The 72,089-nt window shown below is 43.4% G+C and overlaps 1 protein-coding gene across 1 annotated transcript; it reads right to left on the reverse strand.

Moving 5' to 3' along the window:
- Positions 1 to 17,678: 17,678 nt before the first annotated feature.
- Positions 17,679 to 50,696, reverse strand: TRIB2 (tribbles pseudokinase 2). The gene is given in 4 exon segments (XM_038746265.1): positions 17,679 to 20,167; positions 44,607 to 44,899; positions 49,647 to 49,898; positions 49,900 to 50,696. Coding segments are annotated over 4 exon segments (1,032 nt in total). The 5' UTR covers positions 49,918 to 50,696; the 3' UTR covers positions 17,679 to 19,698.
- Positions 50,697 to 72,089: the final 21,393 nt, after the last annotated feature.

Raw genomic sequence — 72,089 nt, forward strand, 5'->3', positions numbered from 1 at the left:
TTCTAGCTCACATATTTGCCCTCTCTGTTTCTCATGCTTCCACTTCGTACAGTGCTCCGCACACAGTAAGCACTCAATAAATAGGATTGAATGAATGAATGAATGGTAAAATGGGAATTTCTGTCCTCTGCCTTTCTGTATCTCACATAATTGATGTGAAAGTACCTTGGAAACACAAAACGTTCTCAGGAAATATAAGGCTTTATTAAACATTTCCTTTATTGGCAAAGGTAATAAATGTCCAGCTTTATAATGCTACTTAATTGCAACCCAATTTATAAGACTTGTCCTGAAGGTAGAGTATGACTATACACCTCACAGATAATAATACTAGTAATAATAATGACAGTACTTGTTAAGCACTTACTATGTGCCAAGCAATATTCTAAGTAGATACCAGTTAATTAGGTTGGACACAATCCCTGTCCCACGTGGGGCTCATGTCTAAGCATGAGTAGGATTGAATTCTCATTTTACAGATGAAGTAACTGAGGCACAGAAAAGTTAAGTGATTTGCCCAAGGTCACACAGCAGATATGTGGCAGAGTTGAGATTAGAACTCCCCTCCCCACCCCCTTTTAGACTGTGAACCCACTGTTGGGTAGGGACTGTCTCCATATGTTGCCAATTTGTACTTCCCAAGCGCTTAGTACAGTGCTCTGCACATAGTAAGCGCTCAATAAATATGATTGATGATGATGATTAGAACCCAGGTCCCACTGACCCAGGTCCATGCTCTTTCCACAAGGCCTCCCTACTTCTCTGCTCCTACAGACGAGGCTATAAAATGGAAATAGGGATGAAATCAGGCTTGGGGTGCATGAGAAGTTGCTCTTAAGAGAACCCTTGACTTTGAAGAGGTCCCCCACATGTCTTCCTTTTCATTCAATTCATTCAATCATATTTATTGAGCGCTTACTGTGTGCAGAGCACTGTACTAAGCACTCGGGAAGTACAAGTTGGCAACATACAGAGACGGTCCCTACCCAACAAGAGGAAAGCTTGTCCAATCTCCGTGGGCATTTGCACTGTCAGCGAATCAATCAATCAATTGTATTTATTGAGCGCTTACTGTGTGCAGAGCACTGTACTAAGCTCTTGGGAAGCACAAGTTGGCAACATATAGAGACAGTCCCTACCCAACAGTGGGCTCACAGTCTAGAAGGGGGAGACAGACAACAAAACCAAACATATTAACAAAATAAAATAAATAGAATAGATATGTACAAGTAAAATCAATAGAGTAATAAATCCGTCCAAACATATATCCATATATCCAGGTGCTGTGGGGAAGGGAAGGAGGTAAGACGGGGGGGATGGAGAGGGAGAGGACGGAGGGGGCTCAGTCTGGGAATCAATCAATCAATCAATCGTATTTACTGAGCACTTACTGTGTGCAGAGCACTGCACTAAGCGCTTGGGAAGCACAAGTTGGCAACATCTAAAGATAGTCCCTACCCAACAGCGGGCTCATAGTCTAGAAGGGGGAGACAGACAACAAAACCAAACATATTAACAAAATAAAATAAATATAATAGATCTGTACAAGTAAAATCAATAGAGTAATAAATCCGTCCAAACATATATCCATATATCCAGGTGCTGTGGGGAAGGGAAGGAGGTAAGGCGGGGGGGACGGAGGTGGGGGAGGAAGGAGGGGGTTCAGTCTGGGAATCAGCGAATGTGTGTAGGGGGACAGGGCTCTGCTCCTTCACTTGATTGAAAGGTAAGAAAGTTTCTGTTCTGGCAGCCCAGGCTATTTCTGGCTACACTCTTTGCTCTGGTGTTTGAAACAAGGTAGACCGTGGTAAAATGAGGATTCAACATCAACCCAAATTAGTCTTCATAAATCATAATGTATCCTGAATATTTTATTTGTGTCTTCGAACTTGAAAAAGTCTGACTAATGTTACTTTGACCTGCTCATAACATTTATTATTCAATTGTATTTATTTAACACTTACTGCGTACAGTCCACTGTAGTAAGCGTATGGGAGAGTAGAATATAACAGAGTTGGTAGACAGGTTTTCTGCCCTCAAGGAACATACTGGGTGCTAACGTATGCACTAGATTATGTTGCCAACTTGTACTTCCCAAGCGCTTAGTACAGTGCTCTGCATACAGTAAGCGCTCAATAAATATGATTGATAGATTGTAAGCTCGTTGAGGACAAGTTCATGTCTGTTGTACTCTCCCAAGTGCTTAGTACAGTCCTTTGCACACAGGATGTACTCAATAAGTACTATTGATTGGGTAATTTTAAGCGCTGGAGTGGATGCAATTTTATTTGGTGGGGCACTGTTCCTGAACCACAGAGGTATCCCTTAGCTACTCCAGTGCTCTTTTCATAAATTCCTGTCTTGGTGATCTGTTCCTCTAAAAACGTAACAACTTTGCAAATCAATTAGTATGTAAGCAGTAACACATGACACAGTGGGTGGGTATACTAGCTCAACTCACTCCATATGGCTTTGCTGTAAGGCACAAGGCCAAAGTGCTAAGTGCCTTTAATTACCAGAGTTGTGTAAATGGCACTTTTTGAAGAGTGGGATTGTTTTTATTCAATGTTTGGTTCAATTTTTGCAACAATTGGCCCTCTTATCAATGATCAGATTCTTTTCCCATAATGAGAATTAGGCTCCAAGACACTGAAGCAGCACACTAAACCCAATTTAAGAGTTCAGCTGAACAGAGTCCGTGACTATTTTTAAGCAATTTGAAATATGTAGTATTCGGATTTTACGGTGATTATGGGGATACATTTTGAGAAGCAGCCTGGCCTGGTGGAAAGAGCACATTCCTGGGAGTCAAAAGGACATAGGTTCTTTCAGTCATTCATTCAGTTGTATTTACTGAGTACTTTCTGTGTGCAGAGCACTGTACTAAGCACTTGGGAAAGTATAATACAACGATAAACAGTGACATTCCCTCTCCACAGTGAACTCACAGTCTAGAGTGGGGAAGACAGACATCAAAACAAATAAGTAAAATTACAGATATGTACAGAAGTGCTTTGGGCCTGGGAGCAGAGAAGAGCAAAGAGATAAATAAAATTACAGATATGTTCATAAGTGCTTAGGGGCTGGGAGGGGGTAAGAACAAGGAGCAAATCAGGGCAACACAGAACTGAGTGGGAGATAAGGAAAAGTGGGGCTTAGTCTGAGAAGGTCTTTTGGAGGAAATGTGCCTCCAAAAGGCTTTGAAGCAGGAGAGAGTGGTTGTTTGTAGGATCAGAGAATAATAATAATAATGATAATAATAGCATTTATTAAGCACTTTCCAGGCCCGAGGCAGGATGTGAGCTAGGGGTCCATGGTGAGACAGGCAAGATTCACTCATTCGTTCATTCATTCATTCAATCAACCATATTTATTGAGTGCTTACTCTGTGCAGAGCACTGTACTAAGTGCTTGGGAAGTACAAGTTGGCAACATACAGAGACGGTCCCTACCCAACAACAGGCTTTGGAGGGAGCATTCCAGGCCAGGGGAAGGATGCAAGATCAAGGCATAGTGAGAAGGTTAGTAGTAGAGGAGAAAAGTGTTTGGGCTGAGTTATAGAAGGAGAGAGGTGAGGGCAAGGTGATGGAGTGCTTTCAAGCCAATGGAGAAGAGTTTTTGTTTGATATAGAGGTTGATGGGCAGCCACTAGAACCACTGGCTTCTAACCCCAACTATACTTTCTCTGTTATATGACCTTGGGCAAATCACTTAACTTCTCTGTGTCTTATTTACCTTATCTGTAAAATGGGAAATAAGACTTTGAGCCCCATTTGATTATCTGTGTCCAACCAGATGTTTATATCTACCCCTAAGTTCAGTGCCTAACACACAATAAGCACTAAACAAATACCATGAGAAAAGTAATGGAAAACTTGAAATATGGAGAGTGTCCTTGGGTGCAGTGTAAGAAGGAAATTCCGACGGTCAAATCCTGGTCAAAATCAATCAGTTAAGGAATGCATTTATTGAGCACTCTGTGTGCAGAACCCTGTACTATGCACTTGGGAGAGTGCAATGCAGTAGAGTTGGTAGACGCGACTATAACCTGCCTGCTGCTTACAGAAGTTATGATGATGACAATTCTACATTAAGTATATGGATTGCCAAGTTCAAGTCAGCAGCGTGGCTCAGTGGGAAAGAGTGGCTTTTGAGTCAGAGGTCATGGGTTCAAATCCCGGCTCCACCAAGTGTCAGCTGTGTGACTTTGGGCAAGTCACTTAACTTCTCTGTGCCTCAGTTCCCTCATCTATAAAATGGGGATGAAGACTGTGAGCCCCCCGTGGGACAACCTGATCACTTTGTAACCTCCCCAGCGCTTAGAACAGTGCTTTGCACATAGTAAGCGCTTAATAAATGCCATTAAAAAAAAAGTCACTCACCCTCTTGGCTACAGGAGCAGTGAGATAGGTGGTCTCGAACACAGCAAGATAACAGTGTCCTAGGGAAAGTACTTTGCTATTGCTTTCACAAGACGTCTGTAAACTCTGCAAGTAAGCACAGTGCTGGGATGAGAAGGAATGAAAACCCAAATTGTGAGCCCACAATTCTTCTGAAAAGTGATGCTGCCATCTGAAATCAATGTATCACTCAAAATCTCATTTTTTCCATCTACAAAATGGGGATAATATAAGCCTTTCCCTACTTTATTATTATTATCATTATGGTATTTGTTAGGTGCTTACTATGTGTCAAGCACTGTTTTAAGCCCTGGGGTAGATACAAGGTAATCAGGTTGTCCCACGTGGGGCTCACAGGCCTAATCCCCATTTTACAGATGAGGTAACTGAAGTCCAGAGATGTGAAGTGACTTGCCCAAGGTCACACAGCAGACAAACGGTGGAACCTAATTAGAACTCACATTCTCTAATTCCCAAGTCCATGCTCTTGCCACTAGGCCATGCTGCTTCTCTGCTTCAAAGGGATGATGCAAGGTTACATGAAAGAATTACTTTGTGCTGTGTAAAAATCAAAACACTTTTTGGTATGAGGCCTTTCCTGCTTATGTCCTTTTATCCTCAGCTCCCTCTCCCTTCTGTGACTTGTATGCACTTGGATCTGTGACCTTTGGGCATCTGATATTTGCCTCACCCTCAGCCCCACAGCACTTATGTACATAGTGATAAATTATTTTTGGACTAAACTCATTGTGGGCCGGGAATGTGTCTACCAACTCTATTACTGTACTCTTCCAAGTGCTTAGTACAGTGCAATGTACACAGTAAACACTCCATAAATTCAATTAATGATGATAATAATAATAATAATGATGGCATTTGTTAAGTGTTGACTATGTGTGAAGCACTGTTCTAAGCACTGGAGGGTATATAAAGTGATCAGGTTGTCCCACGTGGGGGTCACAGTCTTAATCCCCATTTTACAGATGAGGGAACTGAGACACAGAGAAGTGAAATGAGTTGCCCAAAGTCCCACAGCTAAGTGGCAGAGCCGGAATTAGAACCCATGACCTCTGACTCCCAAGCCTATGCTCTTTCCACTGAGCCACGCTGCTTCTTGATGATGATAGAAAGTGTTTAACAGAGTTAAAACAAACGTTTACAAGCAATGTTTTTGCTTGAATTTGCAAGCCTTTTTTGTTTTGCTTGCTTGAAGATGATGATGATGATAACGGTGGCTCTTGTTAAGTGCTTACTATGTGCCAGGCACTGTATTAAACACTGAGGTGGGTACAAACAAATCGAGTTGGACACAGTCCCTGTCCCATGTGGTGCTCACACTCAACCCCCGTTATACAGGTGAGGTAACTGAGGCCCAGAGAAGTGAAGTGACTCTCCCAAGATCACACAACAGACAAGTGGCAGAGCTGGGATTAGAACCTATGACCTTCCAACCTTATTAATTTGTATCTATCCCAGAGTTTAGAACAGTGCTTGCACATAGTAAATGCTTAACTAGTACCATTATTACCAAGATACATTCTCCCATTCCCCATCATCAGTTTACCCATGTTTCTGAGCCTGGCATCCATGCAGAGAGAAGATTGGCAGGTTTATTGGGAACCCTGATAATTTCCACCAGTGTTGCTTAACAGGCTGCTCAAACTCTGGACCTTCTGAAGCATAAATAATGGAAGTATAAATAACGGGTTAAGATCTGGCTACCATCAAGTTCAAAGCTCATTCCATAAGAGCTAGTATATCCTGAATTGCATTAGGGTTGTTTGTTTCAGGATGCCAAAATCTTTGTTCGCTCAGCAACAAGCATACTTAAATGTTTAATATAATATACTGCAAATGAGCCATCTTTATTCAACAGGCACATTTTCATGTAATTAGGGATAGTGAAAGAATCAGCCTGCACATGGCTCAGAATTAGGTCAAACTGTTTATACCAAAATATGAAGTAAGCCTGTGAAAGGCCAGACTGACTCCAAAATTCTGACCAGGAAGTCCCAACGTGAGTGTGGTGAGAGGAGAATGAAAGCAATTTGAGGAATCAATCAACCAATAGCATTCATACAGCATTTATTCTATACAGAACACCCCAATACACTGCTCTACCTACTTCTTCCTTCAACTGGCATCACAATCTCCAAGGCCACCCATTAGACTGTGAGCCCACTGTTGCGTAGGGAGTGTCTCTATATGTTGTCAACTTGTACTTCCCAAGCGCTTAGTACAGTGCTCTGCACACAGTAAGCACTCAATAAATGTGATTGATTGATTGATTGATTGATGACCTCCTTCTTGTCAAATCTAATGGGTCATACTCTATCCTAATTCTCCCCTATCATTCATTCAATGGCACTTACTGAACACTTATACTGGGCAGCACACTGTACTAAGTGCTTGAGAGAATACAATACAGGATTGTACAATAGAGGAACCGACAGGATTTGGTGACAGATTGAATATGTGGGTTGAATGACAGACAGGAGTCAAGGATAATGCCAAGATTATGGGCTTGTGAGACAGGAAGGACGGTGGGACAATCTACAGTGATAAAGTCAGGGGGAGGACAGGGTTTGGGAGGGAAGATCAGGACCTTTGTTTTGGACATGGTAAGTTTGAGGTGATGGGAGGACATTCAAGTAGAGACGTCTTGAAGGCAGGAGAAGATGCGAGACTGGAGAGAGGGAGAAAAATTGCGGCTGGAGATGTCTATTTGGGGTATCATCTGTATAGAGGTGGTAGTTGAAGCCATGGGAGTGAATGAGTTCTCCAAGGCAGTGGGTTTCGATAGAGAATAGACGGGGACCCAGAATTGAATCTTGAGGGACCCCCACAGTTTAGGGGTGAGAGGCAGAGTAGGAGCCTGCAAGGGAGACTGAGAATGAATGGTCAGAGAGAGATGGGAAGAGTCATGAGAGAATAGAATCAATAAAGCCAAGGTTGGATAATGTTTCCGGGAGAAGTATGTGGTCCACAGTGCTGAAGGCAGCTAGGAGTTTGAAGAGGATTAGGGAGGAGTAGCGGTCATTGGATTTGGCAAGAAGGAGATCACTGGTGACCTTTGAGAAAGGGCAGTTTCTATGGAGTGAAGGGAACCAAAGCCAGATTGGAGGGAGCCAAGAGGAGAAGACGTGGGTGTAGACAGCTCTCTCAAGGATTTTGGAGAGGAACGGTAGGAGAGGAGCAGTGTGGCTTAGTGGATAGAGTCAGAAGGACTTAGGTTCTAATCCCAGCTCTGCCACGTATCTGCTGTGTAACCTGAGGCACGTCACTTCATTTCTCTGTACCTCAGTTGCCTGAGCTATAAAATGGGGATAAGAGTATGAGCCCTATGTGAGACAGGGACTGTGTTCGACCTAACTTGTGTACGTACACAAGTGTTAAGAACCTTACTTGGCACAAAGTAAGCACTTAAATACCATAGTTATTATTTTATTAAGGGGTAAGCAGTGCATTTTTATAAGCCATGCTGGTTTACTCAAAAGGGTGGCTTGGATGTGAGCTTTGCATGCACAACAAAGAGGGAGGGGCTTTGGGCATGTTGAAGCCTTGTGAAGTATCTTCCTGACCAAGTTCATTGTTTTGCCACAATCCAGATGTCTATGATGTAGACCCCCCTCTTCCTGAGATAAGAACTACATTCCTGAAGTTAGGATGTTCTGCACCTGGTGCAAGGATGCGGTTATTCTTTATCAGGTGTCTTCTTCCCAGGAATATGCTGGTTCTGTTTGATAGTTTGCAGTACCATTGTGCAGAATCTGGGAGGCCTCCGTCTGGACCTGAGGACTCTTCGGGTCCTCTTTTCCATCCTATGCCTTCAGATCATAGCAAAGTTTTTCCATGAACCTCACTAAAGGGGATCAGTGAAGTAACATAGGAGGGAGCAAGCTGATTGAGTATGATAAGGAATTTCTGTTTGATGTGGGGGTGGATGGGCAACCACTTGAACCTCTTGAGGAGTGAAGCGACATGGGACGAGCTTTTTTTTAGAAAAATGATCCAAGCAGCCGAATGAAATATGGATTGGAGTGGGGAGAGACAAAAGGCAGGGAAGTCAATGAGGAGGTGGATGCAGCAGTCAAGGAGGGATATGATAAGAGCTTGGATCATTATACTAGGTGTTTGGATGGAGAGGAAAGGGCAGAATTTAGAGACGTTGTGAAGGGTGACCTAACAGGGTTGGCAATAGATTGAATATGTGTTTTCGATACAGATGAGTTGAGGATAATGCCAAAGTTATGGGCTTGTGAGATAGGGTAGATAGTGTAGTGTCTACAGGTAGGTACATGTGATATCTATAGGGCAGGACAGGGCTTGGGTGGTAAGGCAAGGAGTTCAGTTTTGGACATGTTTAGTTTGAGGTGGCAGTGGGACATCCAGGTAGAGATGTCCTGAAGGCAGAAGGAAATGCATGACTGCAGATCGAGAGTGAGATCAGGGCTGGAGATGTAGATTTAGGAATCAACTGCATAGAGTTCGTTGTTGAAGCCATGGAAGTGAATAATAATAATAATAACACTTATGGTGTTTGTTAAGCACTTACTATATGCCAAGCAGTGGGGTAGATACAAGGTAATCAGGTTGTCCCATGTGGGGCCCACAGGCCCATTTTACAAATGAGGTAACTGAGGCCCGGAGAAGTTGTGACTTACCCAAGCTCACACAGCAGACAAGTCCAGCGCTTAGAACAGTGCTTTGAACATAGTAAGCGCTTAACAAATGCCATCATTCATTAATTAAGTGGCAGAGCCAGGTTTAGAACCTGTGAACTTCTGATTCCCAGCTCCATGCTCTATCCACTATGGCATGCTGCTTCTCTAATGAGGTAGCCTAATGGATAGAGAAGGGACCTGGGAGATGGAAGGGCCTGGGTTCTAATCCTGGGCCCTCCACCTGTCTGCTGTGTGACCTTGGGCAAGTCACTTAATTTCTCAGTGTCCTGGTTACCTCATCTGTAAAATGAGGGTTAAGACTGTGGGCCCCATGTGGGACATGGACTGTGCCCTACCAGTTTAGTTCGTATTTGCCCCAGCACTTAGAACAGTGGCTGGCATACATTAAGCGATTGACAAATACCACGAAAAAAAAGAATGGGAGTGGATGTAAATGGAGAATAGAAGGAGACCTAAAACTATTATATTGGGGAGTTGGTTCTCCTAAAAATGGTGACTCTTTTCTCCCTTTCTGTCACCAGAGACAGCTCTAAAAATGGATTTTGTTTCACTAGGGACAAATTCTTAAAATATCAAAATTGGCACCTTCCAAATTCTGAGCTGTAACAGCATTTTATTGAGCTAGCAGACGTAATACATTTACTATTACTTTTTCAAAAAGAGCATGACTAGAATTAAGAAGGCATTTTACAGTCCACGTTGACTCTTCCAAAAGGCCAGCTGTGGATTGGACTCAGACTGTGCCCCAGCAGCTTTCCCTGACTAAGCCCTCATTTCCCTTCCCCACCCTCTCCTCTGTGCCGACCATGCACTTGGCTGTGTACTCCTTAAGCACTTTGACACTCACCCCAGCCCCACAGACTTATGTACATGTCCTTATTCTCTATTACTTCCCCAGTCTGCAGTTTATTTTAATGTCTTTCCTCCCCTGTAGACTGCAAGTTCCTTTTTGGCAGGAATTGCTTCCACCAACTCTATTTTATTGCACTTTCCCAAGAACTTAGACCAGGGCTCTTCATACAGTAAGCGCTCAATAAATACCATGGCTTGCTTAATTGTGGCATGTGTTTAAATGGCAAGAAAGTAACCGTACCTTCAATGAGTGTCCTTCATATAGAATACGTTTCTACAGTGTTAACTGTATGAGGCAAAAATGCTGTGTTAGGGCCTTCTATTATTCCCGCAGCGTTGCCCTATAAGAAATGAGACAATAGGGAGGTTTTCACATATTGGTTTGCACACTTCAATTTTAGATGGCAAGCATCGAGTAGGCAGGGTCGTGACAATCTCTAGGATTTACATAGCACCCAATTTCTTCAGATGCTAAGTAGAAGTCCAACAGTCAAGCATGCTATCTCGGTTGTCACAACACTCAGATTGTTCAGAAATTGGGTTTTGGAAACCATCTGAAACAGATTTGCTCACCGAATTGATTTCCGAGCCCCCGTGAAGAGCATGAGAAAATGCACTGCTTAGCAGCACTTGCTCATGTCAGAGACAAGAGAGGGCAAGAAACCAGCCAGTACCAGCTCTCCAGAAAACCCCAAAGGGAGGAGGCCAGCGGAAGTTGGCAAGACTCAGTCTTTGTCACTGGGGCTTGCGTGGTGAACTCTTGTTTTCTGGGAAAACTCTGTTTCTGTAGGCATAAATGAAGAAGAGTGAAAAGGTGCCAAATTTCCCTGAAAAGGGTGCTGGAATTTTTTCAGTTCTTAGCCCTCACAGAAAAAGAACTCCACCAGTAGCTCCCTGGGTAAGTTTGGGAGGAGTCTGCTCTCAATAAATACACTCAGGGCCTATTCCATGCCCAGGAGGGAAACTCTCAGTTCCTTTCTCCTTCATATGCCCAAATGCAATTTAAGACACACACACGGCAGCCCTCTGTATATTTTGCTTTTCAGTGAGGTGTGCATTAAGGTATTTAGGACAAGGCATTGGTTTGATAGTCAGAAAACGGTGTTCTGGCTTTTGGTTTCAGTAAGGCAAACCCACAGAAAATTTACTCAGCCTGTCAGGGCCTCCATTTGAGAATATGCCATTTGGAGATGGGAAACATCTGGGCAGGAAACATGCCTACCTTCTCTGTTTTATTGTACTCTCTCAAACACTTAATACAGTGCTCTGCACACAGTAAGCCCTCAATAAATTCATTCAATTGTATTTAGTGAATGCTTACTGTGTGCAAAGCACTGTACTAAGCACTTGGAAAGTGCAAATATGATTGACAGTTCATAAAAAGTTCAGTAATGAAGTGTTATCCTTCTATGACTAATCACTCAATAGTATTTATTGAGTGCCTTCTGTGTGCAGGTCCCTGTACTGTTTGGAAGAGTTCTATAGAGTAAATATGATCTCCTCCCTCAAGGAGTTTACAATCTAGCAGGGGAGATAGACTCTAAAATCAGATGGAGGGGGAAGCAACAGAGTATCTAATTATGATGTTGGTGGGGTCAGAGATTGAACAATCAAGTGCTTAGTGACACAAAAGTGAGGGGGCAATAGAGTGGGGAGGTGAGCGATTAAATAGGAGAAGCAGTGTGGCTCAGTGGAGAGAGCACGGGCTTGGGAATCAGAGGTCGTGGGTTCTAATCCCGACTCTGCCACTTGTCAGCCGTGTGACTTCGGGTAAGTCACTTAACTTCTCTGTGCCTCAGTGACCTCAACTGGAAAATGGGGATTAAGACTGTAAGCCCCACGTGGGACAACCTGATTACCTTCATCATCATCATCATCAATCATATTTATTGAGCGCTTACTGTGTGCAGAGCACTGTACTAAGTGCTTGGGAAGTACAAATTGGCAACATATAGAGACAGTCCCTACACAACAGTGGGCTCACAATCTAAAAGGGGGAGACAGAGAACAAAACCAAACATACTAACAAAATAAAATAAATAGAATAGATATGTACAAGTAAAATAAATAGAGTAATAAATATGTACAAAGATATATACATATATATGCATATATATATGCATACATATGTAGATATGTACTGTCTCTATGTGATGCCAATTTGTACTTCCCAAGCGCTTAGTACAGTGCTCTGCACATAGTAAGCGCTCAATAAATACGATTGATTGATTGATTGATTGATATGTATATGTGTATGTATATATATATATATATATATATATATATATATATATATATATATATATATACGTATATATACCTTGTATATATACCTATATATATCTTGTATTTCCCCCAGAGCTTAGAACAGTGCTTGGCACATAGTAAGCGCTTAACAAATACCAAAATTATTATTATTATTATTAAATAGGGAGGGTCACCTGGAGATGTGATTTCAGTAGAGCTTAGAAGGGGAGAGCAACCAAATTCTGGGTGCTGGGTTGTGGGGGAGAGTTCATGGGAGAAGCAAGGATATGAGCAAGAAGAGGTTGGCAGTGGGATTGAGGAGAATGGGGTCCAGAGAGCAAATTGGCTACAGAGCAACAAAGGATGTAAAGGGAGAAGAAGTGGTGGTTGATCTGAGAATTGAGCCGATTATCAGTCAGATGAGAGACAGCTCCAATTCTTCCAGGCTGGCAGGAGAGATGCTAATTAAGGGGCTATAGAAGCAGTGCGGTTTAGTGGAAAGAGCACAGGTAGGCTTGGGAGTCAGAGGACTTGGGTTCTAATCCCAGCTCTGCCACTTGTCTGCTGTGTGACCTTGGGCAAATCACTGAACTTCTCTCTGCCCCAATCCCCTAATCTGTAAAATGGGGATTAAGACTGTGAGCCCTATGCGGGACGGGGACTGTGTCCAATATGATTAACTTGTATCTAGCTCAGTGCTTGGTACAGTGCCTGGCTTAACAAATACCATTTAAAAAAATAAAAGGCCAGCTAAATCTACGTGGGTTTAGATTAACTTGTATCTAGCTCAGTGCTTGGTACAGTGCCTGGCTTAACAAATACCATTTAAAAAAATAAAAGGCCAGCTAAATCTACGTGGGTTTAGACTCTGTCTGACCCAACCCTATGGGTTTGGGATGTAATGAATTGATCCTAGAAATGAGGGATACCCTAGGCTGGAGAGGGCCTTGGTTGGTCAAGTTTGGCTTTCTAAATCAGGTATCACAAAGACTGTGAGTTCCTTGTGGGTCAGTAACTGTGTCTGACCTGATTATCTTGTGTCTTCCTGAGTGTTTAGTACAGTGGTTAGCACATAGTAAGGACTTTTAGACTGTGAGCCCACTATTGGGTAGGGACTGTCTCTATATGTTGCCAACTTGTACTTCCCAAGCGCTTAGTACAGTGCTCTGCACACAGTAAGCGTTCAATAAATACGATTGATGATGATGACAGTAATTAATAATAATTCTTATTATATCAATCAATCAATCGTATTTATTGAGCGCTTACTTGTGCAGAGCACTGCCCTAAGCACTTGGGAAGTATTATATCTCCTAAGCACTTACTATATGTTAAGCACTGTTCTAAGCACTGGGGTAGATACAAATTAATCAGATTGGACACACTCCTTGTCGCGCTTAGGGCTCATAGTCCTTATCCCCATTCTACAGATGAGATAACTAAGGCCCAGAGAAGTTAAGTGACCTGCCCAAGGACACACAGCAGACAGGTGGTGGAGCAGGGAGTAGAACCCAGGCCTTCTGACTGCTAGGACCATGCTCTATCCACTAAGCCATGCTGCTTCCCTTAATAATATTAACAATGACATTGATTTTCATCATTACTATTACTCATTATTAATAATGATAGTAATAATAATAATAATACATACCCTATATTAAGCAGTAGGGTGGATACAGCAGCGTGGCTCAGTGGAGAAGAGCCCGGGCTTTGGAGTCAGAGGTCATGGGTTCAAACCCCGGCTCCGCCAATTGTCAGCTGTGTGACTTTGGGCAAGTCACTTAACTTCTCTGGGCCTCAGTTCCCTCATCTGTAAAATGGGGATTAAGACTGTGAGCCCTCCACGGGACAACCTGATCACCCTGTAACTTCCCCAGCGCTTAGAACAGTGCTTTGCACATAGTAAGCACTTAATAAATGCCAAAATTATTATTATTATTATTATTATTATTATTATTCTAAGCACTGCTTTCTCTCTATTAGTACAGTATGAGCTCAGAGTTGGTAGAAAGGTTCTTTGCCCATAAGGAGCTAGATGGGGAGATGGACATTAAAGTAAATTACGGATATGGACATAAATGCTTGGGTGCTGAGGCTGGCAATGATATTTATTGCTGGTGATTATTATTATTATTATTATTATGGTAATAATAATAATAATAGTATTATAGTAGTGCTTACTATGAGCCAGGTGCAGTACGAAATGCTGGGGTTGTTACAAGGAAATTGGGTTTGAACACAGTCCCTGTCCCACGTGGGGCTCACAGTCTCAATCCCCATTTTATAGATGAGGGAACTGAGGCCCAGAGAAAGGAAGTGACTTGGCTAAGGTCACACAGCAGACAAGGGGTGGAGCTAGAATTAGAATCCAAAAACCTTCTAATTCCCAGGCCTGTGCTCTATCTATTACACCATGCTTACTCTGTGCAGAGCACTGTAATGAGCACTTGGAGCATGCAATTCAACAGAAGTCATAGACATGTTCCCTGCCCGCAAGAAACTAGTCCCTCGTGGGCAGGGAACCCAACTCTATTTGTTGGATTCTGTGCAAACTGAAAGCCGCTCCTTTCTACTGTCAATCAGGTTTACCCGCCTCTCCTTGAGGGCAGGGAATAAGTCTACCAACTCGGATGTATTGGATTCTGCTCTACAGACCATAAGCACATAATGATAATAATAATAATAATGGCATTTATTAAGCAGTATGTGCAAAGCACTGTTCTGAGCGCTGGGGAGGCTACAAGGTGATCAGGTTGCCCCAAGGGGGCTCACAGTCTTAATCCCCATTTTACAGATGAGGTGACTGAGGCCCAGAGAAGTTAAGTGACTTGCCCAAAGTCACACAGCTGACAAGTGGCGGAGCTGGGATTTGAACCCACGACCTCTGACTCCAAAGTCCGTGCTCTTTCCATTGAGCCCCGCTGCTTCTCTAATCAGTACTTAATCAGTACCAATTAATTGGTATTAATTGGTACTGATTAATTGGTACTTAATCAGTACCAATGACTTTACTGATTCCCAATAAATCAACCACCACCTGAGCATTTTTGCACTGCTGCCGGAGGCTTGAGCACCCAAAACATCCCTCAGCCCTCCTGTCCGCGTCAGCTTTCCCACCTCAGGTGCGTTCGGCCCTGGAATGCCCTCCCTCTGCCCATCCGCCAAGCTAGCTCTCTTCCTCCCTTCAAGGCCCTGCTGAGAGCTCACCTCCTCCAGGAGGCCTTCCCAGACTGAGCCCCTTCTTACCTCTCCCCCTCGTCCCCCTCTCCATCCCCCCGTCTTACCTCCTTCCCTTCCCCACAGCACCTGTATATATGTATATATGTATATATGGTTGTACATATTTATTACTCTATTTATTTATTTTACTTGTACATTTCTATCCTACTTATTTTGTTGGTATGTTTGGTTCTGTTCTCTGTCTCCCCCTTTTAGACTGTGAGCCCACTGTTGGGTAGGGACTGTCTCTATGTGATGCCAATTTCTACTTCCCAAGCGCTTAGTACAGTGCTCTGCACATAGTAAGCGCTCAATAAATACGATTGATTGATTGATTGATTTATCCATTTCTTCTGTGGCCTCTTCCACAGATCATCAATCGTATTTATTGAGCGCTTACTGTGTGCAGAGCACAGATCAGTCATTTTGTACCCTCTCCCCCAGTGAAATCCTCCGGAGCCAGCCCAGGGCCTGTATCCCTGGCAGCAGAGTCCCTCTTTCTCAGCCATCTGAACTCCCTTGATCTTCCCTAACAAGCCACATCCCTCAGCAGTGCCAAGCCCTCACAGAACATCCAGGCTAACATATGCCCCTAAGGCCACCCCTGCAGAAGCCTCTCCTTCTTGGCATTTGTTAAGCGCTTACTATGTGCAGAGCACTGTTCTAAGCGCTGGGGGGGATACAAGGTGATCAGGTTGTCCCACGTGGGGCTCACAGTCTTAATCCCCATTTTACAGATGAGGTAACGGAGGCTCAGAGAACTGAAGTGACTTGCCCAAGGTCACGCAGCAGACATGTGGCAGAGTCGGGATGCGAACCCGTGACCTCTGACTCCAAAGCCTGTGCTCTTTCCACTGAGCCACGCTGCTTCTCTTCAAGACCATTACCCGCCCAACCACCTCCTACAATCCTATCTCCTCCAAAGCGGCTTCCTTGACTAAGGCTTCATTTCCCCTACTTCCTCTTCCTTCTCCTCTGCCTATCATCATCATCAATCGTATTTATTGAGCGCTTACTGTGTGCAGAGCACTGTACTAAGTGCTTGGGAAGTACAAGTCGGCAACATATACAGTCCCTACCCAATAGTGGGCTCACAGTCTAAAAGACCTGTCCCCTTTAAGCACTTGATTTTCACCCCAACCTCAAGCCCTCACCACTCATACCATAACCATCATTTATAATAATAATAATGATGGCATTTATTAAGCGCTTACTATGTGCAAAGCACTGTTCTAAGCGCTGGGGAGGTTACAGTGTGATCAGGTTGTCCCACATGGGGCACACAGTCTTAATCCCATTTTACAGATAAGGTAACTGAGGCACAGAGAAGTTAAATGACTTGCCCAAAGTCCCACAGCTGTCAAGTGGCAGAGCGGGGATTTGAACCCATGACCTCTGACTCCAAAGCCCATGCTCTTTCCACTGAACCACGCTGCATTTATCCTAATGTCTGCCCCCCCATCTAGATTGTAAACTCCTTGTGGGCAGGGAACTTCTCCCAATTCTGTTGAATTTTACTCTCCCAAGTGCTCATTACAGTGCTCTGCACAGAGTAAGCATTCAAATGCCATTTATTACTAGGGGAAGATGGCAAACCAGATTAGAAGCAGCATGGCCTAGTGAATTAAAAAGCTGTACCGTCTGGGAATCAGAAGGAATAAGAATCCCACTCTGGCACATACCTGCTGTGTGACCTTGTGCAAGTCACTTGATTTCTCTGTGCCTCACTTACCTCATCTGTAAAATGGGGATTAAGGCTGTGAGCCCTATGTGGGACATGGGCTGTGTCCAGTCTGATTAGCTTGTATTTATCCTACTGCTTAGTACAGTGCCTGGCACATAGTCAGAGCTTAACATACCATAAAAACAAAAAGATTAGGTTCAAAAATTAAAAAACTTAAGACTATCCAGACCCTGGTGTCAATTAGTGGGAGGGAATGTCTTTGAGGAAGTTAAGACGAAGTCTACTGCGACCAATGGTCTGAGTATCTTTTCACTCAGTCGTATTTATTGAGCGCTTACTGTGTGCAAAGCACTGTACTAAGCATTTGGGAGAGTACAATACAACAACAGACACAGTCCCTGCCCACAACAAGCTTCCTGGTTTCTTTCATCCAGCATCCGACGTCAAACCAACTGGCTCATTCTAAGGACGGCCTTAAGACAAAGCCATTTTGGTAACGTGAAACTTTCTGTTTCGCAAAGGAAAGCATATGGTGCCGAGGAAGATTTTTCCCAATACAGGAGTGCAGAAAACATTCTGACAATTAAGAGGTTAGTTAAATATGCACAATTTTATTTATTGAAGAGATTAGGACAAAAACATTAAACCAAATACATGACAAAGCACCAGAGGCAGTAAAACCCCACCATGCACATCACCAATCTTTCCTCCTACAAGGTACTTAAAAAATCTGGGTTTGGAACCTGGGGGGAAGAAGGGGGGTAGCTTGGGTGGGGGGCGAGGAGAGCAAAGGAAGGGGGAATGGGAAAGGAAGGAAAAAAATCCATCTCTACACAGCACCATCTTCAGAGTGTTGAAAAAAAAAAAACAAAACATTATTCTTTTTAGTCTCAGTAACCAAAATTGAACCAAGGGCCGATCAGCTGCAGCTTTGTCTCTTGATAAAGAACTGTGAACCAACCTCCTGCGAGTGTGACCATTATATTTCCTGCCAGGCAGGCAAACAGCATCCACACGTCAAATGCCAAGTATCTTTACGCACATGCCACATACTATAATTAAGCACAAATTCAAGTAACATTTACATACTACAGAGTCCACATGTTACCTACCCAAAAAACATGACCAATTCACAAAACATATACAGGCAGTATAATCAGAACAACTGAGGTACTGGAAACACAAATATTTATGCCAAGAGATTTCAATATCATACAGCAATAGAAAAGCAGTAATAAAAACGTTTGCCAGTCTAAATCAAATAAAGCTATCTAGAAAAGCCAAATAAAAAGTTATTTCAGGGACAGAAAAACCCAAACAGAAAAATATAAGTGTTAACTACAGCATGTAACATGTCATCCCAAGTCAACCCGTAATTGAAGTACTGGCTTAATACATCACTACTGTGACATTTTCCTTAATAAATAGAATAATTCTTGAACAATACAAAGGTGCATATTACTGTCTGTGTTGGGAGAAATAGCTGTATTTATTTTGTAATAATTATACTAGTTTTCAGCTTATCAACACCTTCTAGCTTGTCTCACTGAGGACCTACAGAACCAGGGTAGCCTTATAGGATAAGATGGTGCATCAAAAAAAAAAAAATTCCCTTTGAAGGGAAATTAAAAGAGCTGCCCCACTTTTGCATATGGGCCAATCTATTTTTTTTTTTTTTTTTTAAAGACGACGTTGTGTGGAAACCAGGCAATTTAAAAAGGAATACGCCAAGAGCACTGTGCCCCCTCCGATCATTTCGTGCAGCGTGGCAAACATGGAAGCCAGTCTTTCAGATCCTATTCTTAAAAAAAAAAAAAAAGTTATATATAGTTTTCCTTTTTTTACTATCATAGTAATAATGCATCTGGAAGTTTGAATTCTAATAGCTTCCTGCTACAAACCATTTGACACAAAACAGAACAGCTTGTTAAATGACAGATCCTTTCCCTTATGGGAACAAAGCATTAAAATGTTGTTTCCTGACTAGAATATTAAGTAGTTTATTTAGAAGATATGAGTTGAAAATAGTTATCAAGAGACATGAACTGAAGTTTCGTTTCATTTGATTTTAGCACCCACTTTTCAGGTCAGTCTGCTGTGCACCTAATTTGTCGAACGAATCCTCTTTAGTGATTTGACAGACCGCTTTGTTTGAAGAAGGAAAAAAAAAAAGAAATACTTGGCCAATTGTACCTTCCCTGAATAATGGCAGAAGTTAAATACTAACAGTGCGATGCCAAGATGTGTGTTTGAGGCAAAAGGTTTCTATTTTGTTGAGATCTGTGACTCTTTTGGATGAAACGGAAACAGGAGTGCTAAAAGCTGCACTGGAATTGGCGTGTGCAGTGTCCTTGGCTTCTCGCTGCCTTTGCTCCCATCAATCTAACCTGATAGCAGAGTCCCTCCCCCCAGCCCCAATCTCTGTTTCCCCATGCTACATTTGTTATATCAGCTCCCCGTGGCTATTCCTTCTTGAACCGTGGAGCTTTTTGAAGTGTGTCTCTCGCTACCAAGCTAGGCCGATGCAGGATGTAGTCGACGGGTCCGGAAGGAGCCCTTCCCACGGCCATTTCCAGCTCATGTACCTTCTGGGCACCAAGTCTCTGGGTGCTCAGTTGAAGAACGGGTCCAAGTCTTCTTCCATATTGACATCAGGCACCAGCTGATCAGATACTTCCTTAGCACCGAATCCTGAATTAGAGACGTTAAAATCTGTAGAAAACCAAGGGTGGTCCAGAATTTCCTGGGAAGTCAGCCGCTCTGAGGGCTCCCGGCGTAGGATGCTACGGATGAGGCATTTGGCCTTGGGGGATAGGGTCTCCGGAATGTTAAACTGCCCTCGGCGGATCTTGCTGAAGAGAGAACTGGGCTCAATGTCATGAAAAGGGTAACGTCCGACCAACATGGTATAAAGCATGACTCCCAGGCTCCACACGTCCGCTGCCTTGCCAGAGTAGCTGCCGTTTGTGTTCAATATCTCTGGACTCACGTAGGCTGGACAGCCATGCTTATCTGAAAGGGAGTCGTCGTCCCCTCGCAAGATGTACGCGTCTTCCAGGCTTTCTAGCTTTACTCTGGTCCTGTAAGAGAGCAAACAGAAGGGAAAAGTGTCAGACACGGTCCCGCAAGTGGATGGGGAAAGGCCATCTTTTCCAACCTGAAATAATGATAATAATGATGGCATTTGTTAAGCGCTATGTGCAAAGCACTGTTCTAAGCGCTGGATTTGTCTAAGATACAATGGTGAACAGACCATGTACAGCGTTACATGTGTCCAACCTGATTTGCTTCTGTCCACTCCTGTGCTTGGTACAGTACCTAGACTGTGAGCCCACTGTTGGGTAGGGACCTTCTCTATATGTTGCCAACTTGTACTTCCCAAGTGCTTAGTACAGTGCTCTGCACACAGTAAGCGCTCAATAAAGACAACTGAATGAATGAATGTCTTTTAGTATGTGCTTAAATACCACAGTTATTATTATTTCAACACTGCATCAATGCTCTAGTCCCTCCACACTGTTACGACTGTAAGGACCTTATGGGTGGGGACCCTGTCTTCCACATCTTTTGACTCTCCCAAACTGCTTAGTGCAGTCCTCTGCACACAGTAGGGGCTCAATAAATAGGACTGATTGACTGATCTCTCCTTACCTCCCTCTGTTACTCATGCTGGATGCTGGAGAAAAACAAAGTTTCTAAATAAAAAGTCAAACTTCCAAATGGTCCCAAATGTTGTCCTGGGAACACAAACTCAGCAAACCAAGCCAGATCACTCAGAGAAGCATTGGTAGTCAAAAGGGTTTGCACTTTGGTCTATTAAAAAATGTATTAGTATGAAGCAAAGGACTCTCTTCGGTCATTTTCAGAATCAAACCAGTAAAGAAAAATCAAGGTTCAAAACAGTGATGGAAGGAGGAAAGTAAGAGTCAATAAATGGGATTTATGGAACACCTATTAAATGCAGAGAAGTGCCGGACCACCCACAACAGAAGTAAAAGGCACTATCTCTGCCCTCAAGGTGTTTATATTCTGAAGGGGGAAGACAGTCCCAAATGAAAACAGGCAAATGCAGGCATTTATTGAAGAGCTGAGGAGGTACGCAAATACAAAATACCACGGTTAGCTTGGATGATGGATTTCAAAGTACTTGGGAATCATCAATCGTATTTATTGAGTGCTTACTGTGCGCAGAGCACTGTACTAAGCGCTTGGGAAGTACAAGTTGGCAACATATAGAGACAGTCCCTACCCAACAGTGGGCTCACAGTCTAAAAGGAATGGCTTCCTTACAGGAGGTCCACTCTTACATGGGCTTTGAACTTGGAGAGTGCTGTGGTCTGACGGATTTCATGGGTAGGGAGTCCCAGGTGTGCGGTGGATGGTGAGAGCAAGTGGCCGGAGGTGGGAGAGTCTTAAGCTACACTTAGAAGGTCTGCTTGGGAGGGCTGAAGGGTATGAGCTGAGGTGGAAGAGACCAAATATGTAAGACTGGCAAACTGGATTTTACTTGTACATATTTATTCTATTTATTTTATTTTGTTAATATGTTTTGTTTTGTTCTCTGTCTCCCCCTTCTAGACTGTGAGCCCACTGTTGGGTAGGGACCGTCTCTATATGTTGCCAACTTGGACTTCCCAAGCGCTTAGTACAGTGCTCCGCACACAGTAAGCGCTCAATACAATTGATTGATTGATTGATTAAAACCCAGTGGCAAGGAGCTTCTGTTTGAGAAAGCCCCTTCTCCAACTTGCCCTTTCTCCTTCTGGCTATTTTACTGTTCACTGATGCTCTCTCCTAAAGGTGATGGGCAAGGGAAAAGAGATGAAATGTAAATCAATCAATCAATCGTATTGAGCGATTACTGTGTGCAGAGCACTGTACTAAGCGCTTGAAGGAAACAGCACAAGGCCTAGCGGAAAGAGGAGGGGCCTGGGAGTCTGAATAATAACAATAATAATGATAATAATGGTATTTGTTAAGCACTTACTACGTGCCAAGCACTGTTCTAAGCACTGGGGTAGATACAAAGTAATCAGGGTGTCCCACATGGGGCTCACAGTCATAATCTCCATTTTAAAGATGCGGTAACTGAGGCCCAGAGAAGTTAAGTGACTTGCCCACAGTCACACTGTTGATAAGTGGCAGAGGCAGGATCAGAACCCAAGACCTCGGACTCCCAAGCTCGTGCTCTTTCCACTAAGCCACGCTGCGTCTTCAGAAGACCTGGGTTTCAATCCCAGCTCTGCCGTTTGCTTCCTGGGTGACCCTGGCAGGTCGCTTAACTTCTCTGAGGCCCCAGTTTCCTCATCTATAAAGTGGTCTCTCCCCCTCAGTCTGTGAGCCCCCGAGGGAGAGGGATTGTGTCTAACCTGACTGTTTTGTATCTACCCTGGGGCTTAGTATATATCTGGCATATAGAAACTGCTTAGGAAACACCAGGATTATTATTACTATGAAACTGAAATCAAGCCAATTGTGCCACTTTTTCTTGCAACACACACACACACACACACACACACACACACACACAATTACATATATAATTATATATAAACTAAAACAAGGGGTTTGGATTTTCTAAGGGCTTGATTTTTCCACAGCACCTGTACACCCTATTAACCAAGATAACTCAGGGATAACTTTTCCACTAAAACCAACGCAGAACAGTTTTCAATAAATTGAGCTAACATCAGTGAACAAGTGTAGCTCCAAAAACCTATAAAAAAATCAAGTCGTTATGGAGTAAAAACAAATTTGTCTTTTCCCTATCCTTTAGGGAAACGCAAAACATCTTGCTCAAAATCTATATCTACATATGTACATGTTATAGTATTTAAGTACGTACTATATGCCAAGCACAGTACTATTTGCAGGGGTGTATGCTCAGAGTCTTAATTCCCATTTTACAGATAACTGAGGCACAGAGAAGTTAAGTGATTTCCCAAGGTCACACAGCAGACAGGTGACAGACAGGATTAGAGACCGTTGTTCATTTCATTAGGCCACACGTCTTCTCATGAAAACTTTAGCCAAATAATGCTCTAAACATCTTATTCTTGGGTCTCTCGCGATACACCAACAGTTTTACCCTGTTCATGTTAAAAACGATGTAATGAGTATCTTTTGTACCGCAAAGTCTGTGAAAAGTTACTGAATCCTTGAAAAGCAGGGACAGTCCTCCCCTGACTTAACCTGACAATAACAAAAATTACTTTACTTGTGAAGTGCTTACTTTGTTCCGAGTACTGAACCAAGTACTGGGATACATTCCACGCACACTGCGGTTCCACTTAACAGGCACGTCTCAACTTCCCCTTTCCGGTCCTTGGAGAGAAGACAATCCGCCAGTAGCAAACCAAATGTTCCCAAGAGCAGCAGGAGAAGCCAACCGCAAAGTGAAATCATCCTGGGTCACTCTAGTTGGCTGCCATTTGCATCAATGAATGTGAATGTGCAGAACATATGTGCACGCACAGAGTTACGCTGCAGAAGGGAACAACAGGAAAACTGGGTTTCTTCCCCAGGCCGGACACTGGCAAAGGCCAAAGAAAGAAGCAGGAGAAAGGAGGAAGCAGATTTCAAGAAAAGAAACAAGGAGGAGGAAACGGGGCGGGGTTCCTAAGCTTCCTGACCACCCTTGGTTCTGGTGGAATTCTGTGAATTATTTCTAAGGTCAGAGAAGTCAGGGCTCTGGACAAAATCTGGAGTTTTTACAGCAATGGGAGGCAGCAGAATCTAGTGAAAGAAAATGGATTTGGGAATAAGGAGATCGGGTACTACTTCTAGCATTGTCATTGGGGACTGCTGTGTAATCTTGAAAAGACTCTGTCTGAGGCTGAAAACTGAGGGGTTTTCTTTCTCTTATGGAATTTGTTAGGTGCTTACTATGTGCCAGGATAGATACAAGCAAATCAGGTTGGACAAAGTCCACGTCTCACAAGAGGCTAACATCCTTAATCCCCATTTTACAGAAGAGGTAACTGAGGCAGAGAGAAGCGAAATGACTTGCCCTAGGTCACACAGCAGACAAGTGGCAGAGCGAAGATTCCCAGGCTCCCAGGCTAGGCCATGCTGCTTCCCTGATCTGTAAAATGCAGATAATGCCTGCTGCTACTTATCTCCCCACATCTTTGGGGAAAGAAAGCACTAGGGAAAAATACAAAAGCCTCACTTCAAATATGTGCACCTTGTTGGTCAGAAAAAGAGATAAGATTCCACTCTAAGAAAAAAAGTTCAGGGAAGTAAGACTGCTTTTCTTATTGGACATCATGTTAGCTAATGACACTGCAACACAGACCTTTAAAGAAGTAACAGAATATCCATATGTGTATCTACCAAAGGTTTTCAGACACAGGATTCTGTGCTAACAAGAAAACCAGTGTCGGCGGGTTTTGAATGTTAAAGAGTGTGATAGTTGGGAAGCAGCACGGTCTAGTGGATAATAATAATAATAATGATGGCATTTGTTAAGCGCTTACTATGTGCAAAGCACTGTTCTAAGAGCTGGACAGAGCACGGGCCTGAGTCAGAAGGACCTGGGATCTAATCCCAGCTCTGCCACTTGTCTGCTGTGCGACCTTAGAGAAATTGCTCCACTTCTCTGTGCCTCAGTTCCCTCATGTGTAAAACGAGGAATAAGAATGTGAGCCCCACGTGGGACATGGATTGCATCCAACTTGATAAGCTTATAACTACCCCAGTGCTAGTGCCTGGCCCTTAATAAGCACTTGACAGGTACCATAAAAAAAATTGGGGGATTGTTTACTCATGCATGAGTAAAACTGAAGGACTCAAACACTAAAAGGAGGCATGTTTCGGAAACTAGCTTTTTACTCAACAGGGAGGGATATATATTCTGCTCTACTCCATTCTTTCTAAGATATTTGTTTAACCAATGTAATTGAACAGCAGTTTTCCATTAACCACTTTTTCCATTGCAATCTGTCATAAGGAGGGTGGAGCAATTGCTCTTTGTGTTGAACCTGTTGAATGAATAAGCCTTGAAAATGTAAACACCTGTCACCTCATTTATGCGAAGACTGGGAATCCACTGCTAAAGCAGGGATACTTTGTTTTAGCTGAACACTGTCTCCAAACCAGAAAGAAGAACCCTTTCAGGAGGTGTCCCACATAAATGTCTACTCCACATCATCCTCTTAAATACCTAATAAAATGACTACTGGCTGCAGGAGCAATGGAAGAGTCGATTCAGAACATCGTAGGCTTCTACAAGAAAAGCCTCTCAAAATAACCCAATATGACTATAACTTCCAGCAAGTAGATTTTTCCACATGGAGTCAGAAGGGACTTTAACTCTTCGATGCGTGCGAATGCTGAACTTTTGCAAGGAGCAGGAATGAATGTCCTCCTTCCAAGATGCTCCTCTGATCCATTAGGGTGTTTGGAAGGAAGGGCAAGGGGTGCGTCCCAGAAGACGAAGGCCAGTAATACAGATGCTGCTTCAGCATCTGATTCAGTTCCTGAGTCACAGAAGGCAAGTCTGGCCCCTTCCCCACTCTCACCCGCTCCCCTGAGGAGTTGGAGGGGCCCCCAGCAACAGAGATCCATTCTCAGTCCCAGCGCTGACTCTTCTCCATACCCAGCCTGGGACCCAGCTGCTGCTGCTCTGGGTTTGGGTCACAGCCCCAGAGATCCACATTCATGCCCAGGAAGAGGTGGGAAGTGTGTGAGGATGACCATGTCTGCCAAGTGGACTCTGGAAGCCACTGCCCAAACCTCAAAGTGGAAAAAGAAAGTTGCAAATAGCTGAAGGAGCAGCACAGTCACTGGCCCAATCATCAATGCCTGGCACATTACCGTCTGGTGGGCGTGCAGGGAGTGGCCAATGCCTAATTTAGAACAGAGCCTTCAAATTCCACACTGGACACTAAGTTTACTTTGAGATTTACATTGTAAAATGGTTCGAGTATATCTCGATATATAGGAGATGGAGTCTCCTTTCAGGAACGATGGATAAATGTCTGTTCTGAGACTTCAGAACCAAGAATCTTCACCAAAGCATTTACTAGGGTACTTGGGGTTTGCACAGTGCCACTTGCACAATTTCCTCCCTGCAGTCATGTTCTCACCAGGGTATGGAGCACCTGTATACAGCATCTGTATATATGTTTGTACATATTTATTACTCTATTTATTTATTTATTTATTTTGTACATATCTATTCTATTTATTTTATTTTGTTAGTATGTTTGGTTTTGTTCTCTGTCTCCCCCTTTTAGACTGTGAGCCCACTGTTGGGTAGGGACTGTCTCTGTTGCCAATTTGTACTTCCCAAGCGCTTAGTACAGTGCTCTGCACATAGTAAGCGCTCAATAAATACGATTGATGATGATGATGATGATGATGGAGTACCGAGAGCAAACAGTTGGGCAGGAGTGCTGCACGCTGCAAAAGGCTCACGAAAGGGTTCTTCTTTTGTTCTTCTTTCAATGTTGAGTTGCGGCTGCCCAGAGGACAGTTGCCTCAGAGGCCACTGCAGTCTTTGCCTTGTGCATAACCAGCTAATTTTCAAGATTCCTGTTGAGCCTGTTCACCTCTCAGTTCATTCCAGGTGATTCCTCTGTCATTCATTCATTCAATCGTATTTATTGAGCACTTACTGTGTGCAGAGCACTGTACTAAGAACTTGTCAGAAACCTTCACCATATTGGCATAAAACCAGCAGGCAAAGTTGGGCCTAGAACCCAGTTCTCCTAATTACCACAGCTATGATCTTTCTACAATACAATAATAATAATAGTAATAATACCACAATAATATTTCAAAACCAGCCCAACTATTGGGCCATGAACTCCAGGTTGGGCAATACCTGAGAACAAGTGACAGCGTAAAGCTGGAAGCTAAAACTAAAATCTGAAATCTCCTCCTCCACCCAAAAATAAGTCAGTTCATACATTTCTCAAATATGCTATCGAACAATTCATTTCAGCAGATCAGATAAGCACAGGTATGAGAAAGTGAATTATGAGCCTGGAAGCCAGCTAATCAATAGTTTTTTAATTCAGTGCCTACTAACTTCAGAACACAACCTACGTGCTGGAGCCCAGAAATTAATTATTTCTACAGTAGAGATCCGGACAAAGAAATCACCAGTTCTTGCTTTCCACTACAAAGCACTCAGAATTCAAACCGTGTATAGTATATAAAAACAAACTGATTGTCCAACAATGCTTTTATGGTAATTTGGAGGTGCATTAATTATACTGTTTATTGTTTCAGATGGTGAGTCTGTTTACAAAAGAGCTTTTCTAATCTGTTAAATTTTTCCACCAAAAAAATTACATTACACCAAATTTAAAGCTACACCCTAAATTCAGTGCTGAACTGCATGGGTGTTCCAATTTACAAGGCTGCTAACTAGATGACGATATTACCGCAGATTCTGTACTGTCACAGAGTCCTTTGTCATGGCTTAGCAATTATGTAATTTCATTTTTTAATATGGGGTTGGAATAAGCACATGGGAAAGTATTATACACCTATTAGATCATTGATAAAAACACTGCATTAGTCGGTTTAAAAAAAAATACACACGCACACACACAAACCCTGAATCACAGCTATTTAAAAAAGGGGAAGCTATTCTGCTTATGAATGCTTTCCCATTACTGGTGAATGAAACCACAGAAGTGCAATCAGAGGGCAGCAGTGGCACTCAGACGGGAAATGCGTCTCTGTCTCCATAGAAACAGACAGGGAAACCCATGAAAAACAATACCACTCTGAATTTCTTATCAATATACCATTCACTACTTGACTGCATTCAGACTTTGCTCTTTAGTACCCTAACAAAACCTGATCAATTAAACCTCTTCCAGAATATTCTTCAATGTAGCATCCGCTACTGGCAGGCTGCTCCGTTATCTTATAGTCTGTGTTTTTTTGCAGTGCTTCACATTATTTCTTCCTGCAGAGCTGCAGGATTACTGACAAATTACCACGCTGCCTTTTAACACCGGGGCCACCGAAACTCTGAATTCAGACCGCAGCAGAATGCTTACTCTGTTCAAGGCAAACAGAATTTCCATAACAACAAAATCACTGGAATTTAGACCCATTCTTAGTTCTAGGTCAGTGTGCCTGGTCAGCAGATCTGTGGGTGCAGAATGCGTGGTTAGTGTTGGATGGGTTGAACGAGAGACCGGGATTTTGGGGTAACACCATGCATTTAAAGAAAAACTCCAGCAACGACTGGTTTACTGGGAGGTTCCAAGGAAGTATGTGTTACAGAAATAGCCGGTATTGTTCTAGCATATACTTGTCATACCACAGAGAGAGTCAATGACGATTTTATAGAAAACACGACAGAAAAAACACAAAGATCATAGGCAAAGAACTGGCATCCTCAGCCTGAAGGCCAGATGACACATCTTGTCCCCATTCCACACCTCTTTCCCCTTAACAATGACATGGATCTTTCTCTACTGAATAGTGGTGACACCCTGTGTATAAGGCAACAATATTCTTTTGGAGTGTCTGCTCCAACCCCAAGTTAGAATATTTCTCCAACTTAAATACTAAACGGATGGCTAAAGCAGAAGTCTCCTTTTCAGAAATGCCTGTTTAAGAGGACTCTCTACCAGCAAGCCCCCCAAATCAGCCGTTTTCCTCAATGGTTTGTGGCAATGGTCAGCTGGTCCAAACTAGCCCCTGAAGAATTCCAGCCCCGGCAACCCAGGAGATGGGTTCCGAAACGCTATCTGGAAGTTTAGGTCACTGTTTTACAGGTCCACAATCCCCTCGGTCATTCCCAGGCTCACATAATGGTAGTCTGACCTGTCTGAGCTACCTGCTCTTGTGTGGGAAACATTTTGTACCATACTCACTCTTGATCTATCCCATATAGATCAAAATGGAGAGCTGGCAGTTACCTAGTGAAGGTGACTGTACAAGCAAGTACAGTACCACACTAACGGCCAAAATCTCCTCTAGTTTGGGCATCTACACATTCACTGAATTACTGACAGAGCTCTACTGGTAGGCATTGGGTAGTAGAATCCTGAATGCTGTCAATCAATCGTATTTATTGGGCGATTACTATATACACAGCACTGGTCTAAGTGCTTGGGAGAGTCTCACTGGGCTGACACCATGACAAACTCAGTGGGCCGGACCTGATCCAGGGAACCACCAATCTTCTGCAATGCCCCATATCTGCCCCCTCCATGCTTATTTTCAAGGTCTTCAAAGAGGAGGCTGAAAACTGGCACCTAAGACTTTTCACAGGTGTAGTTGGTACTATAACCGTGTCTACACTGACTTCCTGTCCAGTTTAGCAAGCAGAAGCCGATGCCCGCTTTTGCCCAGGGAACCCAGACCCCCATCCTCAAGTGGGTTTGACGAGACATCCATCCCAAACTGCTAATTTTTATTTTGATCACAAATTAAGAACAAAATAATCATGCAATAAGAGGTTCTGAATGAAGGCTGCACTTGTTTCAAATAGTTAACTAAGGAACAATGAATACAGTATACAATGAATAAAATCCCCCCCTCCCCAATTTATGACTAGGAAATAATTTCACAAATGAAATTCCACCTTGCTGCAAACAACTGCCCAGTTTGAAAATGTCCATTACATAAATCTTTACATTCAACACGATGTACGTAATTAATTTTTCACTGGATGGAGTATATTTTTTTAAATAGGCAGTTTTCTGAATGTACCTACAGAGATGATTCATAATTAATGCAAAACTAGTTCACATGCAGAGATGTTCATTTTACACTGCCCCCAACTGAATTTCTGTTCCTTTTATGCATTGGCCCTGGCTCCTTTATAATGTGTTGTAAAGGTACCAAAAATATAAACCTGCACTAATGGAAATGTGGTTTAAGTTCTAGACTCCTCTCCTTTGAGACAAAATGCTCATTCAACTTTCTCTAAAGAGCAGAAGTCTGTGATTAACCCACAAGGATTCTATTATTTGATGAAACCAGCATAAGAAGGTGACTGTGTTCCCCAGATCATACTGTGTTGGTGACTCAGAGAGAATTAAGCACAGGCCTGGTTACCCACGAGTGTAGCATAACCTCATCCACTTTATTTGTCTGAATTCTTTTTATGAGGGCTTGGAGAGGGATTTAAGCATTAATAAGATTAAGAAATAAATACACTTTGGAGCTAACAAGGTAGATTCCCTTGGTTGGAAAATATTTAGGAAGAAATGCTGAAATGGAAGGCAGTAACACATCTTTATGAAAGAATGAGCTATGAAAGAATGAAGAGCTCTTCTTCCAACCAGCCAACATGAAATCAGTTGGAATATGAAATAAGATGGAGCTCACTTAACAGAAGAACAATGGAAAAAGTAAATGTTTGTAATCTCTTACTGAGTGATTGTGTGGTTTGAAATCCAAGTAGTGAAATGCATTAAGAGACTGAAACAGTTTGTGTGGCAATTCAAATTAATTTGGGCAATGAATATACAAGATGACATATGTACCAGACTCAACTCGGTTTAAAATTCAGGCACCTTACGTCAGCCTGATGGAGGAAATGAACACAATTACCAACATACCAGAAGTCTAGTTATGAAATAAAGCATTGGACATACTTTAAATGCAAAACACTAAGCAATACAGGTATGCAGTCATTCAGGAATCTGTTGGAGCCTTGCTACCACCTAAATGCACATTAATAAAGTTCAAAGCATGAAAGGAGACATCTGCCACTGTATGCCCAGCGCTCCTCATTCCAAGGGGAGAAGAAACTCACATTCCGAAGACGTAAGCATCTTTCCTCAACTAATTTTGGTTCACTTCTAATATTGAAACCCGGAATTCTACAGAGATCCAGCGAGATTCCAGTACAGAATATTAAAGCAAACCTGCTAGCTGAGGATATATACTGGAAAGTACCATGGGGATTATGCATTTCTCAAAGAAGCTGGAGCATAGAAGAGCTCCAGAGGTGGCCCTCAATGCCATGATGGAGCAGGAGATGGAAGAGATCTGCCAGTACCATTCCAAGTGCCAGCCCAATCCTGGATCAATCAATCAATCAATTGTATTTATTGAGCGCTTACTGTGTGCAGAGCACTGTACTAAGCACTTGGGAAGTACAAGTTGGCAACATATAGAGACAGTCCCTACCCAGCAGTGGGCTCACAGTCTAGAAGGGGGAGACAGAGAACAAAACCAAACATACTAACAAAATAAAATAAGTAAAATAGATGCCACTGAAGCAAAGCAGTGGCAACAGCATTTCTGATGGTTTCTGGCTGGAATCAGACAGAACCTCCTCTCCGCCGGCATGGGAAGCTCGTGGCCCCAAACCCAGGGCTTGGCTCCTGCTGAAATGTGTTTGCAAAGAAGACAGCCATCACACTACTCTTGGGTTTTTCCACAGCACCTGGAGGAACTCAGGAATGGGAGCCGGTAGCTGGTAACTTGTACTTCCCAAGCGCTTAGTACAGTGCTCTGCACACAGTAAGCGGTCAATAAATACGACTGACTGATTGGTAGGAAGGTCTGGTCGAGGACCAGGCTTCCATTTTGGGACCTCATTATATAAAATATGCAATGTTGGTGCTTCAGATATATACATGGTTTTGAGAGCAGGGAGGATCTTTGTTCACTGACAGCTGGGAAAGTTTTAGGTTTCTTCAGAAGCAGTGTGGCCTAGCAGAAAGAGCATGGGCCTTGGAGTTAGGGGACCTGGGTTTTAATCCCAGTTTGCCCCCTTTTTTTAAGCCCATTGTTAAGCACCTACTATGTGCCAGGCACTGTATTAAGCACTGGGGTAGATATAAGTCGATCAGGTTGGACACAGTGCCTTGTCCCACATATGGCTCAGTCTTAATCCTCATTTTACAGATGAGGTAACTGAGGCATAGAGAAGGGAAGTGACTTTCCCAAGGTCATGCAGCAGACAAGTGGCAGAGATGGGATTAGAACCCAGATCCTTCTGATTCCTCGATCTTCTAGGCCACACTGCTTAGAACAGGCCACAAAGCGCTTAGAACAGTGCTTGGCACATAGTAAGCGCTTAATAAATGCCATCATTATTATTATTATTACTGCTTATCTTCACAGAAACTTCTTGCCTTCACTGTCACCTTGGACAAGTCACTTAACTTCTCTGTGCCTCAGTTTCCTCAACTGTAAAATGAGGATTTAATTCCTGTTCTCCCTCCCACTTGAGACTGTAACCCCAATACAGAACCAGGACACGTTCAACCTGATTATCTTCTACCCACCCCAGGGCTTACCCATAGTAAGCACTTAACAAATACCATCATTACCATTATTATAAACAATACAACTGTCAAACATCATTTTACTAATTCAATAAAGCATTTTAACAGTCAAGCTAAAATTTAAAATGTCAACATTTTTCTGATTTTCATATTCATTTCAATTAAAACCATTTACAGGGATGTTAAAGAGCAGATATCAGAGAATAGGGATCAAAAACAACATACTATAGAAATAGTTTGCGAAGAGACTGTTATAGCATTTACTCGATTATAATTTGAGTAAATTATAGTAAGCCTTGGGCAGGCCACTTAACTTCTGTGCACCTCGGTTACCACATCTGTAAAATGGGAATTAAGATTGAGAACCAATGTAGGGCACGGACTGTGATCATCTAGCACCTAACCCAGCACTTAGTTACTTAGTTCAGTGCTTGGAACATAGTAAGCCCTTAACACATACCATTAAAAAAAATTAGGGAGTCAATCAGATGTTTTCCAGAAGCTCTTTTGATTAATCAATTAATGGTATTTATTGTGGACTTGCTGTGCGCAGAGAACTGTTCTAAGCAGCATGGCTCAGTGGAAAGAGCACAGGCTTTGGAGTCAGAGGTCATGGGTTCGAATCCCCGCTCTGCCATTTGTCAGCTGTGTGACCTTGGGCAAGTCATTTAACTTCTCTGTGCCTCAGTTACCTCATCTGTAAAATGGGGATTAAGACTGTGAGCCCCTTGTGGGACAACCTGATCACCTTGTAACCTCCTAAGCGCTTAGAACAGTGCTTTGCACATAGTAACTGCTTAATAAATGCCATTATTATTATTATTATTATTGTTGCAGAGTACGGTGCAACAGAGGTGGTAGACATGTTACCAAACTTTGTTACTCAAGATTCGAGGCAACCTTGAAAACCCCAGAAGCAGGGGTATACGGGGTCAAGCCCTTATCAGGCCTAAGTCTCAGAAAGTTACATGATAGTACACTGATATGGACAGAGTGGATTTGGGAGTCTGGAGAGAAGCACAACCAGATCTCTTTCAAAGCAGGTTTCAGAACGTGTTTTCAACAATGATGCTAATGTCAGAAGAAAGGTTTTTTCTAACACAGTTCTTTCCTGGTTCTTCCCCTACTTCTCCAGCTCATCCTTCTCAGTTCCCTTTGCTGTCTCTTCCTCTGCCTTCCACTTCTTAACTGTGGGTGTCCCTCAAGGTTCAGTCCCCTTCTTTTTTCCACTTGAAACCCACTTCCTTAGAGAGCTCATCCAGTCTGAAAGTTTCAACTTCGACCTCTACATAGATAATTCTCTCTTCTACCTCATTAGCCTGTCTTCTCTCCTTCTTGGCAAACTTGCATCTCCTCCTGACTCCGGGACACCTCTCCATGAAGCTCACCATGCCCAAAACTGAACTCCTCATCTTCCCTCCAAAATCCTGCCATCCATCTAGCTTTCTCATCATTACTGACAGCACTATCATCTCCCCCAACTCTCTACCTTGGTTTTACCCTTTTCTTCTCCTCTTTCAACGCCCCATATTCAGTCTGACAGAAAATAAAATCTTGTTGGTTCTTGGTTATTACTACGGTACTTTGGCTTTCAAAAGTACTACTGACTGGAGGTATACAGCATCCGTCAAGGCATGCACACTAGAACACAAGATTTTTTTCATTTGGTGTATCAATAATGTAACCCCCATGCAGTAGATGATCTGGCAATAAGCAGGAGAAAACAAAAGAAATATAAACTTGGATTAAAAAATTTCCGATGAGTGCACAACCACCAGATTTAATTAATTGTGGTTACAAATGGAACTTCTGATTAAAAAAAAAAAACCCCTTCATCTATTGCTGAGCTTTCAGTTACATATATTTGGTAATAATAATAAAAATGGTAATAATAGAACTTGGTAAGTTCTTATGTGTCAAGCACTGTTCTGAGTGCTGGGGTAGATATACGGTAATCAGGTTGGATACAGTCCCTGTCCCTCAAGGGGCTCACAGTCTTAATCCCCATTTTACAGAAGAGGGAACCGAGGCTCAGAGAAATTAAGTGGCTTGCCCAAGGTCATGTTGCAGATAGCTGGCAGAGCAGGAATTAGAACCCAGATCCTCTGACTCCCAGATTGGTGCTTTTTTAACTAGGCCTCACTGCTTCTCCTCTTTGGTTACATCATACAATAAAAATTGGATTATTTTAGAAAACAATGATTAAATAATCTTCCTCAGGTAATTTAAATCAAATCCACGCTACATTTTCCAAACTAATTAATATACCTTTTCATTCAGTTCAAACTTCAACAGTGGAAAAAATGCTAGAGACTGTGTAAAGGAAACTTGGCTCTGCCTGTGCATGTGTTGGCCTCTATTTTAATGCAGACCTGATTATGTTGCCTCTTTTCTCATGTAAAACTCTTTAGTTAGTTCTCCTACTCTTTCCAAAAACTTGTTTATTCATTTTGCATTCTAAGCAAGGTGAAAGGGTCACTAACACCATAAGTAAATCAGCTGACTGCAATAACCTTTGACAAGAGCAGAGAGAAAGCACTAATTAAAATGGGTACTAATGGTAACCACTAACTATTCCGCCAACAACAGTTTCCCAAACACTGTTTCACAGACTTTTCGGTCCTTTCACCAGGAGTTGGAAGAATTGAATCAGGTCACCCTGAAGCACTGATCCTTGGGCTCTGACTAGTGAAGTGATTCCTAAAATGCAAAAATAATACAGGCCCTCTGGACAACAGAGTGGCACTGAGATGATGGAGGTACCTTTCATGTTGGTGATTTTTGTCACATAACTTAGCGGTTTGCTAAATTTATCCTGCTAACTCCCATCTGCACCCAATTTCTCATATTTACTAGAAAAACTATAAATGCAAGAGACATCTGGTATACCAACAAGATTTTAAAGCAAGTTTGGGAAATAAATGAATTTCCTCAACAACCCTAATTAGCTTGATTGGATGTCACTTTTAATTGCAATAGGACTGGCTCTACCAACATTCAAGGGGATTAGGAGATGCTGTTGGATCAGAGGTAGCTTCCATTCAAAGTGGTGAATCTTCAGTACCTCGTGGAGTCAATGGCTTGAAAAGCCTTATATGATTTTTTTAGGCAAGCACAGGAGTAACAGAGGTGTAACAGGGCAGGGGATATTGGTAATTGAATCACCACTATCGGTATTTATTAAGCCTATGGTATAAGCACTTAAGACCGCAAAACAGAAGTAGCAGACACACACTCTGCCCTCAAGGAATTCACAATCTGACACATTATTTGAGACTGGATAGGAGGAGAGCTTGGGGAGCAGTGAAAAATGCAGCAAAAGGAGACAATCTCTGCCTCTTCACTATTCCTCACTTCACCCACACATCCCAAATCACACACTTTAATACCTCTTCTCTTTATCTGATCATCAGCAGTAGTTACGGAATGACTAATGTCTGTCTCCCCTCTAGATTGTAAACTTGTAATGGGCAGGGCACGTGTCTGCTAATTCGGCTGATTGTACTCTCCCAAGCGCCTAGTGCTCTGCACATATTAAGCACTCAAAAATAAATACCAATGAATGATACATTGCAAAGCACTGATTGAAGCACGTGGGAGAGGACACCAGAAACAAAACTCACGCTTGCTGCCCCATAATCAATCAACTGTATTCACTGAATGCTTGTGTGCAGACCACTGTACTAAGCGCTTGGGAGAATACAATATAAGAGTTGGTAGATACAGCTCAACTCTATTCAGTTGTCAGGCTGGTCATGCTAGACAGCAGTGCCTGACCCCATCAGTGAGGTCACACTCCCTTGTGCCTAATAGCAATTTGATGTTTTTTCATAATTATAGTCAGGATCATGTTCTAACAAAGTATACTATATTTTAGGGGGAAATTATTAAGGAGAAACAATATAGCAAACTCAATTCACACAAATAATACAAAGAACCTAGAGATAATCTAGAGAAGCAGCGTGGCTCAGTGGAAAGAGCACGGGCTTTGGAGTCAGAGGTCATGGGTTCAAATCCCGGCTCCGCCAATTGTCTGTTGTGTGACTTTGGGAAAGTCAGTTAATAATAATAATAATGTTGGCATTTGTTAAGCGCTTACTATGTGCAAAGCACTGTTCTAAGCGCTTGGGGGGATACAAAGTGATCAGGCTGTCCCACGTGGGGCTCACAGTCTTCATCCCCATTTACAGATGAGGTAACTGGGGCTCAGAGATGTTAAGTGACTTGCCCAAGGTCACACAGCAGACATGTGGCGGAGCCAGGATTCGAACCCATGACCTCTGACTGCAAAGCCCGTGCTCTTTCCACTGAGCCACGCTGCTTCTCTAACTTCACAGAGAAGTTAACTTCTCTGTGCCGCAGTGACCTCATCTGTAAAATTGGGATTAAGACTGTGAGCCTTCTGTGGGACAACCTGATCACCTTGAAACCTCCCCAGCGCTTCGAACAGTGCTTTGCACATAGTAAGCGCTTAACAAATGTCATTATTATTATTATTATTAGATATTGAGGGCCACTTTCTATTCACCATTTCCCAGGCATGTACTTATCTTGTCAGTATTGCTCCACCCTCTCCCCCTCAAAAATCAGAAACACAGTCAATATCTTAAGGTACTGGGATCTTGATACCTGTAAATTAGAGGGCAGTCTTTTAAAATTGCTACAGAGATTTATTAGCCAAAGGTCCTGGTCGAATGACTGAAAAGTGGTTGAACAGGGCTTGGTGAAAGGAGCTGCAGCTACCAGGGAGAAGGTAATGGGAGAGGTGACTTGAGAAAGCCAGCACAGGGAAGGCTTACAAATGAAAAGGAAGGAGATCAAACAGGACAGGAGGCTGAGGGGAGCCTAGCAACTCTTCCTGGCTCCTATCAATCAATCATATTTACTGAGCGCTTAGTATACTAAGAGCTTGGGAGAGTACAATACAACAGAATTAGCAAACACGCTCCCTGCCCATAATGAGCTTACAGCTTAGAGGGGGAGACAGACACTAAAGAGAATAATTTATAATATGTAACTTACAAATATATACATAAGTGCTGTGGGGTGGGCAAATTTCAAATGTCCAAAGGTCACAGATCGAAGTGCATAAACGACACAAAAAGAAAGTGAACTGGGGACAAGAGGGCTTAATTGGAGAAGGCCTCTTGGATAAGATGGTACTTCCCAAGCGCTCAGTACAGTGCTCTGCACACAGTAAGCGCTCAATAAATACGATTGATTGATTGATTGATGTGACCTTAAAAAAGGTTGAAAGGTGGAGAGAGAGGTGGTCTGGAATATTTGGAGGGGGTGGGAATCTCCCACACCACTGCTCCCTGAGGCTGTTTGCCCTTCAGTTCTGGATGCTGATACACCAGAATCCAGAATAAAGGACTGCGAGGGACAACGTAGCTATGGAAAATGAAGAATATTTAGAGGATAAATACCAGGAGGCAGGAAGAGTGGAAACAGAAACATTCTGAGCAGAACACTCCAGAAACCTAGAGTTCCTGAATATAAACATACACCATAAGGGGACTATATTTCTTGAAAATGTGGTTGTATTATTAATGGATGTATCATGAGGAACATTTTTCCTGGCATAATTAGAATCCATTCCAGAATCTCTGGAAAAATAATGAAATTCCTTCACATGTGTTGTAGGCTGGAGTGTTAAATACCATCAAATTATTGCTTAATCTTGTTAAAGTAATTCAGGGAACATCAACACCTTAACTAAATGTGGTCAATCTATCAACCAGTTGTATTTATTGGGTGCTTACTGTACGCCCAGCATTGTACTAAGAGCTTGGGAGAACACAATATAATTTGGTAGATACTTTCTGTGTCTACAACAAGCTTACAGTCTACAGATGTCATATGTTTACGAGCTTTTGTAGGAGGCTGCAGAAGTAGATGCTTATTCTGCTGACAGAGGGATGACTAGTTTTTCAAATTTAATGAAAAAGTTGTCCAAATTGTTGAATGATATAATATTATTTTCTTCCTAAGATATCCCCTTCTGAACATCTCCACACATCTTTGAACTCTCTCCACCAGGATCTTAGTCAATTATTTTAATGACTTCACCTGCTTTCTTGAAAATTAATGCAAAATTTCTTAATCTCCAAACCTTAGCTAAGGGTGAAGAGACCACAGGGTCTTCTCCATCTATTTCAGAATTGTTCAATTACCCATTGGATTATTGGGATTGAAGTTTGAGGCACTCGTCATCGGACAGCATTACTTTTGAATCATTCAGTTTAACTCATCAACATCTTTATCATCCATTTCTAAATTAAGTTGCCTCCTCAATTCGACAACTTAATTATCTGTTCAGGGGCCTCTTCAACACCTTGAAACCCTGAAACAAACTGTGGACAGAACATCCTCTGGGATCCATTCATTGTTAATTGCTTAATGTCAACTGGATGGAGGAGGCAGGGAGGAATTTATTTACCTCAGTCTATCAATCAATAGCATTTACTGTGCGGGGCATTGTAGTGGGAGAGAAGACTACAATGGAGTTGGTAAAGACAATCCATGCCCTTAAGGATCTTAAAATGTAGTGCAGAGCTGGAACATCCAGGAGGAATGCACAATACTACCTGAATCTCTGGGTTGTACATACTGTGGGGATATTGTAACCTGGGTAACTCTTGCACTGCCTTTACACGAATTTGAACTCTACTAGCTAATAATAATTATCATTATTGTGGTGTCTGTAAAGCACTTACAGTTTGCCAGGCACAGTATTAAGCACTGGGGTAGATACAAGAAATTAGGTTGAACACAGTTCCTGTCCCACGCGGGGCTCAGTCTTAATCCCCATTTGACAGAAGAGGTAAATGAGGCACAGAGAAGTGAAGTGACTTGCCCAAGTTCACAAAGCAGGCAGATGGTGGAGCCAGGATTAGAACCCAGGTCCTTCTTACTCCCAGGCCTGTGCTCTATCCATTAGGCAACACAGCTTCTCCTTAGAGGATGGTGTAGAGGAAGGGAAAAGTCAGAAGGAACAGCCTGGCTGCAAGGCCGGGTAACAAAAGAGCTCCATTTTCATTATTTGGGCACACACACAAAAAAAATGTAAGACCTAGCTACCTAACAAAATACCATCATGAAAAATGCTCCTAATTAGAGAAGCAGCAGCTTAAAAGGCAAGGAATCTAACTGACCCTGCAGAATCTCCATGTTAGTAAACTCTCCTATTTCTTAAGGACTACCTTCCCAGACTAAATCTTTTGAATGGATTGCTGGTATACTTCATCATCATTAATCATCAATCGTATTTATTGAGCGCTTACTGTGTGCAGAGCACTGTACTAAACGCTTGGGAAGTACAAATTGGTAACATATAGAGACAGTCCCTACCCAACAGTGGGCTCACAGTCTAAAAGACTGAATTCTTGAATTCTCATCAGAGAAAGTATGAGTGAAATATATATTATGTTGAAGACATAGCATATTCTCAATGTAATGATCTGAAAGGATGATCATCCAATATTTCATAATTATATATATATATATATATATATATGTATATATACCATAGTACCATGGCCAACAATTATACTAATGGTTATTTATACAGGAAAACAACCTTCTGCATTATCCTCTGTTTTCTCCTTCTTAACTGTGCTGTTCCACTCTGTAAAAAAAAACAAACTGGGATTACTGTCTCTGTCTTTCTCTCTCTCTCTCTCCCCTCTACGTCCCCTCACTTACTCACTCACTCACTAACCATCCTCTGAGCCAGCCTGACCTTTCATCTGGTCTGCTTTTAGGCATGGGGTCAGAGAAGGCCACCCAAGGGAAACAATTTGATTGCAATAGAAGAATCAGAGAAACTTCTGGGAATGGGGTGGGGAAGGGTCTAGGAAGGTTAAGGCAAATAAATGGTTCAGGCTGTGACTAGGGAATGGCAGTTGTGAGATGAGAACTAAAACTACATTTCCTCTCTCACTAGTGAGGGTACAGTCAAAACACAGCTCTAATTCCTACCTAGCCTCCCTCCCCAGCCTGATCAAACTGACAGTGCCTTTGTTCCCTCAGTTTTAGTGTCCCCTTCCTCACTATGCTAAGATTTCACCTGTATCTGAGACGATGCAGGAAGGGGAAAAAAATGATGAAAGTCATCCAGATTGGCAACAGCTTTTTTTTGTGGTATTTGTTAAGTATTTCCTATGTCAAGCACTTAAGCGCTGGGGCAGATTACAAGTTTATCAACTTGGATACAGTCCTTAACCCACATGGGGCTCACAGTCTAAGTAGGAGGGAGTAGGATTTAATTCCCATTTACAGTATAGGAACTGAGGCACAGAGAAGTTAAGTGATTTGCCCAAGGTCACATAGCAAGCAACTGGCAGAGCTGGGATTTAGAGTCCTGTGACTGGCAGGCCTGTGCTCTTTCACTAGGCCACACTCAGTTTTACTAAAACAAGGAATATTTCAGGTTTTCCATCCCCTGACCTAATCCTCCTTCCACATTTGCCACCATGGCCTTATGGCAGCCTACAAGTTAGAGGCATCATCATCATCATCAATCATATTTATTGAGCGCTTACTGTGTGCAGAGCACTGTACTAAACGCTTGGAAAGTACAAGGTGGCAACATATAGAGACAGTCCCTACCCAACAATGGGCTCACAGTCTAAAAGGGGGAGACAGAGAACAAAACCAAACATACTAACAAAATATAGGAGGGTAGGGGGGATGACGTGGATACCACCAGGCCACGTCATCCCCCTGGCCTGGAATGTCTTCCCTCCGCACATCTGCCAAGCTAGCTCTCTTCCTCCCTTCAAAGCCCTACTGAGAGCTCACCTCCTCCAGGAGGCCTTCCCAGAGTGAGCCCCCTCCTTCATCTCCCCCTCCTCCCCCTCATCTCCCCCTCGCCTTACCTCCTTCCCCTCACCACAGCACCTGTATATATGTATATATGTTTGTACGTATTTATTACTCAATTTTATTTGTACATATTTATTCTATTTTGTTGATATGTTTTGTTTTGTTCTCTGTCTCCCCCTTCTAGACTGTGAGCCCACTGTTGGGTAGGGACCGTCTCTATATGTTGCCAACTTGTACTTCCCAAGCAGTCAGTCCAGTGCTCAGCACACAGTGAGCGCTCAATAAATACGATTGAATGAATGAATGAATGAAAAAGCACAAGACCATCATCACTCAGAAAGGTAATGTCACCTTTAGAATTCACGTGAATTAGGAGGAACCCAATCTCACTGCTGAAGTATTTGGGCTTTACCAGGTTAAACCTGGGTTTACCAGGTTTACCAGGCTTTTCATCCCTCCTGGTCTCAACTGGGACCAAGGGTCTGTAGCCTAATATTCCAAATCTGGCAGGTTAGAGTTGTATCCACTTGGGAGCAGCCTGGTCTGGTGGAAAGAGCTCGGACCTAACAGTCAGAACACCTGGGTTCTAATCCCAGCTCTGTCACTTGCCTGCTTGGGTGAGCATGGGCAAGACACTTAAATTATCTTTGCCTTAAGTTTCCTCATCTGTAAAATGGGGAGAAGATGCCTGTTCTCCCTCCCCGTAAAACTGTGAGCCCAACATGAGCTCTGTCTGACCTGAGCATCTTGTATTTGACCCACTACAATGTTTGAGCTATAGTAACTGTCTAATAAAATACCACAACTTTTAATATTATTACTTTATTTGGCACCACAAAGCCACAGGTGAAATCCACAGATTCCTCCAATCTGCCCTGAACTCTGTCTAGGGATACTGGACATTCCACTTCTACTGAGAGTCCCAATTTTTTGTTGTCTAGCCCCAGTACCTCGAGAAGGTCTCAAAACACACAAAATACTTGGTTTTCCTAACCAAGTCCCCTTCTCCTTTCTCACTGGTGCCTCACAGATGGAAGCTACAGTCACTGCCCGTTCAGAACCGCAAAGACCAAGAAAAAAAAAAAATCAATCCATCAGTCATATTTATTGAGCACTTACCATGTGCAGTGCACTGTACTGAGAGCTCAGAAAAGCACAACACAATATAACACACTCCCTGCCCACAACAAGGTAAGCTGGACCACGCAGCCACAAAACAAACGCCACCAAGAATTGCCACATCAAGTGAGTGAGGACACATCTCCTCCAAGAGGCCTTCCTCAACTAAGCCCTCTTTTCCCCTTTTTTCCCCTTTTTGTCACCTTCGCACCTCAATCTCTGACCTTTGGATATTTGATATTCACCCCACCCCCACAGCACTTATGTACATATCTTTAAACTAAATATTAGAAATTATTTATATTAAAGTCAATAAATACGACTGATCGATTGATTGAGAGAGATGTTCAGTAGTGGCTCCACCCTTTCATCTTAAGATTGTTTACTTAAAAACCTGGTAACTCCAGGGCTTGCCAAATACTGACATGACCACTAAATGTCAGGTGCTCAGGGCTTGATCCCTGATGACGAAGGTAAGAGATAGGGTTTGATGAAGAGGAGGAGGAGAAAGATGGTTCATTTCAGATTGAGAGACTACAGCCCATGCAGTACAGAAGCAGGCATGTTGAATGCTTGGATAGTCAAAGTTTGGTTTGGTCAGACAGAGCATGCAAGAATTCTAATTGGAAATGAGCTAAGGAGCACCTCAGGCAGCGTCTGGTGGTCAGATTTAATGTGATGCTAGTAGCAACTGGGTGGCCCTTTATGATTCTGGAAAAAGAAAATAAAGTGCAGTGTGTGGGATTAACTGAGGGCAAGAAGCAGAGTCCAAAAAGGGGGCTGATAAAGTATTAAAGTGTGAAACGGCTAAGGCTTTGAGTAGAGCCAGCATAGTAAGGAAGGGGCAAAGCTGAGAAATATTACTGATGCACCTGCTGAGGTCAAAGGAGTCTAACTTGGCTCCAAGGCTGTATGCCTGGTGGCCTGGGAGATGGTGTTTACAGAACACTTCTGTTTACAGAAGTCAGGAATGAGGGGGCTATAGTTGAGGTTCTGGGAGGTGGGATGAGCTCATTAGTAGACCTACTTAGTTTTAAGAGGCACGCACATATCAAGTTAAAACAGGAGAAAAAGTACAGGACTGGACAGAGTGAGATATCAGAGCTGCAACATAAACCTTGGGAGAAGATGAGCTTCTCCAGTGTGTGCATGTATGCATGCACACATGCACACATAAGAGCAGAAGGCTCAAAATAATTTGGGATGGGTGGTGCCTACTGAAAGTAAACAGAATGAAAAGAGGAAGCCACCAGGTTGGTGAAAGACCAGCCACAGAGGTGGCCCAGAATTTTGGGGTCAAATATTTAGAGGTCCTCTTCTCTTCTGCTATTAATTAGGATAAACTCAAGCAGTATTTCAACACAGGATTTCTTTCGCTGGCAGTCACCAGACTAATGGTCAGCTCATACCACTACTCTTGCTCCTTACTCCTTATTTTGCAGAACAGGGAATCTGATAGGAATTGCACGGCACTTGAAAGACTGACTGTCCCAAACCAGTGTATAATTGTACTAGACATGTAACTTGGCTAGTATTGTTAATGTCCTTTTCAACTACAGTTCCAAACTCCTTCTAGGAATTGACTTCCCAGTACATTTCAGGTTTAGAGGCTGAGGAATTCCAGCAGGGAGATGGTGGGTGTGGAGGTTGGGAGGGAGGGGAGTTTGCACAGCTAAAATTTTAGAAAACATGCATGTTAATTCCAAAATAAATCAAAGAGTGGAGCCAGCATATAGAACCAAGCCTCTCAAGGCCTAGTCAAGTACCCTCCAGGCTCAAAGACCTCAATCCACAAGGAAAATCCAAGTCTGGAATCTTTGCATGCTTGACTGCCAGCACTAAAAATGAATCAGGAGAGTATCCTCCAAAGTAATGGCTGATTGGAAGAGGCTTTCATTCAGATTGAGTTGGAAGAGGAACAATCACTCAATTTGGGGCCTGCATTCATTTACCAAGACCAAAAGAAACATCTGAGGATTTTAGCATTTAGATAAAAATCTAGAACTTTAAAAATGCCTCCTCCTCATTCCTAAAATAGCACCACTCACATACTTGCAGTGACAACTACGATGCATTGCCCAAGCATAAGTGTCTTGCAAATTATTTTGGCTCGCTCTTCCTTCAGGCATTTAATTAAATTCTGATAGAGTTCAATTATTACATTCTCTGATGATACTTAAATATCGCAGCACATGTTATACAACTGTCCCACTCTCCCCCTTAATCCGTCGCTCCCATCCCACACACCCCAGCGAGGCTGTAAAAACAGAAATTTCCACCCTTCAATCATACTGTCACCGAAGGACTCCCTAGACATCACCATGAGAAGGAATTAGATGAAAAGTCCTACCTCTCTTCATCCTTGAAGATGAACTTTCGCAGCTTGAGATCCCGCAGTACGAGTCCGCCGTCATGACAGTGTGCGACGGCTGAAGCTATTTGATAGAAGAGTTTGGCTGCCTCCTCTTCTTTAAGCTTTTTGCAGGTACGCACAAATGAATGCATGTCCCCATAGCTCCTTTCGAAGAAAACATAGGCCTTTGTCTCCCCAAGAATGATTTCAGTAATTTGGTTAATATTGTTGTGGGCCGGTAGACAAAAGCAAGGTGCCAATGACTCCTGATAGCAGCCGACATCAAAAACCTAGAGAAATATCGACAGCAAAACAAAGGGTCAGAGCTCTGCGAGTAAATTCATTCACGATACTTGACTGAGAATGTGACACAGTGGTTTCAGATGAATTAAAAAGTCAATGGCTAAACTCCATTATGTTATAACCCAAAAGACAATCGTGTGATCTTTGAAGTAAGGCCTACCAGGGGCTCGGGATGGGAGGGCATTCAATTACCTGAAAAGCTTCAGGAAATGTTAGCCAGGGACACAACTCATTCAAGTGGTATTCAATTTTACGGCATGTACAGGGTTGAATGCTAGAGTAAGCCTGTGCATATTCAATTTAGAAATCACCAGGGCTAGGAAAGGTCCAAAAATACACGCTTATTGGTGTAAATTAAAATATACAGAGCACATGTAAGCAATTTCATTGGTCAGTTGACTGAAGTCTCAAAATCCATTTTTCTTTCCCTTTTCTCTATGCAAATAGGAAGGGCACAATTTCTTTGGCTTCAGTAAGGAAATTGTGAATGAACCATGACGTAAGTCTCTTGTAAAAATCTGAATCACCTGCTACTGTAAGGCATAATTTGAGAATGAATGAACCAACACTTTCGGGTGACCCACCCCACAAGGACACTTTTCATGGGATTACCTACTAATGACTTAATAGTAGTGACCTACAAGAGTGGGGCTCATGGAATAAGAACGAGGTGAGTCAACTCTAACATTCAGAATTCCGCCACAGACACAAAGGTAAGCCTCAAATTTTCAGAGTACTAATTTTCTGCATTAACAACCGTAAGTAATATGCAAAGGAGGGGGTGGTGTTTAATATTATAGTTCATTTTGAGGCACAAAGCCAAAGGTTCCAGTTTCAAGCCCTTAAAGGGTCCTACATCCTAGGATAAGCCTAAGCCTGGGATACTGGACGTCTTGAAAACTTTAAATTGAACCTCACCATTAATTTGACAGGAAGTTTATGGATGAAAACATAACGATGACCACTGCAGAAATACAGCCACACCTTCCCAAAGGGAGGATCTGTTCCAAGATGGTGGACATAAAGCGATAGTTCAGGCAGGTCCTTATAACTTCCAAAAGGAGAAACCGCCAAGCTCATTTTAGTTTTACTAGGGGAAATCATTGTATTTAATGACGGCAATTAAAACACTTTGACTTTCAAATATGGAGTTCCTTGAACTACCTTAGTTGTAGGTTTCTTTTAAACTGCTTAGTTTAGGGGTTGGACTCTGTAACAACTCGTTGGGAAACTAGCAGTGCTAAAGTACCTTCTGAAAAGACACTTTAAATTATTCTCAAAGCCCTATCTGAACACTCGAAAGGCAGTTACTACTTTTCTCCTCTAGATGACATTGAAGCTACTCTTGAAAAGCTGCATTTTGGGACTCGTGGAAGTGTTTTAAATATGATGCCCAGCATAGGCCTTTCTGATATCAAATCCCTAGGCTTCGTTTAAATTGAAAACCCAACCAATATCTTACAAGGCAAATTCCACTACCTACAGATTACCTAGAGATTCTTTGCGATTGGCTTGCACACTTTTGGGTTTAAGGTGACGGTTTGACAACTAATACGCACCAAATGAGGTCAAAGCTTGAATTCTATAGAACCTAGAATTAACGGTATCTCTCTGTAGAATTAAATGAGTTCAGCCTAATAAAACTTGGGCACGAGCCTCCATGTGTACTCCTTGCGCCTATGCTTGCATAAGAAGTGGTTCAGGTTACCTTTGGTAAGAAGGAAGGATAAATAAAATTTGCTCTGTCTTAAGAAGGATGACTTCTGTCAAATAGGAACAATGATACTGTACTTATCCACACTTGAAAGAACACTTTAATTGGTGAGGGATTGATGCAGTGTGAGCAATTACAAACCAGTGAATCAAGTATATTTTTAGGCCAAAGATCATGTCTGCAAACAGCAGTGCATATGTTTGTACTAAACTGACTATGCCCTGAAGAGGGAAATGAAAAAAAGACAAATGCCTGAATAATCTAGTTTAAAACCAAGAGGTAAAAGTCAAAGAAAAACTCTCTTGCTGAATATGCTGCCAGGCCTTTTGCCATAAAAGAATTCCATTCCATTAAAGATTGTAATGTGGGAAAGAAGTTGGGCAATGGGAGAGTGAACTCACTCAGTGCCATGTAATTGTACGTATTTCATGTAGAGTAGCAGTTCTGCAGAATCCATTCATTTCAAGGAATGACTGTCCTATTGTGCAATGTTGCGGGACTTGAGGGTATTCATTACAGCATACTAAATATACTGAATTTTGGTTAACATGCTCCACTACCTGACTCTCATCATCTTTGTAGAGGATTAATGTGCCAAGTGACGGAACAGACAGAATACAAATGCAACTGCGAAAAGAAAATTAACTTATTTTTATTCAGGTTAGAGCACAGAAGTCCCCAAAACACTGATTGTAGTCTCTTGACTAAATATTCACAGCTACATCCAGCAAAAACCAGCAATACGGTAGTTCTTACTTCACTGCAGCTTGTGAATTATACGCAAGCCCCCCCCCCCCAAAAAGAAACCCCAAAAACCAGGATTATCAGAGCATTTTGATCCATTGCTTGAATTGGAAATGTGCTCATGCTCACATATCCTTTTTAGGTTCCTGATCTCACAGTGCGGCAGCAACACTAACCCCCCTCCCTCAAATCCTACAAAAAGAAGAAAGAAAAGGAGGATTTTTGCACTGAATGACAGTGCAATCTTGACATATGGGTAATTCCTGGGTGGTAATTCACACTTCAAGGGATTAAAAACGGGCTATAGCAACTATGAGAAATTCTATGCTGAGGATATTCCGTCAAAACCTTTGGTTTTCTGCAGTAGAGCCTATTTTTTTTTTCTGTTTTAAAGGCCGGTCATTGTTCAGGGTCAAAATGAAAATAGGTGCCCTGAAACTAGAGTGTAGTTACACCCTTTGACAGATCCGCATCATCTGGTAGATTTCCAAGGCTGATGTCCTCTCACCTTTCCAAGGAAAGGAAAAGGGAGTGGAGAGAGAAAGGAGAGGTGAGGGGAGTGTGCTGGGAGGGGAAGGGAGCTACAGAGGACATGGGGATTATGCATTTTGTCAGCCCTTCTAAAAACGTAGGTGTTGGTGCTTTATTCTTGCAGAATTGTGCAAGAGGCGAGGATGCTATTTGCAAACTGTTTCCACAGAGGGGTGTGTGTGTGTGTGTTGGGGGAGGCTCAGAGTTGAGCCGGATATCTTTAATTTTTCTCTTCAAAGCACTTTCGAACAAAGCTCCGACACCTGCACCACGTTGCGAAGAACAATGGCTGCAGAAAGCCCCAAGTCATCACTGATTTCAAACTAGGGGAGTCCTTGCTACATCCTGGGAGGGAGGAGGTGGAAGAGGGGGTCTCCCAAATTGAAGGCGATCCTGGCCTAATTACAGGAAAAATATAAACGTTCTGCAGAGGGAATCAATGGAAGGCCTGACCACGGTTTTTCCACTCCGGGGGCTCTCTCGTCTGCATCTCCTCTGCCCCATTACAACCTGCCCCATTGTCTCAAGCGGGTCTGCAAAACTTCTCAAGCCTTCCCCTTTCCTCCCCAATATCGTGACTTAGTGAAAAGGGCCAGGGCTTGGGAGTCGGGGGTCGTGGGTTCTAATCCCGCCTCCGCCTCTTGTCAGCTGTGTGACTTTGGGCAAGTCACATCACTTCTCTGTGCCTCAGTTACCTCATCTGTAAAATGGGGATTAAAACTGTGAGGCCCCCCCGTGGGACAACCTGATCACCTTGTAACCTCCCCAGCGCTTAGAACAGTGCTTTGTACATAGTGAGCGCTTAATAAATGCCATTATTATTATTATTCACCTCTCTGTGCCTCAGTTTCCTCATCTGTTAAAGGGGGATAAACACTGTGAGCCCCACGTGGGACAACCTGATCACCTTGGATCCCCCCCACAACTCTTGGGACAGTGCTTGGCACACAGTAAGCGCTTAGCAAATACCATAAAAAATGCAAAATCCGCAGCGTGGTATAAAGAGCCGGGGCTTGGGAATCAGAGGTCGTGGGTTCTAATCCCGCCTCCTCCACTTGTCAGCTGTGTGACTTTGGGTTAAGTCACTTCACTGGGCCTCAGTTTTCTCATCTGTAAAAGGGGGGTGAAGCCCGTGAGCCCCACGGGGGCCAACCTGATCACCCCCGGCGCTGAAAACAATGCTTGGCACACAGTAAACGTTTCAAGTGAAGCAGCGCGGCTCAGTGGAAAAGAGCCCGGGCTTTGGAGTCAGAGGTCATGGGTTCAAATCCCACTCTGCCACTCGTCAGCTGTGTGACTTTGGGCAAGTCGCAACTTCTCTGTGCCTCAGTTCCCTCATCTGTAAAACGGGGATGAAGACTGTGAGCCCCTTGTGGGACAACTTGATCACCTTGTAACCTCCCCAGCGCTTAGAACAGTGCTTTGCACATAGTAAGCGCTTAATAAATGCCATTATTATTATTATCCAGGCTCTGTTGTGTGACCTTGGGCAAGTCATTTAACTTCTCTGACCCTCTCAGTGACCTCACCGGTAAAGTGGGGATGAAGACTGGCAGCCCCACGTGGGGCAACCTGATCACCTCGGATTCCTCCCCCCAGCGCTTAGAACAGTGCTTGGCACATAGTAAGCGCTTAACAAATGCCGTCATTATCATTACCATAAAAAATCTTACTAGGGGGGCGGATGATTTAATTTTGTTTCTTTAATTTTTAAAAAAGGGGGGGAGGAAGGGGAGGACTTTTACCTTGCAGACGAGCTCCTCTCCGCTGTGCAGATGGACGGCCCGGAAAACGTGGTCTCCCTCGAGAGGCTCCAACAATAAGTATTTCCCGATGCAAGAAACGCAATGCGACAAGTTGGGAGTCTCGGGCGGGCTGGGGGAGCCGAGGTTCGGGCTGAAAGTCGGGCTGGGCTCCGAGGCCCTGATGGACGACAGCTCCTCGAAATCCTGCGTTTTGCTGCGCGGCCTCCCATAGCGTGCTATCGTAATCGGGGGGGGACCTCTGTATGTTCATCAGGGTGGAGGCCTCCAAAGGGCAACGACGGTTGAAAAAGAAAAAGAAGGTGGAGGGGGGCAGAAAATTGGGGAGACCTAGTTGTGCAAAGGAAGAGGCCGGCTGCCTTTGTGTTAAGGAGGGGGGAAAAAAGCAGGGGGGGGTGGCAGAAGGGAGAAGGCAATAGTTTAGTGATGTGCACACGGTAAGTGCTCAATAAATAGCAAAGAAGTTAGCCCCCAATTCGGTGCAGACTTTAGCTGGTTGGAGGCAGGGCCCCGTGTTGAGCGCAGGAGTCGGTCCGGGGGTCCTTTTGTTCCTCCAAGGCGGCCGGCGGTTTCTCCTTCGGAGCGAGCACACAAAAGTAGCCAATTTCAGGACGAGGAGGGGGGGGGTGGGAGCAAGCGACGTTTGATTTCCTCCGACGCGCCACCCCCGGGGGCTCAGGAAGGCATCGATCAGGAGGAGAGGTCCAATTCGGCCAGGCTCTGCGACGTCCAACTTTGATGCAATCGAACTGGCCCCCCCCTAAAAGACACCCCAAGACTGGAGATGGCAAATGCCGGCTTGGCCCCCCAAAAAGGTAGCCCAAGACTAGAGACTGCAAATGACAAACTGGCCAAAAGAAGGAGGCAACCCCAAACTAGAGATCGCAAATGACGAATTGGCCACAAAAAAAAAAAAAGGCAGACCCAAACTAGAGATTGCAAATGACCATTTGGGCAGAAAAATAAGGCAAACCAAGACTAAAGATTGCAAACGCCGAATTGCCCCCCCCCCCCCTAAAAAGGGGAACCCAAAACTAGAACTGGCCCAATAAAAAGGCAACCCAAAAGTAGAGATTGCAAATGCCGAATTGCCCCCCACCAAAAAAGGCAACCTAAAACTAGAGGTTGCAAATGCCGAACTGGCCCGATGAAAAGGCAACCCAAAACTGGAGATTGGAAATGCCGAATTGCCCCCCCCCCCCCGAAAAAGGCAACCTAAAACTAGAGACTGCTAATGCCGAATTGGCCCCCAAAATGAGGCGACCCAAAACTAGAGATTGCAAATGCTGAATTGGCCCCCCCCAAAAAAGGCAACCCAAAACTAGAGGTTGCAAATGCCGAATTGGCCCCCAAAATGAGGCGACCCAAAACTAGAGATTGCAAATGCCGAATTGGCCCCAATAAAAAGGCAACACAAAACTAGAGATTGCAAATGCCGAATTGGCCCCCCCAAAAAAAGGCAACCCAAAACTAGAGATTGCAAATGCCGAATTGGCCCCCAAAATGGGGCAACCCAAAGTTAGAGACTGCAAATGCTGAATTGGCCCCCAAAATGAGGCGACCCAAAACTAGAGATTGCAAATGCCGAATTGACCCCCCCAAATGAGGCGACCCAAAGCTAGAGATTGCAAATGCTGAATTGGCTCCCAAAATGAGGCGACCCAAAACTAGAGATTGCAAATGCCGAATTGACCCCCCCCCCCCCAAAAAGGCAACCCAAAACTAGAGATTGCAAATGCTGAATTGGCCCCCCAAAATGGGGCAACCCAAAACTAGAGATTGCAAATGCTGAACTGGCCCCCCAAAATAAGGCAACCCAAAACTAGAGGTTGCAAATGCCGAATTGGCCCAAAAAAGAAGGCAACCCAAAGCTAGAGATTGCAAATGCCAAATTGGCCCCCCAAAATAAGGCAACCCAAAACTAGAGGTTGCAAATGCCGAATTGGCCAAAAAAGAAGGCAACCCAAAACTAGAGGTTGCAAATGCCGAATTGGCCCCCCCAAAATAAGACAACCCAAAGCTAGAGATTGCAAATGCCGAATTGGCAAAAAAAAAAGGGTTACCCAAAACTAAGAGATTGCAAATGTCGAACTGACGAAAAGGCACCCCAGGAGTAGAGACTGCAAATGTTCCTCGAACAAAATCGGCGTTACCCCCTCTGCAAACGAAAGGGGATCGAGTTGCCTAGGTTTTAACTGTAGATGGCGACTGAGGCTTTCCCCTGACGGCAAAACCTCTCCGCGAATTAAATCCGAAAATCAGGGAGGGCGCGTTGAACCCGGAGCGGTCAGCGGGGCCAACAAAAGAGTGGGAGGAGAGCCGCACGGTGCAAGAGTTGCAGAAAACAGCTCCTTTCGCCAGGAGCCCAAAAGGCCGCTCACCCACGGCTCATCCTGGTGCAACCCCGAGTGCAATCAAGGACAACGGGAAAACCGGGAAAAATAATAAGAATAATAATAAATCCTGCCAACGCTGACCGTTTCTTTGCAGGTTTGCAGCCGGGGCTTGCTTTCGCCGCTCTTTCCGCAACGCCACCGACAACGACCCACCGAAAAAAAAAATAATAATGACAATAAAAAAAAGGGGGAATTCGCTGTTTCTTCTTCCTTCCGAAGGTGAGAATAAAAATAAAAGGAAATCGAAAGGGACGGCCGGAGGATTGCAGGGCCGATCCCCGCTCCTTAGCAAGACCTCATCTCTCCCCGCGATGGTATTAATAGTTACTTACGTGGCCGGGAGTCTCTCTATATGTGTGTGTGTGTGTGTGCATGTGTGTGTCTCACTCGCTATGTGTCTCACAACTCAATGTCACCAACACATTTGTGTGCGAAACGGTGACTGCACCGGCTCCCCCTTGCCGGCCCTGCCCCCCCCCCACGCGGCCGCGGACACTGGTTTACAGGGGATTCCATCCCCGCCCCCTCGTCCGCTCCGGCGCTCCCATTGGCCCGCGCGCCCGTCGCTCACTCGCGCCGCGGACGTCCCGGTCCTCCCATTGGCCCGCGCGCCCGTCACTCATCCCCGAGGCGGTCCAGCCCCGCCCCCGAGCCGGCTGGAGGGCCGCGCGTCGCTCCGCGCTCCCTCTCCCTCCGCGGCGGAGGGTGACAAGGCCCCGCCGAAATATCCTTCCGCGGCCCGCTGGGGAGGCCGCGGCTTTGTGCACTGGTCCTGCCATTCATTCATCCATCCAATCATCCATTCAGTCGTATTTTCAATCATCCGTTCATTCATTCAATCATTTATTGAGCCCTGACTGTGTGCAGAGCACTGTCCTAAGCGTTGGGGAAGTCCAAGTTGGCAACATACACCCAACAGCGGGCCCACAGTCTAGAAGGGGGAGACAGAAAATTAAACAAAACATATTAACAGAATAGAATATATATGTACAAGCATATATACAGGTGAATACATTCATTCAGTCGTATTTATTGAGCGCTTACTGTGTGCAGAGCACTGTCCTAAGCGCTGGGGAAGTCCAAGTTGGCAACATATACCCAACAGCAGGCCCACAGTCTAGAAAGGGGAGACAGACAACTAAACAAAACATATTAACAGAATAGAATAAATATGGACAAGCATATATACAGGTGAATACATTCATTCAGTCGTATTTATTGAGCGCTTACTGTGTGCAGAGCACTGTCCTAAGCGCTGGGGAAGTCCAAGTTGGCAACATATACCCAACAGCAGGCCCACAGTTTAGAAGGGGGAGACAGACAACTAAACAAAACATATTAACAGAATAGAATATATATGTACAAACATATATACAGGTGAATACATTCATTCAATCGTATTTATTGAGCACTTACTGTGTGCAGAGCACTGCCCTAAGCGCTGGGGAAGCCGAAGTTGGCAACATATACCCAACAGCGGGCCCACAGTCTAGAAGGGGGAGACAGACAACTAAACAAAACATATTAACAGAATAGAATAAGTATGTACAAGCATATATACAGGTGAATACATTCAGTCAATCGTATTTCTGGAGCCCAGACTGTGTGCAGAGCACTGTCCTAAGCGCTGGGGAAGTCCAAGTTGGCAACATATAGAGATGGTCCCTACCTAACAATGGGCTCACAGTCTGGAAGGGAGAGACAGACAACAGAACAAAACATATTAACAGAATAGAATAAATATGTACAAACATATACAGCTGAATACATTCATTCAATCATATTTATTGAGCGCTCACTGTGTGCAGAGCACTGTCCTAAGCGCTGGGGAAGTCCAAGTTGGCAACATATACCCAACAGCGGGCCCACAGTCTAGAAGGGGGAGACAGACAACTAAACAAAACATATTAACAGAATAGAATAAGTATGTACAAGCATATATACAGGTGAATATATTCATTCAATCGTATTTATTGAGCGCTTACTGTGTGCAGAGCACTGTCCTAAGCGCTGGGGAAGTCCAAGTTGGCAACATATACCCAACAGCAGGCCCACAGTCTAGAAGGGGGAGACAGACAACTAAACAAAACATATTAACAGAATAGAATATATATGTACAAGCATGTATACAGGTGAATACATTCATTCAATCGTATTTATTGAGCGATTACTGTGTGCGGAGCACTGTCCTAAGCGCTGGGGAAGTCCAAGTTGGCAACATATACCCAACAGCAGGCCCACAGTCTAGAAGGGGAAGACAGACAACTAAACAAAACATATTAACAGAATAGAATAAGTATGCACAAGCATATATACAGGTGAATACATTCATTCAATGTATTTCTGGAGCCCTGACTGTGTGCAGAGCAATGTACTAAGCGCTGACGAAGTCCAAGTTGGCAACATATGGAGACGGTCCCTACCCAACAGCGGGCCCACAGTCTAGAAGGGGGAGACAGACAACTAAACAAAACATATTAACAGAATAGAATAAGTATGTACAGGCATATATACAGGTGAATACATTCATTCAATCGTATTTCTGGAGCCCTGACTGTGTGCAGAGCAATGTCCTAAGCGCTGAGGAAGTCCAAGTTGGCAACATATGGAGACGGTCCCTACCCAACAGTGGGCTCACAGTCTAGAAGGGGGAGACAGACAATAAACAAAACATATTAACAAAATAGAATAAATATGTACAAACATTTATACAGGTGAATACATTCATTCACTCGTATTTATTGAGTGCTTACTGTGTGCAGAGCACTGTCCTAAGCGCTGGGGAAGTCCAAGTTGGCAACATCTAGAGACGGTCCCTACCCAACAGCGGTCTCACAGTCTAGAAGGGGGAGACAGACAACTAAACAAAACATATTAACAGAATAGAATAAGTATGTACAAGCATATATACAGGTGAATACATTCATTCAATCATATTTCTGGAGCCCTGACTGTGTGCAGAGCACTGTACTAAGCGCTCGGGAAGTCCAAGTTGGCAACATATGGAGACGGTCCCTACCCAACAGCGGGCCCACAGTCTAGAAGGGGGAGACGGACAACAAAACAAAACATATTAACAAAATAAGATAAATAGAATAAATATATACAAACATATATACATATATACAGGTGAATACATATATTCAATCGTATTTCTGGAGCCCTGACTGTGTGCAGAGCACTGTACTAAGCGCTCGGGAAGTCCAAGTTGGCAACATATAGAGACAGTCCCTACCCAACAGCGGGCTCACAGTCTAGATGGGGGAGACAGAGAACTAAACCAAACATATTAACAGAATAGAATAAATATGTACAAACATACATACAGGTGAATACATTCATTCAATCGTATTTCTGGAACCCTGACTGTGTGCAGAGCAGTGTACTAAATGCTTGGGAAGTACAAGTTGGCAACATCTAGGGATGGTCCCTACCCAACAGCGGGCCCACAATCTAGAAGGGGGAGACAGACAACAAAACAAAACATATTAACAAAATAAAATAAATAGAATAGATATGTACAAGTAAAACAGAGTAATAAATATGTACAAGCATATAATAATAATAATAATAATGGCATTTATTAAGCACTTACTATGTGCAAAGCACTGTACTAAGCGCTGGGGCGGTTACAAGGTGATCAGGTTGTCCCATGGGGTGGCCCACAGTCTTAATCCCCATTTTACAGATGTGATAACTGAGGCCCAGAGAAGTGAATCAATCAATCAATCAATCAATTGTATTTCTGGAGCCCTGACTGTGTGCAGAGCACTGTACTAAGCGCTCGGGAAGCACAAGTTGGCAACATATAGAGATGGTCCCTACCCAACAGTGGGCTCACAGTCTAGAAGGGGAGACAGACAACAAAACAAAACATATTAACAAAATAAAATAAATAGAATAAATGTGTACAAACATATAGACATATATACGGGTGAATACATTCATTGAATCATATTTCTGGAGCCCTGACTGTGTGCAGAGCACTGTACTAAGCACTCAGGAAGTACAAGTTGGCAACATATAGAGACGGTCCCTACCCAACAGCTGGCTCACAGTCTAGAAGGGGAGACAGACAACTAAACAAAACGTTATTAACAAAATAGAATAAATGTGTACAAACATATATACATATATACAGGTGAATACATTCATTCAATCGTATTTCTGGAGCCCTGACTGTGTGCAGAGCACTGTACTAAGCGCTCGGGAAGTACAAGTTGGCAACATCTAGAGACGGTCCCTACCCAACAGCGGGCTCACAGTCTAGAAGGGGGAGACAGACAACAAAACAAAACGTATTAACAAAATAGAATAAATATGTACAAACATATATACATATATACAGTTGAATACATTCATTCAATCGTATTTCTGGAGCCCTGACTGTGTGCAGAGCACTGTACTAAGCGCTCGGGAAGTACAAGTTGGCAACATACAGAGACGGTCCCTATCCAACAATGGGCTCACAGTCTAGAAATGGGAGACAGACAACAAAGCAAAACATATTAACAAAATAAAATAAATAGAATACTAAATATGTACAAGTAAAATAGAGTAATAAATATGTACAAACGTATATACAGGTGCTGTGGGGAGGGGAAGGAGGTAAGGCGGGGGGGATGGGGAGGGGGAGGAGGGGGACGGTATGACCGGTGTCATACAGTGCTCTGCACACAGTAAGCGCTCAATAAATACGATTGAACGAATGAATGAATGCTCTGCACACAGTAAGCACTCAATAAATACAATTGAATGAATGAATACCCTCAGAATAAATAATAATAATGGCATTTATTAAGCGCTTTCTATGTGCAAAGCAGTGTTCTAAGCGCTGAGGTTACAATAACAATAATAATGATGGCATTTGTTGAGCCCTCACTATGTGCAAAGCACTGTTCTAAGCGCTGGGGAGGTTACAAGGTGATCATGTTGTCCCATGGGGGGCTCACAGTCTTAATCCCCACTTTACAGATGGGGTAACTGAGGCATAGAGAAGTTGTGACATGCCCAAAGTCACACAGCTGACAAGTGGCGGAGCAGAATTTGAACCCATGACCTCTGTCTCCCAAGCCTGTGCTCTTTTCACTGAGCCAGGCAGGTTGTCCCACGGGGGGCTCACAGTCTTCATCCCCATTTTACAGATGAGGGAACTGAGGCCCAGAGAAGTGAAGTGACTTGCCCAAAGTCACACCGCTGACAATTGGCGGAGCAGGGATTTGAAACCCATGACCTCTGACTCCAAAGCCCGGGCTCTTTCCAATGAGCCACGCTGCTTCTCAATAAATAGAATTATAGCTCTATACACATAATTAATAAAATAAATACAGTAATAAAAATGTACAAGTAGAGTAATAAATATGTAGAAATATACACAAGTGCTGTGGGGAGGGGAAGGGGGCGGGGCAGGGCATGGGGGGGAGGCGATGCCGGCCTCTCATTCAATCATTCATTCATTCATTCAATCATTCATTCAATCGTATTTATTGAGCACTTACTGTGTGCTGAGCACTGTACTAAGCGCTTGGGAAGTACAAGTTGGCAACATATAGAGACGGTCCCTACCCAACAGTGGGCTCACAGTCTAGAAGGGAGAGACAGAGAACAAAACAAAACAAAACATGTGGACAGGTGTCATCAGAATAAATAGAAGTAAAGCTAAACGCACATCATTAACAAAATACATAGAATAGTAAATATGTACAAGTTAAGTAAATAGAGTAATAAATCTGTCGTATTTATTGAGCACTTACTGTGTGCAGGGCACTGTACTAAGCGCTTGGAAAATACAATTCACAACAAAGAGAGACAATCCCTGCCAACAACGGGCTCACAGTCTAGAAGGGGGGAGACAGACAGCCAAACAAGACAAGTAGACAGGTGTCAATACCATCAGAATAATCAATCAATCAATCATATTTATTGAGCGGTTACTGTGTGCAGAGCACTGTACTAAGCGCTTGGGAAGTAGAATTATAGCTCTATACACATCATTAATAAAATAGATACGGTAATAAATATGTAAAATGAAATAGAGTAATAAATATGTAGCAATATACACAAGTGCTGTGGGGAGGGGAAGGAGGTATCATTCATTCATTCAATCGTATTTATTGAGCGCTTACTGTGTGCAGAGCACTGTACTAAGCGCTTGGGAAGTAGAATTATAGCTGTATACACATCATTAATAAAATAGATACGGTAATAAATATTTAAACTGAAATAGAGTAATAAATATGTAGCAATATACACAAGTGCTGTGGGGAGGGAAAGGTGGTATCATTCATTCATTCAATCGTATTTATTGAGCGCTTACTGTATGCAGAGCACTGTACTAAGCGCTTGGGAAGTACAAGTTGGCAACATCTAGAGATGGTCCCTACGCAACAGCGGGCTCACAGTCTAGAAGGGGGAGACAAACAACAAAACAAAACATATTAGGGGGTGGAGATGCCGGCCTCTCATTCATTCATTCAATCGTATTTATTGAGCGCTTACTGTGTGCAGAGACTGTACTAAGCGCTTTGGAAGTACAAGTCGTCTACATATAGAGATGGTCCTTACCCAACAACGGGCTCATTGAGCGCTTACTGTGTGCAGAGCACTGTACTAAGCGCTCAGCAGTCTGACAGATGTTTTGTGCTTGTTTTTTAAAAAAAATCTCAAAAATCACTTTTTTCTTGCATAGGGGTGCAGGGAGTCCCCTTTAGGTGGGTGTCTTGGGGAGTTGCGTACTGAGCGTTTGCAATTCTTGCTTTTCTCCCCGGGCTTCCCCTGTGTATTTCGTTGCTTTAGAGAAGCAGCATGGTGCAGTAGAAAGAGCATGGGCTCTGGAGTCAGAGGTCATGGGTTCAAATCCTGCTTCATTCATTCATTCAGTTGTATTTATTGAGCGCTTACTGTGTGCAGAGCACTATACTAAGCGCTTGGGAAGTACAAGTTGGCAACATATAGAGACGGTCCCTACCCAACAGTGGGCTCAACAGTCTAGAAGTAGGCTCACTTCGCCAACTGTCAGCTGTGTGACTTTGGGCAAGTCACTTCACTTCTCTGTGCCTCAGTTCCCTCATCTGTAAAATGGGGATTAAGACTGTGAGCCCCCTGTGGGACAACCTGATCACCTTGTAACCTCCCCAACGCTTAGAACAGTGCTTTGCACATAGTAAGCGCTTAATAAATGCCATTTAAAAAAAAAAGCAGCGTGGCTCTGTGGAAAGAGCCCGGGCTTAAGAGTCAGAGGTCATGGGTTCTAATCTCGCTCTGCTGCTTTTTTAAAAAAATGGTATTTATTAAGCGCTTACTATGTGCAAAGCACTGTTCTAAGTGCTGGGGAGGTTACAAAGTGATCAGGTTGTCCCACATGGGGCTCACAGTCTCAATCCCCATTTTACAGATGAGATAACTAAGGCCCAGAGAAGTGAAGTGACTTGCCCAAAGTCACACAACTGACAAGTAGCGTAGCCGGGATTTGAACCCATGACCTCTGACTCCAAAGCCCGGGCTCTTTCCACTGAGCCACGCTGCTTCTCCTAAGCTGTCAGCTGTGTGACTTTGAGCAAGTTACTTAACTTCTCTGGGCCTCAGTTATCTGTAAATTGGGGATGAAGACTGTGAGCCCCCCGTGGGACAACCTGATCACCTTGTGTCCTCCCCAGAGCTTAGAACGGTGCTTTGCACATAGTAAGCGCTTAACAAATACCAAAATTATTATTATTATTATTCGTGCAGGCTGCAGGGTGCCGCATCTGGCTTGCCCTGAAACCAATTTACTTTCCTTTCTCTCCCTGCCTTGGTATTATCTCCCGCTGTCCCCAGGCCAGATTTCATTCACTCATTCAATAGTATTTAGTGAGCGCTTACTGGGTGCAGAGCACTGTACTAAGCGCTTGGGAAGTACAAGTCGGCAACAGAGAGAGATGGTTCCTACCCAACAGGCTCATTCATTCATTCATTCAATCGTATAATAATGATGGCATTTGTTAAGCGCTGACTATGTGCAAAGCACTGTTCTAATGATATAATGATGATGGCATTTGTTAAGCGCTTACTATGTGCAAAGCACTGTTCTAATAATAATAATGATGATGGCATTTGTTAAGCACTTACTATGTGCAAAGCACTGTTCTAATAATAATAATAATAATGATGGCATTTGTTAAGCGCTTACTATGTGCAAAGCACTATTCTAATAATAATGATGATGATGGCATGTGTTAAGCACCTACTATGTGCAAAACACTGTTCTAATAATAATGATGATGATTGCATTTGTTAAGCGCTTACTACGTGCAAAACACTGTTCTAATAATAATAATAATAATAATGGCATTTGTTAAACGCTTACTATGTGCAAAGCACTGTTCTAATAATAATAATAATGATGGCATTTGTTAAGCGCTTACTATGTGCAAAGCATTGTTCTAATCATAATAATGACGGTGGCATTTGTTAAGCGCTTACTATGTGCAAAGCACTGTTCTAATAATAATAATAATAATAATAATGACATTTGTTAAGTGCTTACTATGTGCAAAGCACTGTTCTAATAATAATAATGATGATGGCATTTGTTAAGCGCTTCCTATGTGCAAAGCACTGTTCTAATAATAATAATAATAATGATGGCATTTGCTAAGTGCTTACTATGTGCAAAGCACTGTTCTAATAATAATAATGATGATGGCATTTGTTAAGCGCCTACTATGTGCAAAACACTGTTCTAATAATAATAATAATGATGGCATTTGTTAAGCACTTACTATGTGCAAAGCATTGTTCTAATAATAATAATGACGATGGCATTTGTTAAGCGCTTACTATGTGCAAAGCACTGTTCTAATAATAATAATAATAATGATGGCATTTGTTAAGCGCTTACTATGTGCAAAGCATTGTTCTAATAATAATAATGATGATGGCATTTGTTAAGCGCTTACTATGTGCAAAGCACTGTTCTAATAATAATAATGATGCTGGCATTTGTTAAGCGCTTACTATGCGCAAAGCACTGTTCTAATAATAATGATGCTGGCATTTGTTAAGTGCTTACTATGTGCAAAGCACTGTTCTAAAAATAATAATAATAATGATGGCATTTGTTAAGCGCTTACTGTGTGCAAAGCATTGTTCTAATAATAATAATGACGATGACATTTGTTAAGCGCTTACTATGTGCAAAGCACTGTTCTAATAATAATAATGATGATGGCATTTGTTAAGCGCTTACTATGTGCAAAGCACTGTTCTAATAATAATAATGATGATGGCATATGTTAAGCGCTTACTAAGTGCAAAGCACTGTTCTAAGAATAATAATAATAATAATGATGGCATTTGTTAAGCGCTTACTATGTGCAAAGCACTGTTCTAATAATAATAATAATGATGGCATTTGTTAAGCGCTTATTATGTGCAAAGCACTGTTCTAATAATAATAATAATAATGATGGCATTTGTTAAGTGCTTACTGTGTGCAAAGCATTGTTCTAATAATAATAATGACGATAACATTTGTTAAGCGCTTACTATGTGCAAAGCACTGTTCTAATAATAATAATGATGATGGCATTTGTTAAGCGCTTATTATGTGCAAAGCACTGTTCTAATAATAATAATGATGATGGCATTTGTTAAGCGCTTACTATGTGCAAAGCACTCTTCTAAGAATAATAATGACGATGGCATTTGTTAAGCGCTTACTATGTGCAAAGCACTGTTCTAAGCACTGGGGGGGATACAAGGTGATCAAGTTGACCCACCTGGGGCTCACAGTCTTAATCTTAGTCTTTACAGATGAGGGAACTGAGGCCCAGAGAAGTTAAGTGACTTGCCCAAAGTCACACAGCTGTCAAGTGGCAGTCAGGATTAGAACTCATGACCTCTGGCTCCCCAGCCCGTGCTCTTTCCACTGAGCCACGCTGCTTCTCTAAGCGCTGGGGCGGTTACAAGATGATCAGGTTGTCCCACGGGGGGCTCCCAGTCTTCATCCCCATTTTCCAGATGAGGGAACTGAGGCCCAGCGAAGTTAAGTGACCTGCCCAAAGTCACACAGCTCACAACTGGCAGAACCGGGATTTGAACCCATGACCTTGGGAAGTCCAAGTTGGCAACATATAGAGACGGTCCCTACCCAACAGTGGGTTCACAGTCTAAAAGGGGGAGACAGAGAACAAAACCAAACATACTAACAAAATAAAATAAATAGAATAGATATGGACAAGTCAAATAAATAAATAAATAAATAGAGTAATAAATATGTACAAACATATAGACATATATACAGGTGCTGTGGGGAAGGGACAGTAAGCGCTCAATAAATACGATTGATTGATTGATTGATTGATGACCTCTGACTCAAAAGCCCGTGCTCTTCCCACTGAGCCACGCTGAGCGCTTACTGTGTGCAGAGCACTGTACTAAGCGCTTGGAAAGTACAATTCAGCAACAGAGACCATCCCTACCCAACAACGGGCTCACAGTCTAGAAGGGGGAGACACACAACAAAACAAGTAGACAGGTGTCAATACCACCAGAATATGTACGATTATTGCTATATACACCCCTTTAATAAAATAGCAATAAATATGTACAAATAAAATAAATAGAGTAGTACATATGTACAAATCTACACAAGTGCTGTGGTGAGAGGAAAGGGATGGGGAGGAGGAGACTTCAAGGTCTTTTTTTTTCTCTCAATGAAGATGTCTTTTTTTTTTTTTCCCAGGCAACGTGGGTTTTAGGATATTTACAGCCGAGTTTTCCCAGTGCAATTAGAGGGGAAGGAGTTCTGCTCCCGGCCCCGGTTTAATTCCCCCATTTAAAATCCCTCCGGCACCGGGCGAGAGGATGAGGTTTAAAAAAAGAAAAATGTGGAAGATTCGTGTCCCAAATAGAAAAACCTGAATTAACTCCCCTCCAAACCCAAGCGGCTTGCGAGTCCTGCGAGTTTGTGAGCTCGTTGAGGCCAGGGATTGTCTCTCTTTATTGCCTTCTTTATTGCACTTGCCCCAGCGCTTAGTGCAGTGCTCTGCGCACCGTCAGCGCCCAATAAATGCGATTGAATGAAGGAATTTTCCTTTCCAGATTGGGGTGATGGGGTGCGCCGCTTATACTTAACAAATACCATCATTATTATATGATAATAATAATAATAATAATAATAATAATTGGCATTTGTTAAGCACTTACTATGTGCCAAGCACTGTTCTAAGCGCTGGGGAGGATACAGGGTGATTAGGTTGTCCCATGTGGGGCTCACAGTCTTAATCCCCATTTTAAAGATGAGGTAACTGAGGCCCAGAGAAGTTAAGTGACTTGCCCAAGATCACACAGCAGACATGTGGTGGAGCGGGATTTGAACGCAGTGGCATATATCATCTCCATCCCCCCATCTTACCTCCTTCCCTTCCCCACAGCACCTGTATATATGTATATATGTTTGTACATATTTATTACTCTATTTATTTATTTATTTTACTTGTACATATCTATTCTATTTATTTTATTTTGTTAGTATGTATGGTTTTGTTCTCTGCCTCCCCCTTTTAGACTGTGAACCCACTGTTGGGTAGGGACTGTCTCTCTATGTTGCCAACTTGTACTTCCCAAGCATTTAGTACAGTGCTCTGCACACAGTAAACGCTCAATAAATATGATTGATTGATTGATTGATTGATCTTGTAAAATGCAAAAAAAAAAAAGCCTCCGGCAACAACAATATCTGCAGTTGCCTCTGGGTGCAGGCAGGAGGACAGAAGGGAATCAATCAATCAATCAATCGTATTTATTGAGCACTTACTGTGTGCAGAGCACTGTACCAAACTCTTGGGAAGTACAAGTTGGCAACATATAGAGACAGTCCCTATCCAACGGTGGGCTCACAGTCTAGAAGGGAGACAGAGAACAAAACAAAACATATTAACAAAATAAAATAAAGAGAATAGATATGTACAAGTAAAATAAATAGAGTAATAAATACGTACAAACATACATACATATATATAGGTGCTGTGGGGAAGGGAAGGAGGTAAGGCGGGGGGGTGGAGAGGGGGAGGAGGAGGAGAGGAAGGAGGAGGCTCAGTCTGGGAAGGCCTCCTGGAGGAGGTGAGCTCTCAGGAGGGAAGAAAGGGGAGGTGAGAAAGCACTTGAAGGCTGCCCGACGGAGTCTTAATGTTTGGAGGAAGAAATCATTTTTTACTAGATATACTTTTTGCGGGGGTTGGGGGAACGTATAGTGCTGCAGAGGTTAGGAAAATGTGGCTAGGTGAGGGAGGAAAGAAAAAATGCGTGTGACTTTGGGGGGATAGTGGCCAGGGTGAGAAACTGATCCCTCCAAACGACTGCAGGCAGGCATAATAATAATAATGGCATTTGTTAAGCGCTTACTATGTGCAAAGCACTGTTCTAAGCACTGGAGAGGATACAAGGTGATCAGGTTGTCCTACGTGGGGCTCACAGTCTTAATCCCCATTTTACAGATGAGGAAACTGAGGCCCAGAGAAGTGAAGTGACTTGCCCAAAGTCACACAGCTGACAATTGGTGGAGCCGGGATTTGAACCCATGACCTCTGACTCCAAAGCCTGGGCTCTTTCCACTGAGCCACGCTGCTTCTCTGGCATGCATGCAGGCTGGCATTCTTACATGATGATGATGATGGTATTAAGCGCTTACTATGTGCCAAGCACTGTTCTAAGCGCTGCGGGGGAGGGACACAAGGTAATCAGGTTGTCCCACATGGGGCTCACAGTCTTAATCACCATTTTTCAGACGAGGAAACAGGCACGGAGATGTGAAGCGACTTGACCAAAGTCACACAGCTGACAAGTGGCAGAGGTGGAATTAGAACGCTTTCCTCTCCATCCATACCGCTACCCTGCTCGTTCAAGCTCTCATCCTATCCCGTCTGGACTACTGCATCAGCCTTCTCTCTGATCTCCCATCCTCATGTCTCTCTCCACTTCAATCCATACTTCATGCTGCTGCCTGGATTGTCTTTGTCCAGAAATGCTCTGGGCATGTTACTCCCCTCCTCAAAAATCTCCAGTGGCTACCAATCAATCTGCGCATCAGGCAGAAACTCCTCACCCTGGGCTTCAAGGCTGTCCATCCCCTCGCCCCCTCCTACCTCACCTCCCTTCTCTCCTTCTCCAGCCCAGCCCGCACCCTCCGCTCCTCCGCCGCTAATCTCCTCACCGTACCTCGTTCTCGCCTGTCCCGCCATCGACCCCCGGCCCACCTCATCCCCCGGGCCTGGAATACCCTCCCTCTGCCCATCCGCCAAGCTAGCTCTCTTCCTCCCTTCAAGGCCCTACTGAGAGCTCACCTCCTCCAGGAGGCCTTCCCAGACTGAGCCCCTTCCTTCCTCTCCCCCTCGCCCCCCTCTCCATCCCCCCCCATCTTACCTCCTTCCCTTCCCCTCAGCACCTGTATATATGTATATATGTTTGTACATATTTATTACTCTATTAATTAATTAATTTATTTTACTTGTACATATCTATTCTATTTATTTTATTTTGTTAGTATGTTTGGTTTTGTTCTCTGTATCCCCCTTTTAGACTGTGAGCCCACTGTTGGGTAGGGACTATCTCTATATGTTGCCAACTTGTACTTCCCAACCGCTTAGTACAGTGCTGTGCACACAGTAAGTGCTCAATAAATATGATTGATTGATTGATTGATTGATTGATTGAACCCACGACCTCTGACTCCCAAACCCGTGTTCTTTCCACCTAGCCACGCTGCTTCTCATGCATGCAGGCTCCATGCGGAACATTCCTCAAGGACACCCTGAAGTGTCTGGTGTCTTTCGTCCCCTGGAGACCCTGGGGGGATGCCAGGAACTGGGGACCAGGGGACGGTAGGAAAAAGGGGAAATAGCACATCACCTCGACCTGGCTACTTATTTCTGTAGCAAGGAAAAAAGCAGCAAATATCGCAATTCCTAAGTTCCTGGATGGAACCAGACCACCCCACCTCCCTCCAGTTCTTTTCTACCTCTCTCAATACCCTCTTTCCTGCTGCCCTCCCACTTGCCTTCCTTCAAACAGTGCTGATTCACAATTCCCGCAGTGAAAACTCATTCATTGCAAACATAAAGTACTACACAAATCGGTAGCAGCAGCTCTCACTGGGGAGCTTCTCTGCATAGATCACTGTAGGTGATACTTGGAAACTGACGATAGGAATAAAAGACCTACTCATTCATTCATTCAGTCGTATTTATTGAGCGCTTACTATGTGCAGAGCACTGTACTAAGCGCTTGGGAAGTACAAGTCGGCAACATTATAGAGACTGTTCCTACCCAACAACGGGCTCACAGTCTAGAAGGGGGAGAACTCCCCACTACCCTCAAAGGGCTTAAAATCTAATGAAGGTAGACAAGTAGAAACAAATTGCCTTTTAAAAAGGAGTGCAAGCGATGACAACAGATACAAATGACAAAATCAACCAGTGGCCTGCGGCGGTCAAATAAATGGGGTGAATAAAGGGCCGTAAACATGAATCCTGAGGAAGACCTTACCAAGAAGGTGGGGATCAGTTGGAGAAACCTTCTAGAGGGATTGGAAATTGAGAAGAGTTTATAAGGTCACGAGGGCATTGGTTTGGTGGAGCAGAGCAGGGCATAGTGGCACGTTGAGGGAAGGGTGTGTGTCCTGGATAAGATTGAGATATCAGAAGGTTAGCCATAGAGAAATGTCGAGTGTAGTGGGAGAGGAGAGCAAATTGGTAAGAAGAAAGCAGCTGTCCAAGAGTTGAAAATCTGGCTAAGATTTTTTTTTTTAATGCAGAGAGAAATGAGTAACCGCTGGAGGTTTTAGAGAAGAGGAATAATAGGGTAAGATTGATGATCCAAACAGCTGAAGGTAGGGTAGACTGAAGGGAGAGAAACTTAAAAAGAGGGGAGATTTGCAAAGAAGCTATTACAGTAATCCAGCTGGGAAATAACAAGGGCTGTAACTGGGGGAAGGTGGTGGCTGAAAGGTGTGGTAAAGACTTGCAGATCCATACCAGTGAACTCCAGTGTCCAACACAGATGGGCCAAAATACACTAGATCATTTTTCAAAATATTCCCTACTTGATGAGCCCACTGTTGGGTAGGGACTGTCTCTATATGTTGCCAATTTGTACTTTCCAAGCGCTTAGTACAGTGCTCTGCACATAGTAAGTGCTCAATAAATATGATTGATGATGATGATGATGATTTACTCATGATCTTCCCAGTCCATTCATGCCTCCTGCCAGTTTAGGAACCTCCCTTCCCAGTGGCAAAGGGACCAATCCAGCAATGTCTCCTTGACATCCTCAGCAGCCAACTCTTTCCCAACCCTCCTGTGTAAATCAATCAATCAATCGTATTTATTGAGCGCTTACTGTGTGCAGAGCACTGTACTAAGCGCTTGTGTAAACCATCCACTCTAGTTAAAAGCCTAGATCTCCGCCATCTTTCTGGGTGGTACCTCTTCACTTTTAGTGAGCCAAATATATGTCCTCCAACCCTCCCCAATAGACATTGTTCACACATTTAAAATGAGATTTCCATCCCGTCTATCCTCTACCCATCTAGAGATTCATTCATTCATTCAATCATATTTGTTGAGCGCTTACTGTGTGCAGAGCACTGTACTAAGCACTTGGGAAGTACTAATGGGCAACATATACAGTCCCTGCAAAACAATGGGCTCACAGTGTAGAGATAGATATCCAAAGAAGCAGGGTGAATCAGTGGAAAGAGTCTTGGGAGTCAGAGGTCATGGGTTTTAATCCTGGCTCTGCCACTTGTCAGCTGTGTGACTTTGGGCATGTCACTTTACATCTCTGTGCCTCAGTTGCCTCATCTGTAAAATGGGGATTAAGACTGTGAGCCCTATGTGGGACAACCTTATTACCTTGTATCCCCCCAGTGCTTAGAACAGTGCTTGGATCATAGTAAGCGCTTAATAAATGCCATCATTATCATTATCTTGGGTAGTATTCAAACCAACCACAACCACATAGGTATGCAGAAGGTGTGGGTGTGCATTTGTGAACAATGACTGCCTGTGTGTCTCATCGAGAAGTAGCATGGCTCAGTGGAAAGAGCACAGGCTTTGGAGTCGGAGGTCATGGGTTCAAATCCCGGCTCTGCCACATGCCTGCTGTGTGACCTTGGGCAAGTCACTTAACTTCTCAGAGCTTCAGTTACCTCATCTGTAAAATGGGGATGATGATTGTGAGCCCAGCATGGGACAACCTGATCACCTTGTAGCCCCCCAGCACTTAGAACAGTGCTTTGCACATAGTAAGCACTTAACAAATGCCGTTATTATTATTTGCACACCTGCATGCACCCTCAGGCAATCAATGGCATTTATTAAGCACTTACTGGGTGCACAGCATTGTGCTAAGCACTTCGGAGGATACACTATGATAGAGTGGGTAGACATAATAATAATGATGGCATTTATTAAGCGCTTACTATGTGCAAAGCACTGTTCTAAGTGCTGGGGAGGTATAAGGTGATCAGGTTGTCCCATGGGGGCCTCACAGTCTCAATCCCCAGTTTGCAGATGAGGGAACTGAGGCACAGAGAAGTTAAGTGACTTTGCCCAAAGTCACACAGCTGACAATTGGTGAAGCTGGGATTTGAACCCATGACCTCTGACTCCAAAGCCCGTGCTCTTTCCACTGAGCCACGCTGCTTCTCAGCGTGGGAATCACATGATCCCTGTCCACAAGTCAGTCAATCATATTTGTTGAGCACTAAGTGTACTGTACTAAGCGCTTGGGAGAGTGCAGTATAACAGTAAACAGACACATTACCTGCCCACAACAAATTTACAGTCTAGAGGAAGCAGCAGGCATCAAAATGAATTACGGCTGGATTATGAACATAGGGAAGAAAGTGTGGCCTAGTGCAAAGAGCGCAGGTCTGAGAGTAGCTCTGACACTTGTCTGCTGTGTGACACAGTGCAATTCACTTAACTTCTCTGTCCCTCAATTTCCTCATCTGCAAAATGGGGATTAAAATCTACTCCCTCCTATCTAGACTGCAAGCCAATTCCCTTCTCTCCTTCTACAGCCCAGTCCGCACCCTCCGCTCCTCTGCCGCTAATCTCCTCACCGGGCCTCGTTCTCGCCTGTCCCGCCATCGACCTCTGGCCCACGTCATCCCCCGGGCCTGGAATGCCCTCCCTCTGCCCATCCGCCAAGCTAGCTCTCTTCCTCCCTTCAAGGCCCTGCTGAGAGCTCACCTCCTCCAGGAGGCCTTCCCAGACTGAGCCCCTTCCTTCCTCTCCCCCTCATCCCCCTTTCCATCCCCCCATCTTTCCTCCTTCCCTTCCCCACAGCACCTGTATATATGTATATTTGTACATATTTTTTACTCTATTTATTTATTTATTTATTTTATTTGTATATATCTATTCTATTTATTTTATTTTGTTAGTATGTTTGGTTTTGTTCTCTGTCTCCCCCTTGTAGACTGTGAGCCCACTGTTGGGTAGGGACTGTCTCTATATGTTGCCAATTTGTACTTCCCAAGCGCTTAGTACAGTGCTCTGCACATAGTAAGCGCTCAATAAATACGATTGATGATGATGATGACTGATGGCCAAGGACTGACTGCAAGCCAAAGCCCTCCTGAGAGCTCACCTCCTCCTGGAGGCTTTCCCAGACTGAGCCCCCTCCTTCCTCTCCCCCTCCTCCCCCCTCCACCCCCCCGCCTTACCTCCTTCCCTTCTCCACAGCACCTGTATATACGTATATATGTTTGTACGTATTTATTACTCTATTTATTTATTTTACTTGTACATATCTATTCTATTTATTTTATTTTGTTAATATGTTTTGTTTTGCTCTCTGTCTCCCCCTTCTAGACTGTGAGCCCACTGTTGGGTAGGGACCATCTCTATCTGTTGCCAACTTGTACTTCCCAAGCACTTAGTACAGTGCTCTGCACACAGTAAGCGCTCAATAAATATGATTGATTGATTGATGGAGTACCTACTCCATCAATTAAAACAGTGGTTGACACACAGTAAGAGCTTAACACCTGCCATAATTTTTAAGTGCCCTGTGGCATTGAGAGTGGTGAATATCGAAGTGTTTATGAGGTACGGATTTACATTCATTCATTCATTCAATCATATTTATTGAGCGCTTATTGTGTGCAGAGCACTATATTGAGTGCTTGGGAAATACAGATCGGCAACATATAGAGACGGTCCCTACCCAACAAAGGGCTCACAGTCTAGAAGGAATCACAGTCAAGAAGGGCTCACAATCTAGAATATGGCTCACATGGGTAGGCATCACAGGAGGCAGGGCTTAGATAGGGAAGGCCTCTGGAGAAAATGTGATTTTCAAAAGACTTTTAAGATGGGTAGAGAGGTGGTTTGTCAGATATGAAGGGGAAATTCCAAGCCAGAGGGAGAACTGTGCAAGAAAACAGCAGCCAGACAGGCGTTTATGAACCCTAGAAAAATAGGTACTACATTTCAGGATCTCCCCAGGACCCTGTTCATGAAAAATGTCCTTGGGAAGAAAACCCTAAAGACGATTTGAGGCCAAGGAGGTGTGTCTGGTAAAAAGGAGTAGAGCATGGCCCTGAGAGTCAGAAGGACCTGGATTCTAATCCCAGCTCTACCTGCTGTGTGACCCTGGGCAAGTCACTTAACTTCTCATGGTTTAGTGGAAAGAGTAAGGGCTTGGGAGTCAGAGGACTTGGGTGCTAATCTGGGCTCTACCACTTGTCTGCTGTGTGGCCTTGGGCAAACCACTTACCTTCTCTATGCCTCAGTTACCTCATCTGTAAAATGGGGATTATGACTGTGAGCCCCACATAGGACAACCTGGTTACCTTGTATCTACCCCTGTGCTTACTGCTTGGCACATAGAACGCGCCTAACAAATGCCATTATTATTATTATTATCATTATTCTCTATGCCTCAGTTACCTCATCCATAAAATGGAGATTAAGACTTTGAGCCCCAAGTGGAACATGAACCGTGCCCAGCCTGATTAGTTTGTATCTACCCTAGTGCTTGGTATAGTGCGTGGCACATAGCGCTTAACAAATACCATTAAAAAAAATTGTTAATGAGTGAAAAAGAAAGGAGTAGCTCCTCCACAGCCTGGGATCTTTTAGTTCAATCAGTCAATCAATTAATTGTAATTATTGAGAGCTCACCTTCTCCAGGAGGCCTTCCCAGACTGAGCCCCCTCCTTCCACTCCCCCTCCTCCCCCTCTCCATCTCCCCTGCCTTACCTCCTTCCCTTCCCCACAGCACCTGTATAGATGTATATATGTTTGTACATATTTATTACTATATTTATTTATTTATTTTACTTGTACATACCTATTCTATTTATTTTATTTTGTTAATATGCTTTGTTTTGTTCTCTGTCTCCCCCTTCTAGACTGTGAGCCCATTGTTGGGTAGGGACCGTCTCTATGTGTTGCCAATTTGTGCTTCCCAAGCGCTTAGTACGGTGCTCTGCACACAGTAAGTGCTCAATAAATACGATTGATTGATTGATTGAGTTCTTACTGTGTGCAGACCACTATATTAGGACTTGGGAGAGTACACTATGACAAAACAGAGATGGTAGACGTATTTTCTGTCAACAACAAGCTTACCATCTAGAGGGAAGCAAGACATAAGTACAAATAAATAAATTACAGATATGTACTAAGTGCAGTGGGACTGAGGTGGGTGGTGATTAAAGGGAGGAAATCAAGGAGATGTAGAAGGGAGTGGGAGAAAAGGAAATGAGGGCTTAGTCAAGGAAGGCCTTTTGAAGGAGATTTGCCTTCAATATGGCTTTGAAGGTGGGGAAACAAATTGTTGGACTTTTGAAGGCGATTTGCCTTCAGTATGGCTTTGAAGGTGGGGAAACAAATTGTTGGATATGAATAGGGAGGGAGCTCCAGGCCAGAGGCAGGATGTGGGTGAGAGGTTAGCAGCAAGATAGACAAGCTCGAAGTACAGTGAATAGATTGGCATTAGAGGAGCAAAGGGGGTTGTAGTAAGAGAGCAGCGAGGT

This window comes from Tachyglossus aculeatus, chromosome 1, assembly GCF_015852505.1.
Source record: "Tachyglossus aculeatus isolate mTacAcu1 chromosome 1, mTacAcu1.pri, whole genome shotgun sequence".
NCBI classification, from domain to species: domain Eukaryota; kingdom Metazoa; phylum Chordata; class Mammalia; order Monotremata; family Tachyglossidae; genus Tachyglossus; species Tachyglossus aculeatus.